Source organism: Alosa pseudoharengus, unplaced genomic scaffold (genome assembly GCF_046254945.1).
Source record: "Alosa pseudoharengus isolate Yale_2024_CS ecotype anadromous, Long Island Sound unplaced genomic scaffold, YU_APseudo_1.1 YU_APseudo_1.1_scf_9, whole genome shotgun sequence".
NCBI lineage: Eukaryota > Metazoa > Chordata > Actinopteri > Clupeiformes > Clupeidae > Alosa > Alosa pseudoharengus.
Window position 1 is genome coordinate 7,476,013 of NW_027468881.1, and position 68,089 is coordinate 7,544,101.

Below are 68,089 nucleotides of genomic sequence, written 5' to 3' on the forward strand. Positions count from 1 at the left end.
AAAGCATATAACCTTGGTGTAACACTTTAAAATAGGTTGTGACGCTATCTGAAATTCTCCATGGTATTAGTGAGATTCTAAGTATAAACACTTGCCCTGACATGTACAATGTTGCATCATGGGTCATTCCATGTCAAATCAGACAGAATTCAGGAAAATGGTTGCTGCACCATCTGAGATTTAGCTCAAAGTTTGTCTACATAATATTTAGGTCAAAAAACTTGTTTGGTTTTGTACCACTCCAAAGTTTTTTTTAATTTTTTCACCCTTAACTATTCATCAATTTTACACTCTCAAAAATGGAGGCCATATTCAGGCATTAATATCTCAAAAAGCTTCATTCCAAGCCTGCCCAAACTTTCCAGGACGGAAGACAAACATGTCCACAGTATGACTGGACCATTAAAGGTTTGTACTGCATCCCCATTAGTTTTATATGAGGCCCTAGATTTGGAACAAAATGCAAAACTGGTGATACTGGCGTCTTGTAAACTATGTTTTGTATCCACATGGCATCAATCAGCATTTTGTCTGCAAATACAATACATACATGGGCCTATCTTTGCTGTAAATAAATGTACACATTCTTCCGACTGTAATTTTTTTATGTTTGCAGGTGTTTTACCAGTCACTTTTGATTTTGTCTATAGAATCATCCCCTCTCGTCTCTGATTGAGCAGGTAATCTGCCAACCGATGGAAACGTTACTGAATGTTAGTATGGCGTTCCAGACTAGTACCTCCCTGAAAGGAGATCTAGGTGGGTGTGACCAGGCTACAACCTTTGCCCTTTGTACACTAAATGTCCATACACTTAGTTACTACCGCATAGATTTTCATATTCCTACTCACTAGCCTACCCCATATACCATTTTAATCCTCTGAAAATGACAGAAAAAAACACAAACTTCCCATGTTTAATACTTAAATGGTATATGTGGAGAGCTCAAATATTGGCACATTAATAAAATATTTAAACAAAGCAACAACCATCTAATTTGATACGGAAAGACCCATCACTAGATACAATCAGAACAAAACAAATTTCAGGAACATAATCAATGGTTTTCTTGTCCACACTTTGCCATCAATGCTTCTCTATAATGACTTTTCAAGACATGGATAGTTAAAAATAGTTTAATTATTCATTAATAGTAGAAAATAAGGGTGAAGTTTTTCTGAAAAAGAAAAATGCCTGCAGTTTGCGGGCCAGACGTAGACCCAGTTATGTGGGCACACTATCTTCTACTGCACACAGGATGCAGCCTTAACCATGTGACTACACCTACGTGTGATGGCACCTTTGGTTTTAAAGTAGACATACAGAAGATGCAGTGCTGTTAGCACAAAGTAACTAACTATGTAACTAACAATGTTTATAAAAGGACAGCATGGATCTGTAAACACTGGAATATGCCCCTTGTGGGATATCAGATGAGCACTCGCGCTCAACAGGAAATCAAAGCAGGCGTGGTGAAAGACTGCGGGTGCCAAAGGGCAAATTTCACTCGCCTGATTTGAATAATCTGATTTTGACAGCGAGGAAAAAAGAATGCCATTGAGGAAAGACCATGTGGACTTCGAGTTATTTTTGGCAGTAGGCTAGGCTAGCCTACATGCAACGTCTGGCGTGGAGACCACGTTGGGTCACATTCAGTGTCCTTACACGACAGTCACCCGACACATATGTGTGAGGCATGTAGATACTGTGCCAGACTTTCCCAATGACTTCCCCATCTAAAGACAGAGTAGACATAAGCACTTACCATCGGTAACATCCTTCAGTCGCTTCCAGTGTATAGTTGATTCTGGTGCTTCTAGCAAGTGGAAGTAAAACTTTGGGGATATTTAGCTTGGATGAGGCACTTGTTCCTTGGAAAAAAATGCTAGCCGATAAGAGGAGCACTACTAAGATTGTTTGAACGAGTGGATTCGCCATCTCTTATCTCTTCTCCAAGTTCACCGGCGAGAAGGAAAAGATAAAGCGAAATGAATTACAGGTTGATTTTCAGATTAAACCGTGAGTTGGTCTCCCTTTTAAATGTTGGTCAAGCGCGATAGACCGACATTCCTTCCAAAACAGTAGAAAACTATTCACATTTGACCACGTTTTTCAATAGCCGACTCTACAAAGTTTCAACGTCTGGACGGCTTGCTGCTGCTGCTGCGAGACAGCATGACAGCAACTGTTACCTTTGACTCGTTATTACACTGTTCTGTTACATTAAGAGTCTCCATGAATGAACCTGAGGGTATCCGCCTAAATGTACAGGTCCAAATGTCATGGAAGTAAAAGACGGTTCTACAGAGTTTTTAAAATAATATTTAGAGTAGAGTTATTGTAGAAATACCCGCCATAGCATAGTATTGAAGCGGCTTATTGCATGCTGGGAATCGCATGTCGTCACACAAAGAGGAGGGCTTCCTGAGTCGTCTTATCAAAATCTTTTAAAGGCACAGTGGTTATTGTTTCTTTTGGCTTGTAGGCCTAGTCCAAGTAAACAAATGGCTCATAGATATTTCCCTACGTCACGACCGCGACTGTGATGGTGATAGTGGCAGCTGTGGATACCTGTTTCAATTAGATAAAAGACTGCATAATAATGTCTGTTAGGCCTATGGGTTAGTCCGTTTTCTTTTGGTGTTGCTGTTGTTGACAGAATGCTTCTTGATTTACAATAAGCCGTTATGTAACTAAATGCTAGATAAAAGCCTATAGCATGTTTCTCAGTTTTACTTGGCATTTTACATTTATTAAATATAACTCTTAGCCCTACTCTTTTTATATTGTTTAGGCTACAAAAAATGTAGATAATGCCTTTCAGATAATGCCTTGTTGGTCTATACCATTTCTTTTCTTTTTTTTTCTCAAAATAAAACCTCAGACAACAGCAACCCATTTTGCCATTAGGCAGGTTTACATGGACACGTTTATTCTCACTTTTATTAGAATCGGAATAACGGCTCAATCGGAATAGTTTACAGTAATTGGAATGACAATCCATGTAAACCCACCTACTGTCAGGCAACACACTGTATCCATAGCTCTAATGCAAAACCCTGTTTGGTCAAAATGTTAACAACATTGTAAGAGAATAACTGCAGAAGAGGTACAGTAGCCTAGGCCGAGATTAATTATGCAAGAGGTAGATTAATCAAATTATGTAAAACAGGCTACAACACAAGAAATCCACAGATACAGATAGATAGATTGATAGATAGATAGATAGATGATGTTTGATGATTTTTGATGAAATAGATAAAAATAAATAAATATATATAGCCTATATGATGCACCCCAATATGACAGATCTGGACTGCAGACAGGCCATTTTAGCACCTGCACTCTTCTTGGAGTCATACTGTTAACATGTGCAGAATTAATTTTGGCATCATTTTCCTGAAATATTCAAGGTCTTCCCTGAAAAAGACATTGTCTGGATGTGTTGCTCAAAACCTGTGTACATCATTCAGAGTTGATTGTGCCTTGCCAGATGTGCAAGATGCCCATGGCATTGGCACTAATGCATCTCCATACAATGCTGGATATTGAACTGAGCAACAAGTTGGATATGATAGTCCCCCTTCTCTGAATCTGAAATCCATGATTTCCAAAAAGAATGACACATTTTGAGTGGTCTAACGACCACAGGACCGTTTTCCACTTTACCTCAGGTCCAGATCATTTCTGTATCATATCCAAATACAATTTCTTCTTTTGCATGGTTTACTAGCATATTTTGTGAATTGAATATCAAACTGTAGGCTATTCATAGACAATGGTTATACTGTAGGAAGTTTTCCTGAGCCCATACAACGATTTTCTTTACAGAAACAGGTCTGAGGTCCAAAAGACCACTGACATCCAATATTATTGGCCTGTAGAAGATGAAATCCTCAAATTCTTTGCAATTTCATGTTAAGAAGCATTATTCTTATTGTTTCATCATTTGCTCACACAGATTTACACAGAGTGATGTGACCTCCACATTTTTACTTCTGAGAAACTCTGCCTCTCTGTGATGCTCCTTTTATACTCAATCATGGTGGCAGTTACCCTGGTTACCAGGGCCAGCTCTACTACATTTGGGTTGTACCGATTAGGTATACCGATTTTGGGTACAAATTGGTACTACCTAGCTTGAGTTGCTGTAGCCAACAGCCAGGGATAGGCAGTATTTTTGATACATGTATTTAAAATATGTATTTCAAATACAAAATAGTATGTTGTCATTTGTATTTTATTTTGTTGAAGAAAATGGCTTCGTATTTTGTATCAAAATACTTTATAGGTGTGTATTTTTGTAGCTTAAAAATACTGCCAAATATTTTTGGTAAAACCAATAACCTACTTTTGGTGATGTGATGACATCATAAAAGTGCAAAATAATGAATGCAGCTTCTGACTGGTGCTCACTTAGTAATTTGCCCAGTGTTGTTGTGAGCAGAATATTGAGATTTAGGAAGATGATCCAGTGCAAGATGAGCAGAGCCGCACAGTAACGGAGTACATTTACTTGAGTACAGTACTTGAGTACAATTTTGAGGGATCTGTACTTTACTCAAGTATCATTTTTGGGGAGTACTCATGACTTTACTCAAGTACATTTGAGAGGCAAATATTGTACTCTTTACTCCACTACATTTCTATCCATAACCGTAAGTACCTGTTACTACTTCTAAAAAAAAAAAGGAAAAAAGAAAAATCTCGGAAACCCTCAATTTGTTGCTTCCCTCTCAAACTGATTGGATTGTGCAGGCGCCACTGATTGGGACAGCCTATCAGCAATCACCCTTCAGCTTTCCGCCAAAGTCAACTCCATGGTCAGATTTAGATAAGAGATGAAACCATGGACGAAACAATGGATAAAGACGCAGCAGGTCCATCCCGGGAATGTGCCAACCTGTGGCCCCACCTCGCCAGACTATTTCAATTTTCTGAACAAGTGATAGTTTTCGCTTCAAGTGTTTCAATTACAAAATAGTATTTTGTATTTGAAATACGTATTTTAAATACATGTATTAGAAATACTGCCCATCCCTGGCAACATGGTAAAAAGATGAAAATGACTTGATTTTACTTCCAATTCATTTTACATTCTCCAAGTTATTAACATTAAAATTTTTCATAACTCCATGTAGGACGTTTCTGTACATAAATGTAAGCACTGTGGCAGTAGTAATGCAATATTTAGAAAATGTAGGCTACTCTTGTACTCTTGATACTCAAGTACTTTTAAAAACAAGTACTTCAGTACTTTTACTTAAGTAGACATCTGACTGTTGTACTTTTACTTGTACTTGAGTAAAATTTAGCAAAGGGTATCTGTACTTTTACTCAAGTAATGAAGCTGTGTACTCTGTCCGCCTCTGAAGATGAGTAACATGTAGGTTCCTCACACACACACACCAACCTCAAGTTTCTTGAGAACTTTAATGATCAGTTTCTTAAGAACTCTAATCATCCAATCGGAACTAGTTATGTGGTTGCTCTACAACATTGCTCAATCTGGGCATGCTTTGACATGTCAGAGACTCGATTCCACTTTGTACCGCTTGACAAGTTCAGTTGTGACTTTTTGAGTGCATCTCTGATACAGTATTTAGGCTATGAGATATAACAGGCAGGTCAGCATATTGATCTGTTGACTGTTTGCAGGTTATGGCATGTCTCGTAGGCAGAGAAAAGCTGTTGCTTTCGAACACTGTCCACTGTCAGTGTACTGATGGAGGAATAGATTAAAGTACTTTCAAAATACAAAAATACAGTATTTTATTTTGATACATGGTGTGGCTATGCATTTTTATTACAATTAAAATTAGGGTATTTGATATTTTATTTTAAAATACATTTTGATGTATTTTTGCCCATCCTTGCCAACAGCTAGAGTAGCCAGGCAGCTACAGTGCTACACTTTGGGAGCATTAAAATCATGCCCCCATAGTACAGCACTGTATAAGCTCTACATCTAAGCTTGAGTTTGAGACTGCACACTGCGCAGATGGACAACGGCTTCACTTTGTTTGGGTGGACAAGACACAATGCTTGGGTGGGCCTGGTTTAGTTGTGTTAATTGTGAAATACCCCTCCTTTTGTTGTCTTTATCATTACAAAAGTTTTTCAAGTATTTTGTTGCCCCAGTGATTTTGATATTAGGGACAAAACAGGTTTCAATTTTCTAAAAATATATATTTTTAAGTTTTTTAAAAAACTATTAACACAAAACTATTAACACCATCAGGCACATCGAAATGTCTATACAAATATTTTTGGAAAAACTTAATAGTTTGACTTATCAGTCTCTTGGTTCCCTTAATTATGCACACACAATTAATTATATCACATTTTCAGACAAGTCAGTGTTTAATGCATACAGTTTTGGTTGTATAGATTTTAAGGTTATGTTTTTAGAAGAATGTTGACTCCGCACACCAGAATCTGCTCCTTAGCGTTTTTTTATTTGTAGGCTATATGTGACGTTTCGGGCTCCAGGCCTTCATCAGACATGAAACAAGTGGGGAGACACACCTCCATATATACATCCATGATAGGTCATGTGATCAATCACGTTAAAGTGCAATTCCATCATGAAAGGACAGATATAAAGACAGATATAAATGTAAATATCAAAATGTATGCATATTCAAACATCTACAAAAATATTTACAAAAATATTTAGTTCAGGTAGGAAAGGACAAGCCTGCAATGCCTTAGGCCTAATTTGAAATGTTTGAAATGTTTAAAAAGGCGCCTCAACCACTGTAGAATGTAGTGATAATAGATGAAAAACAAGACATAAAAGAAAAAAACAATAGAGAGATAGTAAAGGATACCACTAGGGTGTGTTACAACAGTTCTGGACAATTATGTGAGAATCAATCCCACAGCAGTGGACAGGTACACTTGGAACATGACATAACACATCATATGAAGTCAGCAAAACATTACCACCGTATCTACAATATTTACATATTATTTACACAATTATTTACAAAAGTTTACAACAATGGCCTCAGATCAAAGTCTTCATTCAACCCTTTGGAGCTAAAGTGTCCAGGGTGTAAATCCAGTATGCTTCTCCCTTAAGTAACAGACAATTAACATTTCCTCCACGGAAGGGCTGTTTAACCAGTTCAATGCCGCAATATCTGAGAGTGGATACATTGTGAGAGGCTTGTGTGAAGTGCACCGCTACTGGGCTTTTACAGTAGATAGATAGATAGATAGATAGATAGATAGATACTTTATTGATTCAAGGAAAGGTGTCATGCTTTTGGTGTCATGGAAATTCAAGGAAAGGTGTCATGCTTTTGGTGTCATGGTTGCGAATATTTGATCGGTGTTCTTTTATTTGATCGGTGAGATTCTTGTTTTCAGTGGTCTAGTCATTTTACCAACATAGGCCAAGCCGCACGGGCACTTAAGCAAATAGATGACATTCTTGGTGTTGCAGGTGATCACAGAACTCTAATCATCCAATCGGAACTAGTTATGTGGTTGCCCTACAACATTGCTCAATCTGGGCATGCTTTGACATGTCAGAGACTCGATTCCACTTTGTACCGCTTGACAAGTTCAGTTGTGACTTTTTGAGTGCATCTCTGATACAGTATTTAGGCTATGAGATATAACAGGCAGGTCAGCATATTGATCTGTTGATCTCAGAGTCAATAATATGCCAATGTTTCTTAATGATGGATTCGAAATCTCTACCTAGAGGTGAGTATTGGACAATGCAATTAACTCTGGACTCAGATGTTGGATCTGGTGTGACTGAGACAATCAGTTTGCGACACATTTTCAAAGCGACTACGTGCTTGTGTAAGCCATTCATGTTTGTATTGTCTCTGTTGAAAATGTTTTTCTAGATCCGCTGCCTGGGCTTGGAAATCACTGTCTGAACTACAGATCCGGCGAACGCGACTAAACTGAGATAAGGGTAGACTCCTCTTGAGTGGAATAGGGTGAAACGATTGTCCATGAAGAATAGAATTCCTGTCAGTGCTTTTGCGGTACAAGTGAGAACCCAGTCTGTTAGAGTCTCTGTACACAAGGATGTCTAAAAAGTTCATCCTGTGCTTGTCATATTCCATTGTGAATTTCAAGTGCCGGCTGTTGGTGTAACTCATGAAATTGTTTCAATTGGGCCTCAGAACCTGTCCAAATGAAAGAAAATATCATCTATGTACCTAACTCCGTTCTACTAACGTTCTTCTACTTGCTTGTGCCTTCCTGTCCAGCACCCAGTACTCAACTACTTGGATGTGCGTGCTGCACTCTTGAACTCTCAAGGTTATGTTTTTACCCTTCATAATGAAAGGTGATATTTAGAAGCATAAAAATTACACATGAACTTTTGGAAATGTATTGGTTTAAGGCACAAATATCATTGAAGGAACAGATCATCTATTCTTTCTTAAAAAAACAACAATGTAAAGTCCATCTGACGGAGTTGACAAGGTGTTACATTCAACATTTTACATTCAAAATGACTACTGAACCCTCACAAATACCAAGAATAGGTAAAAGGCGACTCATGTTCCTCTTTAATGAAATCCATCACCTTGGCTGATATACAGTGCCTAGAAAAAGTATTCACCCCATATTTCCCCTTTTACTGTTTTTATAAATGGAATCTTGATAATTTAATTAGTCCCTTTTTACAATCATTTATAAAAAAAATCCTCTTTAATGTCAAAGTGAAAGCAGATTTATACAAATTCTGATGGTGTTGACACAAATTCTAATGGTGTTGACACAAATTCTGATGCTGTTGACATCTGATGGAGTTGACAAAATGCTGATTTCATCAGTATCAAAAGTGAAAAAAACCAAACAAATCAGGAATAACTGTGCAGCTAAAACTCAGAGGACCACTTTAGCACATCCTCGTTCTCCTCATGTCATGATACCTTTTTTAGCTCTGGTATTCTTCATCGTTTGTGTATTTAATATCCATCTTTTAACACCTAGCACAACCATAGTGTGTCAACACTGAAATTACCTTACTTTTACATATTTTTAAGTTATGTTAAAGTGATTAGATCTGCTTCCAGACATGTGGTTTCCCAGGCACCACATTCTAAAAACAATTTATGGGGCAAGATGAAATAATGCTTTGTTGTGCTCCCCTTTTACTGATTGAGATTTTGAGTAGTTTTTTTAATTAATATTGTTCATATTTTTACCCCAAAACCTTGTTTTATCTGGCGGATATGTTTTGTCCCAAATCTCAAGAATCACTGGCCTACTTTTTTTGAAACAAGCATCAAATTCAAAATGAACACATTTTTCATGGAATTGTCAAATTGTCAAATTTTCACCATTTGATATGTTATTTATGTCTTGTTCTTGACAGCTGAATATAGGTAACAGATTAAGATGCATACGATTTGGCTGATCATTTTTTTTTCTTTTTAAAATTATCATTTTATCATCATTTATGTCTTCATATACAACTTCTCCCCATGATTTATGAATCCATGTGATTTACGTCTGAGGTAGGGGTAGGAGAGTGTTGGTATTATTGTAATGTGCAATGCTTTGTTTGATAATAATACAAAAATGATAACAAAAACATTACTTCTGTGCAGGTTTTACCTAAAGGTCAAGTAGTGACCTCTCATATTGTTTTCAGAATAAGTGGTGGACTGGGCACTACCACATGTCTACACCGACAGAGCGATTAATGGAAAGTAATTGTGAATTCAGCTCACGTTTCCACCTTCGTCCCCTAGAGGTCAGTGGAAACTATTCCAATTCCGTTCTCAGTCCGCAGTCAAGACCACAAGATCAAACACGAGGGGAGATGGGTCATTTAGATCTCAATTCATCTCCATGAATATGTGAGTCCAGAGGAGGAAAATAAACAACATCTAACCATCTCTCATCAGCAATGGAGGTCCTAAACTTATGCTGAGCATTTTTTTGGAATTTTTATTCTGAAAATGGGTTTTGTCAGACCCAAAGCAAATGAATGACGTGAGCAAGTTAAACATGGTGTACACATTGAAATGGCAATGAACACATTCTCATACAAACTTAAGGCTGTACAGGAATATCGAATACAAACAGTCACTCTATTTTCTTCTATCTATCTGTGACCTTTAGTAGAATAATTTCAGCATGACTATATTATAATATGACCTTTAAAATGTTTTAACCAATATAAATCTATATAGATCTTTATTTATGCAACTTATGAGTGGAACGACTCACTACCACACACTAGCGTCATTCTTGGCATGACCAACATAGTTTTTCAAGAACAGGGTTCTTCTCAGTCTTCTTGGCTATTTCAAATCATTCTAATTACAAAGAGCATGATGAGTTGAGTACAATTACAAGTACAAGTACAATCAAGTACAATTTCAACAAAGGTATGTCACAATGTTTGTCTTGGGCACCAGGTGAGTCAGGACCTCTACTGACTACTCATCTGTGTTATGTTTTAAAGGCAGTTTTTGAAGCTACTGTGATTATAGTTGCATCTGCGTGGTGGTTTAGTCTTCTCCAAACGTATCAGCATAATTAAGTAGGTGGTCATTTGTTGTAGAACCATTGGTTATTTTTTACACTCTGCAATAAATATGGATATTGATCATAAGCATTCAGTAATGTGTTACATAATATTAGTCATGTGTTTCCGTGACCACTGTGAAACAACCACCATGAGAGAAACTGAGAAAAGTTCAAAATTATAGTGTACAGTAGTATTCTATTTATGTATTTGTCTATCTAGCTATCTTACTATCTATCTATATATCTATATAGATCTACACGTTTTGGGAAATAGACCTTTTTTCCAGAATCAGGTACCATCTGAATTTAAGGCTGCAACTTAGAATATGTGTAGTGTAGAGCCTAACTGAATCAACTGACAAAGGAAAAGGGCAACATTAGCGTTAGAATCCATCAACTTGATGGATTACATCCATTTCAATTCTTAAGTGTCTGTGTGTGTGTGTGTGCGTGTGTGCGCGCGTGCGTGCATGCGCGCGCGCGTGTGTGTGTGTGTGTGTGTGTGTGTGTGTGTGTGTGTGTGTGTGCACGCACATGGGATGTGTGTGTGTGTGTGTTTGTGTGTGTGTGTGTGTGTGTGTCTGTGTGTGACATAGGGTGTTGTGGAGGAGTAGAGGAGAGTATATACAGCACGGGCGTCACTGTTAACCGTTAACCACCTGGGAACTCTAAAAGAGGAAGAGAGCTGCTGCTGTATGTTTTGTTAATTCAGAGAAGTGGAGCGTGACTGACCTCATGCAATCACTTAAGAGCATTGAGCCACTTCTGCACCTCAGAGACGTCCGGCTGGTATCCGTCCAGTCCAGACCAGACCCATGTCTGACTGCATTGAGAGTCAAGCTACCATGAGTCAGATCCAATGGATAGGGAGGGAAGTCTGCCATGAGCCTCCACAAACGGTCTTTTATGATTGTCCCATTGTGATGGTAAACACCCTGTGAAAAGGGTTACAGCGATGTATACTTCCTCCAATCGTATAACTCAAGGCATGTCAGTCAAGCCCCTGACTCAATTAGTTCACCGGACTAATATTTGACTCCAGCCGCGCACCTGGACCTGCTTCTGGGGGGCAGTGGAGCCTCCATCCGTGGCAGTCCGAGATTGCAGCACACAATGCCAGGGAGGAAGAGAGCAGTCTCTGGTGATTGTTGGACCCCCTCCTGTCCCACCTCAACCCCCCGCACATAACTTCCTTTCCCTGTCATTTAATCTCTTGCCATGGCTGAGTGCGTGCGCCTGGGAGCTGAGCACACAGAAGCCTCGGACGTCTTTTACGGGCCTCCCGCTCGCTCGCTCGGCTCGCCTGCGTGGCTGCAGTGTCACAACCGGTCATGGGAAACTTGTCACAGCACTTTCACTCCCTGATGGCTAAAATAGACCAAGGACGGATGAAATGCGGTTTTATGGGAACAAAGTGTTGGTTGAAGTTTGGCTTTGTTATGGTAGGATGTAACGGAGTCAAGATTGCTTGTAGATATTTGTGTGTGTGTGTGTGTGTGTTTGAAGTAAAAGCAGGATGGAATTATCACATGCAACATGAATCCTGCTCACCAAAACTGAACACATGTTTTTGAAAAATTGCATCACCCAACAAGAGTACCCACATGATATGATCATGACCACTGCAGCACTAGCGCAGCACGATCATTTAGGTCTTTTGTTATTTTTTATTATTATTATTATTATTATTATTTGCTTTTTGTTTTGTTCTTCAATTTTTGGTCAAGATTAATTAACAGGTCTACCGGCCACCGTAAGCACTGACTGTAACCTCTACAAAGTAAGCACTGACTCCAGGTCGAGACCCTTAAAGGCCCTTACTGTAGCACATCAGAAAGGGATATTTGGGGCCCGACCTTTAATGCCTGATCATTATAAACATACTACTTAAAATGTATGTTTTGCGCTGTATGTAAGGTCTTTAAATATCTACAGTGACATACGCACTGCAAGGAATTTTAGGTTCCCTGCAGACTTGTCTTAGTGAGGAAGAGCACAAGTTTGTAACCTTGTAGAATAAATGAGGATGAGTGTGGCTTTAGAACACGTATATTTTGTCCGACTAAATTTGAAAGTTTTGTAATATGTTTATGTATATCTAAGCAAGAATTAGTTGCAGGAGTAGAGGGTGGAGAGAAGATAAGAAGAGTGCTTTATTTTCTTTGGATAGTACACGGCGTCATCATGTGGCGGTCATATTATGTACCGCTATGCAGTAGATCTAGTTTTATTCTTTACTACAGTAAGTCGGGCAGTAGGAGGCTTGAATAGTCCACTGTTTGCTTGCCTCCTCATGCACAGAACTATTTCCACTTAAACACTTCCACATGGCATTGTCCCCCACTGCAAGGATATTTATGAAAACACAGGACATGTGGGCATTCCAATTTCACAGGAGAATAGGAATAGGAATAGTAATAGTCCGGTGGACAGCCCATAGAGCCCCATTGTGGACCCGGAAATGTTGAGTACACCAAAGTTTTATGATGGAAATATATAGTATGGGTTCCCAGCATGCAGAAACTGCCGGATGCTAATTTGCATATGTTGGGCAATTTGTGTAATTGAGCTAATTAGGTCATATAATGATCATATTATAAGAGCTGCTTGGCCAAAATGGACAATGTTAGTATGTTTTTAGGGGTTACTGGATTGGTCACATTTTACTCTCATTAAGCTGAGTTTTTTGGTACAATTTAGACAGATTTTTGGAGGATAGGGCTGTAGCGATATACAGTAGGGCTGTAACGATACACCAACCTAACAATTCGATTCGTATCACGATGTTTGACCCACGGTTTGATACGAACCTCAATTTTTCTTTTTTTTGGAGGGGGAAAAAGAGAGAATACTGAATGTCTGATATTTATGACAGCACACTCAGCTGTCTGGTTGAAGCCTGGAAATATTGTAAACAAAGTAGCATAGTTGGCTAACTTATCCTAGTCTACTGATTGGACTGTTCAGTTTCCTCATGTGTGTTTAAGGTAATACTGTTCTCCTTGGGACAAGCCTTTTGGGAAACATTGGTATTGAGATGATCATTCAGTTCTCCCAGAATCCCCAGTACGAAACATTGTGGGAATCTCAAGCACAGTCCAGCACGCTGGCGTTGCACAGCTCCCCCAACAGGCCATTGCCATCCTCGGCGCGGGCGTTCCCACATTCAGTCCAACAATTAGTGGGGTGCACACACCGCAAGAGCCCTACTCACCCTGGGGAACCACAACCACCAGCGGCCCAATGCGGGGCGTGCTAGCAGCCCAGATAGCAAGCATAGTCGGCCCGATTCTGGCTGAGTGCTGGCAGTGTCGGCTGAGGTCCGAGTCGGCTGAAGCACAGTAAACACAGTCGGCCCGATCCTGGCTGAGTGCTGCCACTGTCGGCGGAGTTTCAAGTCGGCTGAGGCACTGTCCCCTTGAATGGGCCGACACTGACACGCAGTAGTTGGGCTGATTACGGAGTGTCTTATTTGGCCCGATTGGGGTTTGATGGGCTACTGCCAGTTTTCGAATCAATCTCGGCAGACGGATTTCATACAGTGTGTGGCCCGATACTTCAGGAACGTACAATGATCAGTATCGCGGCTGTTGGTGACAAAAATGAAACATTTAGCGACAGCCGGACGCTAAACGTACATGGCCCAATTCTGTAAAGTGACTGTCGGCCCATTACATGTGGAAGAGCCACGAGCAGAGCAACTGTTAAGTTTGAAACCAGCAGGACGGCGCAAAACTGTCTCGTTTTGGACACTGCCTGTGGTAAGTAACTTTACCTTTACCTGTTATTGCATGTAAATCATTATGAATGTACGTAGGCTTATTATTGCAGACAAAGTTTAACAAGTAGCATAACAAGAATGGGTGTTTCAATCTAACCCCCTTGACGATGACGAAGCTAGCGGTAACATACGTTATGATTTCTTAGCCGACTTTGTTGGCCTAATTACCGTTAACGTCAGTGTTAGTCAAAAACGTTCAGTGCTGTAACGTTAGCCATATGGTAAGTTGTACATTGATTTAATAGAATAAGTAATACTTTTTTGTTTAGATGAGCCAAATCATAGGAATCAGCTTTCATCTAGGCCTGTGTTTTGTGATGTGTCATTTTTAGATGCTTTTGGTTTGCCTCATCCATTATGTCAGCAAAGAACAGGAGTGGGCAGGAAACATGCGCTGTTGAAAACATGGCCAACCAACTGGAGCACCCACAAGGCTCTTGTGAAGGAAGTCCACAAGCCTTTGTGCTTCAGGTCTGTATGTGTTGACAAATATGTCTTGCTTTTGGTGATTGTCATTGGTAATATATCAGCATTTAACAATCACACAATGTCAATGTTGCCCAAAATAACTACCAGGGAGTTGTTACCAAGACAGCTGCAGAGTGGCAAGACTGGGCTTTAGTAATATTTAGTCAGACAGTAAAGGATAAATAGTTTAATGTTTTTTTTTCTTTTCTTTTGAAATTACATGCTGTCCATGCATCTCAAATTGAAGGATGGATGGAAAGAACTCTGATCAACCCCCACAGAGAGCTGAGGTGGCTATCTGTAAGTATATTTGAGTGGACAAACAGAACTTCTCTGACAGATGACATGTTGAAATCTTGCTTTAGACCTCATAATGATCTTATAATATTCTTTTATACCTAAATGCAGTTTGGAGACACCCCCGGCTGGTAGTGCTGCTGAAACTGGTGGAGGCAACAATGAAGCGGCAACAGAAAGAGAAGGCAGGTGGCAAAGGTTGCTGCTATTGAAAAATACTTTGAGAGTGAGTATGTGTGCATGTATGTAGCTGGGTAGGTCATGGTACAAGGTACAAAAATACAGAATTTAAAGCACACTTTACACTTAACTCACAACCCACAACTACTGACAATGGAATTACTCTTTTAGAGTGAGTGAGTGAGGGAGAGAGATTTCTGTAAATGTTTAATGTTAATTTAGAATAATTTATTTCTTTGAATCATTATACAGTTTTAAAATGTTTAATTGTTTGTTTTTGTATATAAAAGATGTCGATTGTTGTAGATAAAAGTAGATTGTATATTTTAACTTGTTTAATTTCTAAAGTGTATATATGTAAAAGCTTGTATAATTTTTAAATGTTTGTTTTATTTGCAAGGTTGTGTTTGTCAAACTTGTTAATAAAAGTAGCTTGTGCTTTTAATTACTACTTCTGGATTTGTGTTTATTTTCAAGTACTTTTGGTAGTTAATGGGCCACATGTGGCCCGGGGACCCAGCCGACATTCAGCCAACACTCAGTCAGATCAGTTTTATAGTGCGTGGGCCAGTACAGGCCCAGAGGCCCAGCCGACACTCAGCCAACACTCAGTCAGATCAGTTTTATAGTGCGTGGGCCAGTACAGGCCCAGAGGCCCAGCCGACACTCAGCCAACACTCAGTTATATAGTGTGTGGGCCAGACCTGGGCCAACAGAATGCATGACAGTAATTTCACAGTGTGTGGGCCACACCTGGGCCAACAGAAACAATGAGTCATTTCACAGTGTGTGGGCCACACCTGGGCCAACAGTTCCAATAAGAGTCATTTTACAGTGTGTGGGCCAGACCTGGGCCAACAGAAACAATGAGAGTCATTTTGCAGTGTGTGGGCCACATCTGGGCCAGAGGAAATTATTTGTGTCAGTTATCAGTAACTGGGCCATTGTTGGGCCTGAGGCCCAGCCAGAACTGGGCCAACACTCACAAAACCCTGAGGCAAGGTAGTGGGCCAGAGGTGGGCCGGTCAAATTTTGCTATCTGGGAGTCACCTGGTCTGTCGCCTCTCGTCCCCAGCTCCCTTCAGAGAACGCCCTCAAGTCGCACTTTCGCAGTGTGCACCACCGCAACGTTCCTCCAACACCTGGCAGGGCCTAGCCTCCACTGCCACAGACTCCCCGGCGCTGAGCACCGTAACTGGCACTGCACCTCCGATGCTCCACTCCGTCGTCTCGCCAGTCAGTTCCATCGCAGCTGGACCACGCTGCGCAATCAGGCTACAGCTACCGACGTTGGCGTCCCTCCTCTGCTGCCTTGTCGCAGAGCTGTCCTCCGCTGTTCCGGCCGCTCCACACCACCATGATCGCGCCAAGGCCTAGACCTTCTCTCTGGCTCGTGTCATCGGATTTCACACAACAAACTTTTTCCCCCCTTATTTTTCTAAAGAGCACCGGCGAACAGGCCGACTCGAACAGGCTCCGCCAACCGTCCGTCCTCAAGGCAGCACCTCCTTGCCGCTCCACCTCTGCTCTGCTCCGCAGCCAGGGTCACCGCCAACTCCAGGCGGGGGCAGGGGCTCCAGGTCTTCTCACGGTGAAGTCAGCACCCAGGCCGGTGTCACCACCTCATCTTCCAAGGCCGCTTCCTCAGGCCGCTCTCCCGGTCGCGTGAAGTCCTTCTCTGCAGTGGCCACTGCATCGAGACCCTCTTCAGGCAAGCACTCCTCCCGTAGCCAGGCCCAGGCGACGGCTGGTCTCCTCCCGCTGCTTCTACTGAAGGCCTCTGTAAGCTTTTTAGTACCCCTTACAAGGGCTCTCTTCGGATCCTTTTGCTTGGGCCTCCACCTAGCGGTGAGCATGGACGGATGGATGGACTGGGCCCAGATGTATTAAGGGCCCCCCATTAATTGTATTAATTGTCGCATATGTGGAAGGGGGGTTTGGGGGTCAGAAATGTTTTAATTTGTTTGATGTGATTTCCTGTATTCTGGTGCATTTTAGGGATGGCCAATACTAAATTCAATCAGATTCATAGCCTACATCCTGATGTGTTGATTATTGGTGCTTCACTCCCCTCCCTGAAAGACATCTACACCACCCACCTCACCCGCAAGGCGACCACAATGAGTGATGCAAGTCACCCCGCTCACAATTTGTTTGATCCACTGCCCTCTGGGAAGAGGTACAGAAGCCTGCGCTCCCGCACCTCCCCCCTCCACCCTCAGCTACATAACATCCTGGACTTTGGACCCACAATGGCTGCCTTGCACTACTCCACTTGCACTACTCCACTTGTACACTTGCACACTTTGCAACTTGTTGTTGTTGTCCTGTTGTCCTGAAAACACTTCTGAACACACTTCTTCTGCTCTTACATAACTTGCACCACTATGCCACTTGCTTACTTAGGTCAAACAGAACTACCTCAGCCATTTATTGGCCTGACTTTGCACTATTATATTGACTGTCTATGCACAATTGCACAATTTCAACCCAATTTTGCTGCTCTTATTTCTTCATTGTATGTGCCTTCTTATTTACTTTTTATTGTTTACTTGAATGTTATGTTTGTCTGTGGACTTAATTTGGTAAAATATGTCTTGTCTCCACCGTAGAATAGTGAGAAACGTAATTTCGATCTCTTTGTATGTCTTGGCATGTGAAGAAATTGACAATAAAGCAGACTTTGACTTGAGGCAATGATTTCATGCAAAGGCTTTAGGGTGTAGTGTTCACTGTGGAAAAGACACCCTTTAAGTGTTTAAGGGAAACTTTTAAGGACATGCTAAGCAGATCTGTGTTTGTATTAATGGATAACTATGACTGCTGGAGTGCTATGGCAGCGGGGTCATATAGGTTTTCTATTTTTTTTCAGCAATTTTTCGGTCAACGATTCCTGGTTGTGATATAAAGGTTCAAAGTGTACAAAATCTGAAAAGCTTGATCGTTGCTACAGTCTTTATGCACGCTGCATTTCGTACAATTCTGACCATTAATGGGTGCTGCAACTGACACATTTCAACAGTCGTTAGGAAACCTCATTGCTGTGGATGTGTGCATGTGAATCTGTGCATTAAATCAGTTTGGGAACAGCATGTAGTGTAGCCTGCGCACACACACACACACGCACACACACACACACACACACAGGTACACTGGCAGTGCATACATGTTTGTATGTTTGAAAGTGCTGTACATGGACATTGCACAAAAACAATGTAAGAAATATTAGAATATCACCCTCTACTCTTTCTACTCCATTAAAAGTGGCCTACAAAAGTATTGTACGTTTCTGAATGTAATCGTGTACGGTGTAAATGTAATCCACCCAAAAGACTTGCTGATGCAGCATGTCATGGCATACTGCACATCATACAATGATTCTGCATGCATATAGTCAAAATAAAGGAGAAGTATAATGTTTCGATCTGCGTAACTGCTTATTCTCCTGAAGTATGACTGTACATTGGTGATACTGATATACTGTCACACCGTAAAAGTAGACATATAGCACAGTTATGTTTAATATGACTGCCGCATAATGGCAGAAGTATACTTGTGCAAGGTAAATACATGTGTTTATTTGTCAAATCAAATCAATTTATTTATATAGTACATTTAACACAACAGGGTTGACCCAACGTGACCATTTGGGTCATTTCCATTTGGATACTATACTATACTTTATCTGTTGTTGCAGATTGTCTTAATGAAGCACTGCACACAACAGACACACACATGTGTCCAGGCACACACAGACACCCTCACACATGCATAAACTATGGTAAAAATCAAATCTAGACATACCATAAAGCAGTGTGTAATATGACTGCCGCATATTAGTGGAATACTTGTGCAATGCGGATACAGGCGTACATTTGGGTGGCACCAGTAAAGTTAAAATAAAAGAGAAGTATCATGTTTCGATCTGCGTAACTGCTTATTCTCCTTTTCTAAGTATTTTTTAGTATGACTGTACAAAGCAAATCCAGAATATTTCAGTATTCAGCTAAAGGCCTTCCTGTCCCACATTTTGAGAGGGCAATGCAACAGACTACCATTACAGTGCAGCACAATAATAGAAGGTCTCCCTGTCACTCCCATGTGAACTTCCATGTGAACTCCTCTTTACCTTTACCACGAGCCATTTTAAGCCACATCTTGACATCATACCATAAAATAAAGTGTGATTGTGATCTGCAATTATATTACATCCAGGAAAATTATACAGGTCGAAAATAAGGAACCTGATGCCATTTAACAAAACAAAAAAAACAGCTATTACACAGAAAGGAAATGTCTCTCCAAATGCAGTGCACATTTCTGGGAAAATAAATCAGTGAACATGGAACAACTCCTTGTCCCTCTCCAGCTTTGGAATTATGTGGAGGAAATGTAGACTAAATACAGATTACCAGGTCTCTGCAGACTAAATAGAGGTCATTGTGTGAGTCCTGGGTACTGTGGTCGTTGACGAAAGTTCCAGTGTATTACAGCCAGCTTGTATGCAGCAGGTGAGAGTGTCAGAGCTCTGGGTTGTAACTGTTCCCACCTGTTCAAACAGAGGGCCGAAATCCAGGACAATGTGACACGCAACGAGCAGATAACATCAACACCTGCATTCTCTTCTCCGAATCCCCTCAGCCCCGGCTAGAATGAGGTCACGTCCAAGGGGGCTTAGTCAGGACACAAAGAGCGCACCCCACAGATCTTAACATGACAACAGGCCTCGTCGCCGCCATCTTGGGGGAAGGGGGGGGGGGGGGCTGGGGAAACCCTCACCCAGCCTTACAGTTATTGCCCAAAAGTTATTCATGGAAAAAGACGAAAAGCCTGAGCGCCACTCGAGACCCATAGCCCATTTAGGTAGATTATTAAGAGGCGGGGGGGGGGGGGGGGGGGGGGCAGAGGGGACTGGGGCGCTGGGGTTGGTCGAGCAGCATTGGCAGAAGTCACAATTCAGACATGCATGACTGGCGAATAACAACAGAGGGGGGGGCAATTACCTGCTCTGAGCCAGACCCCGTCAGATCAAGTTACCAGGGCGCCGACAGAGCATTACTGCTCGGAGATTTCAGGGGACAGACGTCAGACTAGCAATCTCCAGCCGGGGCCGCTCACTCCACCGCACTGCGCGCCCCTCTGGTGTTCATCCAGGGATTGGTGATTGCATCAGGAGGCCAGGAAACATTGTTTCCTTTTGAAGTTTGTTCTGTGTACAGATTGCTGTGTTGAGAAGAATTTGTGCAATGTTTTTGACACAAAAAGGGATCTTACGGCACCGGTTCATAAACTGTTGTGTGGTGGTAGTGAAGCACTGGCAGTATGACAGAAAGTATATATTGTTTTTGCAGCTGTAGGCTAATCAGTGTGGGTTATTGTTATTGAGCTCTCAGCCAGGCCCTTACGCACAAACACAGTGGTAACACTAGCCGGCTTTTGCATCATCTTCATCAATGTCAGTTACTAAAAAGCTTAAATCAGATGTGCTCTTTGGAGTGCAGTCAAGCGTGTGTCGAAGTTGAAATGTCAAATTAGTCTGTGGGAGCCTTTTAAACCCCTGGTGACACAGCCCCCCCCCCCCCCCCCCCCCCACTGGAACTGGAACCCTTCACCCCTGGACACAAGAAGGCTCCAGAGCTAGTTAACTCATGTGCTCAAGTCATCAGGCCCACCAGAGCAGATTAGAGTGAAGTCATTGTGACTGCCAGACACACTTAATGCCAGGCTGTGGTGATGCCCCTTCTGTAAGAACACTGTACTGAGTGGATACCTGTACTGCATTTGTACAGAAAGCCTATTGGATACTGTTTTGTTGCTGTCACTGTGTGTGTGTTTGTCTGTCAGTTCTGTTGCAGCTCAAATGATGCATTCCAGAACATCTGAGAGTGTTTTTTTTATTTAAATGTGTGACATTGAGGTTTCTCAACCACAAGCCAATAAACAAACTCATCTGATGAAGGACAAGGGAAAGCACAGTATCACAGTCCACGTCAGCTCCCCTATCCCAAAGGATAAATCTACTGAGGACATCATAGGATGCTAATCAAGTCAGCCAAGTCATTCAAGTCATGATGTGAGGAGGAGAATAAATCTGCTTGGCTCTCAGTTCATCCATGTCATTGATTTGTCACAGAGGGTTTCCAATACAATACAGTGCGCATAGCCTTTCCTAACCCCATGGAGCTTTCCGCTCAACCACACGGTTCCCCCAAATTGCCATTGTGCTCATGTGCTTCTGGTGGTGCACCAGTGTCTTAAAGTCAAACTCTCTCCTCAGATTTATTGTGCCTGGGCTTGCCTGCATTGGCAATGCAATTTCACCTTAGAATCTAGATCATGGTCTAGTTAAGGTCTTAAGCATTTGGGATGCTTTTGTTAGTGAGGTCTTTACTTATGTTATTATTATTATTATTATTATTATTATTATTATTATTATTATTAGTAGTAGTATTATTATTATCTCTAACTGGCTATAATTAATAATCTTAAAATGTTTGTGTAATAAATGTCATTTGAATTTGGAAATATGAAAAGAAATATGGCAGCCACCGTATATCTGAATTAGGTACATTAAACATTTTTGGTTAGAAAGTATAAGAAATCAGGTTAGTGAGTGATTTAGTCATTGCCCCAAATATGGCAATGCCCGAGTGTTGAAACAATCGCAAATAGGCTACTTAGCTAAGGTTGCTAGACATCACATTCTTCGACTGTATCAGAAGGATGGAGCGATAACAAAGTTTATCAAAGACGTGCTGTTTCCAGATGGAAACACTTAGAAAAGGGGTTAGAGGATTTTTCTTGTGTCTTCGGGGCTGACTGCGTACTGCGTTGGGTAGGCTACTAAAAAAAGCCTATGTCCCTCCCCTTGGTGAAAACACCCCCTGCCTAGCGGAGAGCGCAGACCTAACTCAAACACGAGTGCGCGTTGCTCCCCTCATCCAACTTTCTGGGATGTTCACAGTTGGTGGAAACATCGTGAAACTGGAGGTAAGATGAGCCCATGTCATTTGTACATTGGCTTAGAAAAATGTCAAAACTTTTTTTATGAGTGTATTTAATATATACGTGTTACTCTGAGAACTTATACAAGTTGGTCAAGTGTCCAATCAACAGTTAACTTATATCAAGCTTATGTCAAAACTGAGGACACTTAGGAACAACTTCAACTTACTGCGTAGGTAGCCTATAGCCTAAGGTAGGCTATTTTTCGAATAGCAAACATCTAAATCGTCTTGTGAATCCCAGAATGTTCAAATAGAGAAAACACGTGCATAGTTTGGTATCCGCTTAATTTACTTAATTTGGTCCAAATGCTTTTTTCATTTCATGTCATAGACTTGAAATATTACCCTCAAGTGTTCAGTGTTGCAGTAGAATGTATCGGTGTGAATTTAATGGAATTGCGTGGAAATGGACAGCTGAAGGTTTCACAGAAGCCTGGTGTTGCTGATGTGCGACAGTCATGGGAGTCTTTCCTCTATCACTTCTACTGCGGGCATGGACTGACAAACATGCACTTTTTGGGGCTAATACACATTGTTATTGATGATAACGAGTAGTATCGCTAATTTGTATAGCCTATTTGCACTGAATTGGATATTTTGCGTCTCAGACAGGGACGTTATCTTCATCCTAACAAGCACATAAAAGGGTTTCACCAGATGTCTTCCATCAGGTTGATATCTTTATCACAGCTTCTGACTTGCAGATAAGCTGCTACTGACTTAGGCTATCTATTCTTCTAAAGAGAATAATGACCAAAACAAAGGCTAAACATAGGGGCAAGCTCCAACAGGGCATCTTGGTATTTGCTTTTGTGATGACACCACCTATTAACATGTGTCAAAGTCAACATAAAACAATAGCAGACTCAGCCATGGTATGGGTGTACTATGGTGAGCTAGTGTTAGTTATGGGTCAGTCAACATGTGCTCCTGTAAGGCTCCCGCACAAAGCATGCACTGATGAGTGGTGTACATGTCTGCAGAGCACTTATGTTCTTTTCATTAGGTGGCCTCATGTGATGGAGGGAGGGAGAGAGAGAGAGAGAAGGAGGAATGACCGAGAGCGAGAGGGGGAGAGAGAGGGACACACTCCACAGGGGCTGAAGTGGTTTTACATCAATCCTGACAGCTATGAGACTTTGCATTGGCTGCGGGTGTCTGACTATCATACATCAAAAGCATGCTGTGCCTCAGCCTGCTGCTGCGTACTCATTTATGAGCCTAATTGTTGATTTAGCAGACATGGCCATCACAGGGGGAAAGCCTTCCACCACAGAAGATTGACTGAGGATAATCGTAAGCCATTAGTGCTAGTTGCGTTTATTTTCTTTTTCCCTGCCAAAGGAGAGGTGGGAGGAACGTAGTCATTCATGTGAAAGAAAATGAAGATATGACTGTTGATTTCTTGTTCCCACCACAAACATTTAACCCTGTGGGTTCTTAAACAGTCAGTGTCACATCACTACACGCAGTTTGATGTTCATTTTGAATGGCAGTAATGTGGAAAACAGACGCCCAGCAGAGGCTATCTGCTCGAGCCGAAAGCATGAAGACATGTTTGAGCAGGTTTCCTTGTGCACACATGTACACAAGAGCACAGAAGGTGTCTATTGAGGGGAAATATAACATGTCAGTGTGGACTGACTTTTGCCTTGTGCCAGTAGTCAACCACATGTTCCCGTCTATGTGCTATTGTGACTTCATTGAGGGCAGGTTTTGTTTCATAAGCAGTAGATGCCATTTGTTTTTGTGCGATTTTAACAAAAATAACGTTCATGCAAATTCAAGCATGAAAATGGACTGCTACTGTAAAAATAAATTCACAAGTATCATTTTTTTTAAAATAGCCTATGTGTGCCACCAAAATAGATATTTCTTTTGAAGTACTGTCTAGGAAATAGTATAATCAGCAGTATTTTGAAATGTGCACTACATAGTGTGCCCATGTAAATCCCACTGGTTCTTTAAAACAGTGCACTGCCATCTAACAGGAAAGCCAAATAGAAACCAGCTGGTGTCTGAAACTCAATATCTACACAAAGCGAGTCTGCTTCATAGAGTTTGTTCACACTTCGGTTGTTTCTAAATATTCTGTGGTTTTTATTGACATTTCCTGTGTGCGCTAATAAACAAGCTCACTCCATACTTTATTCCCCACATCATGAGTGGAATATTGAATAAGGTGTAGTTCACTTAAGCCTGCCTTCACGCTCCCACTCTCTGTGACTGAAGTGCTGCCAAGACCTGCTGAAGAAATTTGATACTTTCTCCATCTACTGCTGCTTCGAACCGTTACCCTTAATGTGCAGAACTTTATGGTAATTTTTACATCATTTTTCCCCCATCACACAATGATATAGCCTGAATAGTACAGACTGCAAATTCTTAAATGCAGTTTGACACTGTATGTTGGAGTAAAACTTTTAAGATGGCGTATAGCCCTTTGCTATTTTTATCGCTTGGCATCCAAGGGCTCAGATCGAGACGTCTACCAGGTAAGTTGTGTCGAGTTTATATTGAGTCTGTGTCTCATTTTCGCTGGCCAGACTAATTGCCCGCCTAATATACTTCCCCTGCTTAGAAAAACAGCTCCGAGGACGGCTTTGAACTGGGATCAAACCCAGCACCTGCATGGGCCACTGTATCCGAGCCAGGCAGAGGCAGAGTGACTTGTCTGGCTGTAATGAGTGCTTTTCTGCACAGTATGGGCACAGGGGGAAGACCAAACATGACTGTGTGTGATCAAGGCAACTCATACATGATACTGAAGTTACTTTATGTTGCAGTTTCACTAGAACAGAACATACTAGGTTATGTTTTTTTTATATCTATATATCACAATTCATGTTTTGTTGTGTTTTAAACATGCACTGTGTGGTCTTTGTTGGCTTAAATTAGACATTTCTATATGATGTAAAGTGTTTCGTTTTTGTATTGCTAGGATAGGTTAGGGTTAGCCTCGAATCCAGACTCTTCGCTTCTCTTCGTGCAAAGGCCGCCTAGTAAAAGCCTTAAACGTAATCGCTCTCAGCCACGCCCGCTGGTTGGTTGGTGGCTCTCGGTTGGTATTCTATACGAGAAATCTGTTGAAAGCACAACTGTACCAGTCTACAACTGAAGCGAAATGAAATTGAGCAGAAGTACATAGACGGGCAGAGCCAGGCTAGGTTAGGGTCACATGGTAGGGAAAGCACTGTTTTGCAGGCGGGGCTTTAGTGATGTTACTACCTGTTGCTAATTGGGTTAGATTGAACCCCTGTCCTGAGTCCGGGGCTCACAACTAGTTACAGGTCTTAGAGAAAGACTGGGGGCCTGTTATTCCCCTCATGTGCGTTTGCCCGTTCTGAGTCTGCCAATCTTGGACCTGTCTCGAGCCACAAGTGACCTCTCGCTGAGCTCTGCCAAAGCTGACACACACACATTTCAACCACACAGCTGGGCCCTACTTCCACGTCTTTACATCACACAGGGACCATGTGTAGGTTAGCGATTTGGGGTTTTTGCGGAACGTTATGTTGTGTTCTGAGGCTTCAGCTAAACACATCGTAGCTCATACTGTAGCTTAGTTTGGATGCTGCGCCTAGGCCATCTCGTAACAGTAACCTACATGTATGCATTTGTTTACATTCTTTCAGGCAAGAGAAATGCAAACAAAACATAAGCAACTAACTGAATCAATATTGTGTACTCTCTGCAACTTGGAATCCTAATTGTTTGTTTAAAAGATTGTAAGTAGTAACTTACAAAACTTATAAATTGTAAGTTTAAAATAAATACCTCATGTTTAACTAGTTGTGGTGCTGACTGTTAATATGTGATTTCTCCTTGCAATGTTTGGATGTCTTCCAAAGTTTACATTTGGCTGTTTATCTTAATATAGACGAGATATTTATGGTCTTTACGTTTGAATTCATGCCCACAGCATAAAAATGAGTGTGAAATATCAGCAGAATTGAGAAGTATCCATGCAGGACTGGGGATCCTGTGTGCTCTATTTGTCTAGTGTGTGAGCACAGGCTTCATCAATATACACATAAACAAAACTGAACCCGTGGGGTTTAAACAAAAGCATGTGGTTATGCAGAATGAAATCTGCTGAGGTATGCATGGCTATATGGCGCTGATAAAGTGATATGTTTTCATTTGAGATCTTCAGACCACCATGTGGCTGGGGTAGATCAGCCTGAACTGTAGATATGCCTGAACTATTTAGACTGGATGAAATAGCATAGCAGGAAATATGTGTGTAGTGTAGCCTACCTACCTAACATAACTCTCTCCCTCATTTTTCGATGCTGCAGGTTAACAAAGGCCACTGATCAAAGGGAGCTGTACGACAGAGCGAGCCCTGTTCAGATTCCTGACGGAGTGCAGAGGACTTTATAGAGTATTTTATTCATTTCCCCCTTGGAAAGCCCTGAGGCCTCTGGGTTCCAAAAAAAAGAAGGAAAATAAATAAATAAAAAATGGACTGTTCAGGCCAGATAAGAACTCTCCTTCTGGGGCACATCCTGGTGCTCTGGCTGGGTATGAGTGTGGGTCAGAGAGACTGTACTGGGGTGGACTGTCCCGTGACGGACAACTGCATCGAGGAGGTCCTGGAAAGGGGCGCGTGCTGCGCGTCCTGTCTGAAGCGTGGGTGTGCCTGCGAGGGCTATCAGTACTACGACTGCCTGAACGCGGGCTTCCGTGGCGGCAAAGTGCCCGAGGGCGAGTCCTACTTCGTGGACTTTGGCAGCACGGAGTGCTCTTGCCCGTCAGGCGGCGGTCGCATCACCTGCCACTTCATCCCGTGCCCGGACATCCCGCAGAACTGCATCGAGACGATCACGCCGATGGACGGCTGCCCTCAGTGCGAGCGCATCGGCTGCGTCCACCAGAGCCAGAAGTACGAGGCCGGCCACACTTTCCAGATGAGCCCGTGCGAGGTTTGCCACTGCCCAAACGACGGCGGTAGCCTCATGTGCTCCCCAGTTCCAGGCTGTGACCCCCAGAAGGTCAAGAAGCCCATGTTAGCGTCCACTGTAGAGGACCGCGACAGCGAGCCACACCCCGGGACCTTCAGTAACTTCCTGCCCCTCTACAAAGAGGATCCTACAGACACACCCACAGATGAAGACTACGACTACATGACTGACCTCACCACAGCTGATACCCAAGACGTGGTCGAACCCACCGAGCCAACCTCTTCGCCGCCCTCTTTCTCGGAAACGTCGTCTTCCCACGCCTCCTTTGGAGAGGGCCCCAGACAAGAGCTTAGGGAGGCACAGGGGGCTTACGAAACCAGAAACGCAGAGGAACACATGACAAGTCCTCCCTCCGCTGCGGATACCATGACCTCAAGACTCCAGGAGAGGACAACGGCAGCAAACAAAGCCCAGGCCCCAAAGCACCATGGGCCGCCCCGGGAGGCCTCTGAGGGCCAGAGCCGACGACATGCTGAGACCCAGAGAGGAGCCCAAGAAAGGGACCTCCCCCACACTGCTCACAGCGAGAGGAACCCCAGACACAAGACCCACCATGAGCACAGGGACAGCCATGCCCCTGGTCAGGGAGACAACCATTTGCCAGACTCCCGCGACGGGCGCCAGGACAATGCCCTGCCCTCATTGAAATTCAGCCCCTCTAGGCCGCCACCTGTGAACGTGAGAGAGGAGCGCGGGCACCCTCCGAGGAGGCAGTCACAGACGCTGCTCCACTATCATACGGGACAGGAGAAGGAGCACGGCAGCAGCAGCCCCTATTCCCACCAGCGTGAGTCAACACGTTCCACTTTATCTTCTCCTTTGCACAGCCCGGGGTGTTTGTGTGTGTGCGGGGTAATGTTCGAGTCATGTAAAAGTCATGTCGACCTTAAACGGAACCAGTAGCTCTCTAGAAATGTGAAATTCAAGTTATCTCTTGAAGACCGTATTGAATTGATTTCAGAAATACCTGTGAGCTTGTGTGACCTGAGTACTTAGATCACAGCTTTTGTTATTATATTGTTATAATTACTTTTGTGTTTTACATTGCTGGGTACTGTTCAAGCATGATTTGGCTTTTAAATGTGTTGAATGATTCATTTATGTCTCCCAGTCCCATATCCTGTGTTTGTAATGAAAGGTTGCTTTTAAATGTTAGCTGGCATTGATGCAGCACAGAGTGAAAAAGAATATTTATTACAGAAACACCCACCATTTCCCTTACAACGCCCTCAAGAGATTTTACATCTTTATAAACATTCCAGATTTAATCTTACAGCCCACATATTAATATTCTTATAATATATATTTTATATTCTCAATAGCAGAATAACAGTTCATGACAGACTTATTAGCCTTCAGCGATCTCTCTGAGATTGTTACGTGCTAAATTAACAGTGAGATTTGGCATTTGTCCCACATCATTCCAGTAGGAGGAATAGGCTACAAAGGCAGGTCACACCTCCAACCTGGATGAGACTCCAGAGGCTGTGGTAGCATTGTCCCCATTGTGCCATCATCATCATCATCATCATCATCATCCATGTCAGCCCTGTGATAGAAGCACCCCACAGGGGATGAAAGCTCCTGAATGCTAGCTGACAGAGGACAGCATATGATATACAGTACAGATTAAAGGCCTGGAGGGTGGATTAGTAGATAGTACTGGAGGGACCAAATCTGTTTTGGATTTTGTGGTCGGCTGTTAAAGAGACAGGTGTGTTCAGTTCTTCAACAGGTGGACTCTGAAAATCAGATATGTGTGAACAATCCTTCACACACTTCAAGAAAAAAAGGGAAATTGATGATTCTCAGACAGCTGATTGTACATTTAGCTGATTAAAAGCAAAGTTTCCCTTTTTGATATTCTTTGTTTTAATCGCAGATATTTGTAAATGTATTGTAATCCACTGATGACATATAGCCACAGTCTACAGTCATCTGGACACCCCTGTGTGCAAGAAATCTGACCTACATGTTGTTCGCGGGCTGTTTTACGGGGGGGAAATCTATACGCACAGCAGTAGGGCTGTGCAGACTCGTAGTGACAAATGACTTTCTTTCGCTGTGAAATCCAAAGGCAAAACAGCACTGTGCGGTATGCATACATGCATACATCTGGCATCTCAGACCCCTCGTGTAAACGGTGCGATCGCGAGTGTGTGTTCTGTGTGGTTAGTAAACAGTCGTAGTGTCTGCCCTCGTAACCTCTATGTGTGGGCGCTCTCCCTCTGGTTGTCCTTCACTGCTGAGACCTGTTTTTCCCCTTCATTTTCAGCACCTGGTCTCCATAGGAATGCATGGAGGTTTTTTTCCCTTCTCTTTCTTTAGGTTTTAGCCCTCGACGTGAGGTGTTGATAGACCTGGAATACCTGTTGTCCACATTCCATAAGCCTCACTAGCTTGGAGGCCCTCCAGAGTCTTATCAGTTTTGTGCTTGTGAGTCGAAGGTGATAAAACATAAGTGCTTTGGTTGGGTCAATAGCAAAAAGCTGTTTGCGCATATAGCGTGATACACTGACAGTGGCCAAGGATGTCTTTGCTAACGTGACATGAGCCAATTTGCCGTTAGCGTTGAACACAAATTATATTTTGTATGACTCACATGGGGGTGAGGTTGTCGGGGGAGAACTTGGACTTGTTCCAAAGCGTGGCATGTCATAGTGAAGATGATAGGTTCCATACTGTCTGCCTTGAGTATTCCTGCACACCACTCCCCCAAGCAGCAGGAAGGTGGTGAGAGTGTGTTATCTGTAGAGAGACAGGTCTCTGGGGTGCTGTGAGCTGGGACTGCGAGGGCCGGAAGTCGAGGGCTCTTGTCGGCCCGACTGGCACCAGCGCTGAGGTTGGGGGGAGAGGAAGATGACAGGAAGAGCCATTGAAGATATGATGATAATGTTCCGGAATCTCTTGGCATTCTATCTAGTCGCCAGTGGAAACAGGCCAAGGTCTGGAACAAACATGGCCAGATCCACCAGATCCAGTCTTAACTGCTATACCAATCATGTAACACAGCAGGACACTTCACACAACTTTCTCTGGAGATCCAGATCTAATCGAAATGGCCTTTCCCCAAGATAGTGTCTTTCCCTAAGAACAGTCTAACGATCCCGTACAAGCTTCTTTCTCACACACAGTAGAAGAACTGCTCACAATGCATTGGTTTGCAGCGTTATTGCAGACTGCATCTGATTGACCCACTCAGCATGCGATGAGTTTGCTGCTGTGTTAGCCAAAGACGATGCCAGGGTCTGCTTCACCCCCCCCAACAACAACAAAACACACACACACACACACAGGGACCTATGGGCTCCTCACACTGCTCCACAATAGTTAAATTCCTCCAGGTGCCCTCCACATGATCAAAGTAACACAATGAATTCATTTATTTTCAATGTACTGGGTATCCGTTTAGCGATAATGGGGTACCCAATTCGTCTGAATCCGATCTTGCTCCTACCCGATTGTGTTGTTTTAAGGCTACTTTGCAGTGAAGACTAAAGACTGGACTGAAAAGTGATTGCAATGTGTACTTCTCTCTCTCTCTCCTTTCTCTCTCCCCACCCATTTATTTCATATCTAAATGAGTGTTCCTTCCTTCTAGAGCGTTTTCTTATTAGGAGTGTGCATGAAGCAAACTTGATTTATAATATGAGGAGACGCTGATATGGAGGTGTGTGTGTGAGTGTGTGTGTGTGTGTGTGTGTGTGTGTGTGTGTGTGTGTGTGTGTGTGTGTGTGTGTGTGTGTGTGTGTGTGTGTGTGTGTGTGTGTGTGAGTGTGTGTGTGTGAGTGTGTGTGTGTGTGTGTGTGTGTGTGTGTGTGTGTGTGTGTGTGTGTGTGTGAGTGTGTGTGTGTGAGTGTGTGTGTGTGTGTGTGTGTGTGTGTGTGTTTGCTGAGGGGGGGTTCGACTAGACTGGCTCTTATTCCAGTCCACAAAGACGCTCCTCCAACACATACTTTTCTCCGAGTTGTGGCATGCCTCGTTATTACAGGCCTGGCACTGCAAATGATGAACTACTTCCGTTAACGACCTTGATGATGTAGGCATTGCAGGAGCCAACATTTATGCAGGCCTGATTTTGAGTAGCAAGCTAACAGCCAGGCAAAAGGGGGAATTCTTTCCTTTTTCTGTCTCCCAGTCTGAAAAATGGTTGTCATTCTGCGGAGAGGCTCAGTCTGCAGGTCATAAATGTAGTGTACATTTGGTGAATGGTGTTGTGCTCACTAACCTGGCTCGAAATAGGAGTTTTGATGCCATACCTGCAGATGCATTCACCAGTTAATGTGATGATTTAGGAAGAATGGAAATATGTACACACACACACACACACACACCACACGCACCACACGCAACAGGAATAGACCCCTGGGGAATGTATGTGTATGTGTGTGTGTGTGTGTGTGTGTGTGTGTGTACATGTGAACAGAATGACAGTTCTCCACTCAGTGCGTATGTATGGAGATGTTGAAGCCTTATCACGGAGCGCAGTGGAGTAAATAGAAGCACACTTTCCCTTCCTTCCTTTGTTCTGTCACAGCAGGAGTGCCGTATGATACACCCTGCCCTCGCTGTCATTCGCTTCTGCACCGATGTGTATTCCACACTCACACACACCCTCTCAGATACACACGCACTTACACACGTACTGTAAGTATCCACAAATCTACACGCACACACACACAAACACAGACACACACTCTCTTTCACGCTTCCCGTCAGGCACACACACACATAAACATCTACAAATCTCCACACACACACACACACACACACACACACTCATAACGAGATCAGTGTGGCTTGTGCATGCTGTACTTGCAGCTGTGGGCAAACACAGACCGACAGCAATCGCAAACACACCCCTTCTGAAACAACCCCACCCCAGCCGGCAGATTTACAGGGGGCCATTACAGGAAGGAATCTCTGTGTGGCTCCTGGAAAAGAGCTATTCGTCACGTGTGTGTGTGTGCTTGCTCTTTTAGTATAGCTGGTTGTTTATGTTTTTGTTATTTTGTTTGTCTGCCTTGGCTGGATGAGATATTGAACCGGGGGGCTCTGCCTCGGGGGTATTAATAACAGTGATACTTTCACGACTGCCTGTTCACTGGGGGCAGTTGAGGGAGAGAGATGGGGGTAACAGTCACTTTCACTGCTGCCTGGAATGGGGGGGGGGGGGGGTTGGGTGAGTTACGGTTGGGGAGTGGGAGAGAGAGTGCTGAAGTGAATTACACCACAAGAGAATAGGGCTCATCAGGAAGCGCTGTGCGCCTGATCTCCGGTGCCTCATGGCCAGGATTTCTCAGCTACATGTGTGTGTGTGTGTGTGTGTGTGTGTGTGTGTGTGTGTGTGTGTGTGTGTGTGTGTGTGTGTAGAGAGAGAGCATCAGGAGAAGAGTTAATATCCCACCGTGCTCTATTGAACAGCAGGATCCTGTCAAAGAACAGTTTGTAAATAGCACCAGTGGAGAAAGTGTAATGTTACATTTCCAGATTTTTGGGGCACTATTGCCAATTTGGTTTCAGATATTGTTCCCCACAATTGACCATCCAATCTGCACATATAGCCTAAGGATTATTGTCCTTTACGGTAATTATGATTATGGGGAACATGACTACAGTATTGGAGTAATTAACATGCAGATTGCTGTGGAGAAGCATTCTTTAATCAAACAGGATATCTCCATTAAGATCTCTCCTCGGGCATGGTAGAGGAAGTGCAAAATTGCTTCATAATGTTGAGTTCAAGTGATTACTGGCTATGGTGCAATGATGTCAACCACAGCCTTAAGGCACACATGGCAGGTAAAATTACAATTTAGATAGTGGTTCCTCCCTTTGCCAAAGTCATTAAAATCAGCTGATAAATTATATTCGTGAATGACTGAAACATTACCCTCATTGGAAAACATTCCAGTACTAAACCACAGAATGTAATCTTCCACATCATTAGATGTGCAGTACATAGTCCTGTACATGTAAGGTTTAAGTTGGTGGTTATATGAGATACATAAAAGCTAACAACATAACCCTTGTTTGTTACTGAAAAGGATACGGTTCGGATCTTTACCTATCTTTGACATTATACCGTTCATGCACACGTTTACTGTAGGACAGCTCTTCTCTTGTTTTGGTTGTTTTAGGGATATTTATGTCTCCTGCTCATAATGCAAGCCTTGGTGTGACAAGTGACCATAATGACAAGCCTCGGTAAGAAATATGAGCACTAATAATTATACCTAAAAGCCAGAGAGATCATAAATCAACTGTGATGCATATTATGAATCTAAACTTAACTTAACCTAACTAATCTCCTAATTAAAAGTTGTGACAAAAGGAGAAAGAGTATAGTGCCCTCAATGCATTGCCTTAGTAGGATACTTGTATAGTCTCCTCAATGCATTGCCTTAGTAGGATACTTGTACAGTACAGTCTCCTCAATGCATTGCCTTAGTAGGATACTTGTACAGTACAGTCTCCTCAATGCATTGCCTTAATAGGATACTTTTATAGTCTCCTCAATGCATTGCCTTAGTAGGATACTTGTATGCTGTCCTCAATGCATTGCATTAGTAGGATACAGTTTGTTTTGTTCTAATGTTATGGATTACTGTAGCATCTCCTTGGGTTTTTCAGAGTAAGTCATCAGTACAGTGTAGTGGTTTTAAGTATTCTACAGGTCATCCCAGGGTGATCCTCCACATCTTGAGACTTGTTCTGTCTATAGACTTCTGAGAAGAGGGGAAAATGGATGGAAGAAACCTTCTGAAAAGATGTGATTCAGCCTCCAAATCATAAAATTGCTTAAACTAGTGCACACAGCTAACCTCAATTACAGATGTCTCTCTGTTTGATGTTTTCTGGACAGAATGGGTTGCCGTCCCTCTGCTCTTGCGGTGAACTGCTTTGAAGCAGCTTTGTGATGTAGTTGTAGGTGTTAGCTTAGCGTATCGTCACTGTAAGTGCAAAGGGATAGCCAAAGATCCGTTTTGAGGTTATAGTTGAATGGATGGAAGACGGTTGATGTCTTAATAAGATAAAATTCAGAGAAGGGCTTAAAGCAGTTCAAAGGGCACAGGGAGACACTTGCTTAGTGATGTGCACATTTCCTCAGATGTTTCTGATTTGTAATTACAGTTGGTGGAAAGGCCCCTCATTCCTCAAAGCTGGGAATTATATTTTCACACAGCTGAGTGTTTTCCACTGAGGAGTCGGGTAGAGGACTGGGTTTGTTTTTGGGGCTACGAGGGCTTTTAGGATTCACAACAGCTCCAGGACTAGCTGGTGAAGTATGCTTCAGAATAGTTTCTCACAGAATGTTTTAAATATAAATCTTCCAGTGAGTTTTTTTTCTGACCAATTGTGTATTGTTAGTCTTGTTGGAAATTAGTTTTTGGGGGGTAGAGAATGTTGCTGTAAGTTTTAGTGTGTATGTTTTTTCATGATCTTGGCTCACAGACAAGGCTTTGGGACAAATGGTTTAAGTGTGTTTTTTTATCAGAAGGAAAAACATGAAGATATCTCACAAAGAGGTTTTGAAAAAATGGTGCAGCGTTTCAGCTAAACCAACCCAATTACTGAGACTTAATTAGGTGTTGTTAAAAACATGAAAGAAATAATGAGAAGTGCCACTTCACAAAGGGGGGAAATGTTCAGAAGTATATTTTTCCTGCCTTGTTTGTTTATTCACTCCTTCGGTTAAAAGAGCTGCCAATATCAACAGCTAATTCGTCTTGCCATGGCTCTGAAAACGGTAACAAATGTGACCCCGGGTGCCAAGTGGCCTCACCACCCCAGACCCACCACCCCCCACCCACCCAACCCCATCAAACTCGAAGTCACATGACGGGTCGCTTGTTTTCTAAAAAAGCTGAGCACAAGTGGTGTTCAAATGGTGTCCACCGTGCTCGCTGCACTAATGGAGTCCGCACGCTCCTGCCAGAGCGAGCAGACTTTATGAGGCACATCAGAGGCGTGTGGAGGCCGTGTGGCCCTGCTGTGTGGGAGCTCCCACCGGAGCCAGGCAGCACTGTGCGGCTGGATAATTAACCCCCACAACTGGGCAGGCCACCGGTCACGCTCTCCGGTGTATTTTTAAGTCGTGTTTGAATCCGTTGAATCCGTTTTTTTTTTCTTTTTTTGGCTGTGTGTTTGTGTGGAAATGTCGTAATTCCTCATTGCCGAATGTTTTCAATCTGTCTTGGTCTAAAGGAAAACACTGAGATTTGCCCTGGGGTGAAACTGAATATAATAGCACACTGTTTCAGACTTTTTTCGTCATTTTATGCTTACAGTAGACATTTGAAGTTTTACCACAAGTGATGTACGATCTGTTGGCCTTTTTGTTAGTCTTTTTTGCGAAGTAATCAGACAACAGATTTTTTTGCCTTCCATGCACATGAAAGATGGCCAAAATGTTTCCCTTTTGAGAAGTGTCCACTCTCTAGTCTCCAATAGATTTGTATTTGCATATCTAGCAGACGCTGCTATCCAAAGCGACTTACAGTACATAATAGTCAACTACATTACAAGGGCACAACGATAGAGGCTGGGAATTGAACCCACAACTTCCTGGCTACTGCATGCTAGCCCAGCTCCTTAACCACTGTGCCACCACTGCGCTTGATGGCCCATGATTAGCAGTGCTATTCCAGTATAGGGACATCCATCCACTGCACCACATGCCATGCAAACAGCAGTCCCGGCTCTCACTCTTAATGTCAGTGGAGTTGGGTGAACGGTTACAAAATCCAATTCCACTTTTAAGGCCAAAAGGTGGCACACACAGTGCATGCCAAACACTTAGTGTGCCATCTTTGATGCGAGCTCTATGCGTTGCATGCTGCGTTAACAGTTCACAGTGTTTTACTCTGAAGTGAAAACTCTGCTGTGACAGTGAAGGATACATAAAAATGCCCAAAAATGCCTCTCCTCTCCTCTCCTCTCCTCTCCGTCTCTCATCTCTCTGGGATCTGTCTCTGACGTGAGCGTGTGCTGCCGTGTGTCTGCGATGCTCCTGACTGCTCTGCTCTGTGATCCTCCTCATGTGTCGGTGTGATGGTGTGTCTGTAGTGTCGGCGAAGGAGCTGGTGGAGGTGTGCTGCGAGGCGGGAGAGAAGTGGGCCTCCGTCCATGGGCACTGCTCCAACATGGCCGCCGTGCGAGAGGACACACACTCCATCTGTTGGTAATGACACACACAGACACACACACACACACACACACACACACACACACACACACACACACACACACACATACATGTACACACTCCCACTCCACACACAGCCATTTATAAAGGCAGTCAGATCATGGGGGTCATGACCGAAACCAAAACATTCCTTTAACTCTCTGAAACATATTCATTTCAGGTATTTTCATTCCAGGTTGGAAGTCAGGAAAGCCAAACCCCCCACCCCCCCCCCCCCCACCCACCCTTTGTGTGCTGTGCTGGAGATGGTTTTTAGGATCCATTTTCCCTCCGTGTCCTATAGTAGTTATGCCAGTTGGCAATTCCTGTGTGTTTCCACTCTGTATGATGGAAGACTTTTTTTGTGCTTTTCAAAGTGTTGACATTCTTGCGCTGTTTTGTGTGCACGTGTATTTGTTTAACATGTTCACCCGTGACAGGTCGGCTCAGAAGCAGTGCTGCAGCGGCTCCCTGAAAGAGAGAAAGTGTTTGACCGGCGTCACGGCTGCCAAGCAAGGGGACGCTTGCGAGCTGGACGACAATGATCACTGCGGCGTGGACTCCTATAAGGTTGGTAATGTGACCTAGTTCCTCCCATGTCATACCCCCCCCCCCATCCCGAGTCATTACTCGAGGACAAGGCACAAAAAAGTGAAGGGGTCTGCGCTGAGTCGCCCTACTAATCTAATTACTGTTATTGAATTTAAACAAGAAAGAGAGAGAGAGGGAGAGAGAGATAAGAGAGGGAGAACCAGAAAGAGAGAGAGAGAGAGAGAGAGAAAGTGAGGGAAGTAAAAAGAGGGAGACACAGAAACAGAGAGGGGGGAGGAGACGAAGAGAGAGAGAGGAAGTTGAAGAGAGGTTGAGGGAGATGCAGAAAGAAGAGGGAGAGAGAGAAAGAGAGAGATGGAGTAAAAGAGAGATGGAGAAACAGCATGAGAGGGAAAAAAAAGGAACGAGTGGGAGTGAAGGAGATAGTGAAAGAAAGAATAGAGGAAGAACAAGGCTGGTTGATCATGGGTGCTGCTCCCCAGAGTTGAATTTGTTCCTGTTGTACTGTAGTTATCCCCTCTCTGTGACCGCTGCTTTATCGATGGGAAAGAAATGCTTTTTGGCTTGCGCTGGTCTGATGATTATTGGTTGACTTCCTTGCATTGTGCACACCCTGATGAACAGCATTGCAGTGGCCGACTTCTCTCTAATATCAGTGAGAACAAACAAATCAGTGGTGGTGGGACGTTATTGTGGCACTGCTTTGGGCCCTTAGAGTAGAGGGCCATTCATCAACCATCACATCGGGGGTTCCAGGAAGTCCAACTCCGCCAAACAGCTTGGGGTCATTATGGACCATGGGCTTTAGGCACAAGTCAAGTATTGGCTTTCATCACTCGGCCTCAGTCGGCAGTGGCAAGCCCATAACTCAGGCCACACAATAAAACGTCTCTGCACTTCATCACGGTGGCCGTGGAGTTACTTTTATGCCCCTCCATAAACCCCCATTCCCCTCTGAGTACTACCGGACCTGGAGTGCGGCGGTAAAAGGTGAAATGTTGGACTTGGAGAGACTTTGCTGAGGCATTCCCTTTATTGAGCTGGTGTAGCCTGCATGGTGTAGACAGCACCGTGCCACACTAGACTTGAACTCGCAACTGTGGACATGCAAGGCGGCCGTGCTAGCAAGGAGACATAAACATAAACCTTAAGCCCATGGGTGCTTCATGTGTTAGGAAGTGAGCTTCACCCATCGCACATCTCCATCCCTGCTGGCTACTGTTGCACTAGCAGCAAGGTTTGGGACACTGAGCTCTCAGAGAGTGTGTGTGTGTGTGTGTGTGTGTGTTTGTGTGTGTGTGTGTTCTACCTGTGGGAGATGAGGGAAAAGTGACTGTAGTTAAAATGCAACAAAGCAACAAAGATGTCATGATGGGGTCAACTGTCATGGAACAATAGAGCTAGTTAAATTTACGGCCCACTCGCAGTATGCATCATTATAGATTTAGGGACATTTAGAGAAGACTGTATTGCCTTTTGTTGTATACCTTTTACCATCACAGTAAAAGCCCATTGAAATGCCTCAGTATATTACACTGGCATTGCTCAGTACTGTAATACTGTTTTAGAGTGAAAGCTTTGCTATTGACTTCAGTGTAGAGAATAGACTTGAGTGTTGTTAAGCAGTGTGACAAATCAGAATGAAAGTTTTTGTGTGCCAAAAGACTGGATAGAAATGGGCTGTAAATATCAGAACATTTTAATTAGACGTCGAGGATGGGGCGCAGGAGAAACGCTGCTCTCAGGCTGATGAAACACTGGGCAAGTCTTTTCTGGCGCCGACTATGGGCAGTATTACCGCAAGAAATGTTGTATTGGGCATACAGTGAATGGATGCGTTTGTCATTTGACAAAACTCCTTGACTGAACCCTTCCAGCCCATCTGTGCTGCTTTGGATGCCCAGGGTCAGGATTTTTATCTTGGCAAATGTATTGTTGCCAGAAAGACTGAACTGTTTTTCTGTCAATGAAATTAAAAATAGAAAAAAAAAATACATTTCCCTCAACTTATGCGTGTTCCCTGGGAATCTCAGTCCACCAGTTGCTCTACAAGTTGAGCCATAATAAATAATCTTTCTTTATTAATGTTTTAAAATGTGCTGACAGTTTTTGATGACTAAGTAAGATAGCCTAGGTTCACTGGTTTATAGTGTGTGTCACTGTAACTAGAAGGGCGGTTCATGTTCATGCAAGGTTTTCTCTGAGTCCCATCTCTGACCTGGGCTCCCTGGTCCTCCTGTGTGTCCCTGTCCTGTTGCAGGAGTGCTGCAGCTGCTGCTCGCTGGGCCTGCACTTCCGTAAGGAGGGTCTGCCCTGTGAGGCCCACCAGTACCTGGGCTTCCCCTGCAGCCACGTCTTCCTGACCTGCTGCGAGGGAGAGGAGGCCACCAGCTGGAGCATGCTTCGCCAGAGACCACCGCTGCAGCCCACTACACCGCCAAAGAGAGGTGGGGCCAGTCAAGTATACCCCTTCCCAAACCCAAACACACACACACACACACACACACACACACACACACACACACACACACACACACACACACACACACACACATTTAATGCTTTTATTTGGACCTTAACACAGGGGAAGATTCACAGATCCAAACATTGAAGGAAGTAAGTTACACACTTATGCAGGTCTGATCAAACACAGAATGCATTGTGCTATTTTCATTCTGAACTGCTTGATTATGGGTAAACATGGCATCGTCGCTTCCTGATGGATAAACTACCTATTATTGCAGAAATGGAGCAGTACACACACACACACACACACACACACACACACACACACACACACACACACACACACACACACACACAGCCATATACATAGGTTTGACAGAAATCTAGACCGAATATGAAATGTAAACACACACACACTTGTATGCAAATCCCACACACAGAACCATATACACAAACCGATACTACACACACACACACACACACACACACACACACAAATGTGAGAAGATGTTAATTATATTGTGGATGTTTTGAGTTATGTAAATACACTGGTTCCACTAACCTAACCCTAACACAGACACACCCAAACAGTTAATCAAAGGTGATGAAAATGGAAAGTTGAAAGACTACCTGGCCTGTACTGTAAATACACTTGTTTTGGGATTGTGGATGTAGTTTGCCAACAATTGTTTCATCTAAGCAAGAAGCAGCCAAAATGTGACATGCGAGCAGGCATAGCATTCTGCTACTGCTATTACTATGCAGCTGTTGTCTACTTATGCCAGTCTTGATATAAAATAATGAATAATGATTTGGAAAGAGGATTATTTTTGATTAACTGACACGTAATATATATAAATATAAACAAACTGACAAGATGATATGAGGAATAACACCCATAGGGCTTATCTGCAGATGATATCCACCATCAGTGACATGGCAGCACATAAAGTTGACACCTGACGGCTGCTTACCTTGGCACTGTAGCAGGGTCTGACTCCTCACCTTGATACCCGTCTCCCTGGCAACTCTACCTAGCTCGCCTGTCAGACTTGTCACAGAGCTCTGACATCACCGGCCCGAGTTTACGACGGGTAATATTTCATCGGAAGTGACACAGGCGTTTTGTTTTACACAACTTCACGCCTGTCACTGCTGTGATAGAAAGAGTCATGTCAGGACGCTTTGAAAGGCAGATTGTCTTGTTTTATACTGCAGTGCCTTCAAACATATTTTCAGAGACACAGTGGTACCCAGTTCTGTCAAAGACTAACTGAAGGACATCCAAAGCCACTCTGCATTTCTTTGAGGACTTTGAAACTTCGCACCCTGCCCCTCTCTGCTCAGTGAAAGCTTGAGGTTAAACCCCTTCAGTATTAATCCAAGTGGAAACATGTAATCCTGTCTTTGTTAGTGAGGAAATCTGGCCTTTGTAACCTTGAAAAAACCTCAGCAGTATGATTATGATTCCAGACTGAGTCCTTTGTAATTTAGTGTCATGTTCACCTTGCAGTGAGGGGAGCTGTCAAGGCTGTTCTGCACCTAAATTACATGTGGGGTCAACGTTTGTTTGCTTTCGTATAACTTTATCTCAGCAGGGAGGGTAAATCATATCTGTGAGGACATGGAGAATCTCTGCACAAATACAGGCCCATCCATCAGAGGCCAATGTCTGCTTGTTGAAACAGATGAGACAGGAGATGATATACAGTAATGTGGAGAGGGCTCGTTTCAGCCTCCGCGTTGTGGGGTGGGGAGGGGGGAGGGGTGTTGTAAGGTGCCCCTCCACATGTCTCCCAGGATCAGGCGCATTCTCACCACCACTCTCCCCCCCCCTCTCTGTCTTTTCTCCATCTTTAGTGTCGGACAGCCCGTACCCCAAGGAGGCCTTCTCCATCGGGGACGCGGAGGATGCGGAGAACACCGTGGAGGGGGCCGAGGGCCTGCGCGACCTGGACGAGTGTAAGCTCGAGGGCAAGCTCTGCCACCACACGTGCATCAACACGCAGGGCTCCTACCTGTGCGCCTGTTACCCGGGCTACACGCTGCAAGAGGACGGCCGCAACTGCGAGCCAGGTAAGATGCCTATCTCATCTCTCATCTCCCTCTCTCTCTGTCTCGCTCTCTCTCTCTCTCTCTCTCTATCCCTCTCTCTGCACAGGGCAGACACCCACAGCTCATTGGTTAGGAGATTAGGTTTTTTAATATCAATTGATGATTGATCAAATGCTATCAAGGGCATTGGTGAATCTCTGACCAATCATGTGTGGTCATATCTATCTTAGGAAATGAAGCCTCCCTTTTGATCTGTGTTCATGTGTGTGATGTGTGTTTGTCATGTGTGTGTAATACATAACAGTATGTGTGTGTGCATCTGTGTGTGTATGTGTACCGCTGTGTACCACCCTGTGTTTTTGTGTGTATGTGTGCCACTGTGTGTGTGTGTGTGTGTGTGTGTGTGTGTGTGTGTGTGTGTGTATGTGTACTGTGTGTGTGTGTGTGTGTGTGTGTGTGTGTATGTGTGTGAGACAGAGAGAGAGGGGGGAGGGATAAGTTGGTGCTTGTGTGGTGTACTCTTTCTCTAGATAGATGGCATAGTGATGAAAAACATTTCTGTCCCGGCCCTCTCAGTAGACCCTATCTATCTCAGCATGAAGGCGTATTATATTCCCCTCTGCTGATGGACTCCCTTCCTCTCCTCTCCTCTCCTCTCCTCTCCACTCCGCACTGTCTGATCTGTCCAGGCTGTGACCAAATCGGGAGCACAGAGCTACTTCCTGCACCCGCATGCATGCCCTGATTATCAGATCATTTCACACACAGCACATCTCTGATAACAGATCAATCCACAGCAATAACGGAGCGTGATGTAAACCGTGTGGTGATTACCTTTATGTCTGGATAACTGGTGTTGTGCTTCTACTCACATAAAGAGCTGGCAGTAAGTGTTAAGTGTCAATGCTAACCAGGCTAATAAACAAACCATGCTACTGTGAGTAACATCGAAGGGTAAAGTCACGGGACTTCTTTTGTAGTCCGTTTATGAAACAAAAGGAGCAATTTCGATTTTTTTTTAATAAGGCAAAATAGGGCCTGACATTTTCACAGTTAGAAGATTATTAACTTCGCTGATTTGGCTTCACAATATTTTTTTTTTAAATAGAGCTGCTCTTCGATAGGAACGCAACCACTTGGGGCGCTGGTTTTCACTTTCCCTCCCTATATGGCAGCCCATGGAACCGTACAGTAAAAAGTTGTGAGATTTGGCACATTGATTCGGGATAGTCCCATAATTCATTTCACCAAGTTTCAGGTCTGAACCACAGGCAGTCTAGCGCCACCAATTTGTCAAAGTTGACATTGCATTCATGCAATTTACTTTTGAGCCCTATGCCCGATTTAGAACATCGAGATATTAGTTATAGTTGGTATCCTTGGATGAGACCGAACCATAGACAGTAAAGGGCTGAACTCAACGCACCCCATGATGTCAATATCCGCCATGTTGGACCATCCACCGTATTGAATTTCATCAAAAACACTTACAATTTTCACGGGTCACAGTTTCTCAGATTTTCACGAAACTTGGCGCAGATGATCTTCAGACTATGCCTTACAAAAGTTATTTGTTGTGTATTGACATTCAAAAGCGCCTGTCAGAGCCAATCGGAATTGACAGCAAAGCTGCCAAACAGGAAGTGAACTCATATCTCGGCAAGGCTTTCACATATCAAACTAAACTCGGTACATGGACTCAGGACCTAATGAAGAGAAGGCTCAAGAAATTTGGTGACCTTTGACCACTATGGGGGCACTAATCGCAGGAAGTAGGCTCATATCTCAGCAACGCTTACACATATTGAAACTAAACTTGGTATATGGACTCGGGACCCCATACTGAGGACGCTATAATTAGTAACACTTTTCCCTAAAGTTGGTGACCTTCGACCACTAGGGGTGCGCTAGAGTTACAGGAAGTTAGCTCATATCTCAGCCACGCTTTCAGGTATCAAAACCAAACTCTTCAGTTGAGATGTTCTGAACTGCACCTAATTCCATGTGTATGATTAATTTTGCCTTGTGTGTGTGTATTTTCCTGTGGTTTTGATGATGATGCATGCTCCCGCTGTTTCCTGTAGAGGTGAAGTGTCCTCAGCCACGTGTCACCAATGCCACCATCACTGAGGAGGCAGGTGGCTCCTATGGGTACGGGGCCGTCGTCACGTACAAGTGCCCGGCTGAGCAGAAACTGGTCGGCAGCCCTCACATGAAATGTGGGGTCTACAAGCTGACAAGCCACCCAGCCAGCAGCTGCTGACACAGGGCCAGATCGAGGGAAAGTATCTGGTAGATTCAGTGTGATCCAGTTCAGTTTAACTCAATTCAATATGATTATTTTCAATTTAGATCAATTTAGTTCATTTCAGTTCAGTTCTGTTTAGTTCAATTCAGGGCAGTCCAGTTTAATTATAGAGTGCCATCAACACTTGTTATCAACGCTTTTTACATATTCAGAAGCATCAAACCTGTATAGCAAATGTAGTTGCCTGTAGCCACGAAAAACACCTTTTAACATGTGGAACCCTCTTGAGCAGACTCAAGCTCAAAGACATGTCTCCCAGGTGGATTTGCACTTGAGGAGGCCTGAATGTGTTCTGGACAAAGGCATCTGGGCAACCCTTGTAACCCTTGTAAAATGGGCTTATTCTGCTGATTGGGATTACAGTATGTCATAGCTAATGAATAATAAGAGGTCCTGAACAACAATAAAGACCTTATTCCACATCTCACTAGTACAGTGCACAATGCCCTGGAGCAGCTTTACTGTAATTGTGTGGTTGAATTAGGTTGTACTGCACCCAGCGGGTTTCATGTAACACATGGAGTGATAGTGACCTGGTTTGTAGATGTCAAAGCACAGTCCGTTTTAATGAATATACATAATGCAGACTCATAGATGTAGACACACAGACACACACACACACACACACACACAGTGATTTGAATATGGCCTCAGTCGCTCACAGGGCCTGGTTATAGGGAGAGGGGGCCCTTGGGACAGGCCAGAACATGAACCGCACTTCAGAGCAGACGCCTTCACAGATGATTACAGTGAAGCCAGCATCTTATAATAGGTCATGATGGAAAAGAACACACACACTCTCACAGGGATTTGTATTTAGGTAGCCCCCCACTCCCACCCCTGTGGCAAACACATCTAGAGCAACCCTGGCCTTTCATTTAGCCCAGCCGGCTTCATATCTGTTAATTAAATCACACAGGTACTACTCACAGCTATCCTGCCTGGACCAAATGAGAAACTGAAGGAGTTCAAACGCAGTGATTAGAACTACCCCCCCCCCCCCCTCTCTCTCTCTCTGTCTCTCTCCCCCTCTCTCTCTCTCTACTCTCTCTCTACTCTTTCTCTATCTCTCTCTCTCTACTCTCTCATCTCTCCCTCTCTCATCTCTCCCTCTCTCTCTACTCTCTCTCTAGTTCTCTCTCTCTCTACTCTCTTCCCGACTGTCTGATAAGAAACCTGTTCCTGTTTGTTTCCACAGAGACTGATGCAGAGGAGGAGAACAGACTGAGGGAACAGGAACATGAGAGTCCTGCTGCTGCTGAGACTACAACAGCTCCGGCACCACCCACCACCACCTCCACCAGCGCTCCAACCACCATCTTCCATGACCCATGTGCAGGTGAAGACCAGTTGCTGGGATGCATTAAGTCTTTAAAATATCCTATTACAGTACTTATAACATCATTTTAATAATATTGAATAATACTCATCTTCCTTGACTTCCCTTAATTTTTCGGATACCATGCATTGCCCTGACATACCTTTCACCATAGTTATTGGGCAGTGAAATTTGTTTTTATCCATTTATAAGATGTAAAAATGTGGTAACCAACCCTAAATTATTCATGAATTCAAGAACACCTACTGTATCCACTCCCTTTTGGTGACCATGAAAAGTATAGGACAGTAGGACTTACTGAACGGAAAACATGACTCACAATTCCTGTTTCATAAATCTTTGACCATATGAGTAATGCTTTTTACAATGGATTGTTTCTGAGTAAAGGTCATGTGCTATTTGTGTTAGTTTGGAGTGTTTGTACCATACGCAAGGGTGGACCCCAAGTGGGTTGTGTCAGAGTTGGGAACATGTTGGGAGTACAGTTCACCAAGGTCAAGGTTGTTTGGAGGAAAAAGGAAATGAGAAAACAATTTCTGTAAATCACCCAAACTTTTTATCGCACACACCAAGGACCAACATAGGCATTATTTCTTGTTCTTTTGTTCAAACTAATTGCCATGACAACTCTTGTTGCCATTCAGGAAATGGCCCATGTGCGCATAGATGCACCCCGGTGGAAGGGCGGCCACAGTGTTCCTGTTTTCCAGGATTCTCTCTGGCAGCGGACAGCCACTCATGTGAAGGTACGGTACCATAGAAGAACACCACTTTGCTACCAGCTGTGTGGAAAAGTCCGTAATGATATGAGGGAGAAAATGACAACTTATGGGCAGTCAAAAGAGTTATTTTAACTTGATAAAGCACCAGCACTAATCAGCACTAATCAGCACTAATCAGCACTAATCAGAGTATGAAGAGATGCATGGTCACTGGCAGTCATAAATTATCTCACAAGCAAACAAACACACACACACACACACACATAAACAGACACACACACACACACACACATAAACAGACACACACACACACACACACACACACACATAAACAGACACACACACACACACACACACATGCCACATTCATTACACAAGGTCAAAAACAACTGGTCAAACTCACACAATCCATCAAGCACACATTACAACACATTACCGATACCTACACACACACACACACACACACACACACACACACACACACTACACATGCTCACACAAACGCACCAGACATGCATAAACAGACACCTGTTGGCTTCCAAAGACACAAACCCCAGTGTTTTCCCCATAGACAGCGCTCAGGCAGTCTTGCAGTTGAGCCTGCTAAGGAATGCGAGTGCTTTGGCTGTACTCTCTCTCTCTCTCCCTCTCTCTCTACTCTCTCTCTCTCTCTCTCTCTCTCTCTCTCTCTCTCTCTCTCTCTCTCTGATGTTTGAAATGCCGTCCAGGCTCTCCGCGCCGGCCTCACCCACCTGAATACCTGCAAAGCCTTCAACTAATCCCCCGTCTATCAGCATCCTGATTAGAGGCTGCGTCCTCTCCACGTTTATTTCGCTTTTTTTTCCTCCTATATAATAGCCGTTATTAAAAAACGCACACAGAGAGCCTCTTCTTATCTTCTGCCCTAATTTGAAGGCCGTCCTGCTCATACTGAGTCGGCGGAGTGACCGGCTGAAGTTCCGGAACGGAAAGCGAAATTCTTCTGAAATGGAGTGTTGTGACATTCTAAATTCAGCCGTTTTGCTGACAGATTGTGTATTGTTTGGGGGCTTACAGTGCGGCAGCATTCCCAATCCCTCTGGGGAGCGCAGTGTGTGTGCAGAGCTGGTGGCGGCTAATCTGGCCAGGCTCTGCCTCTCAGTCCCACTGATTAGAGAGAGGCTGCACTGTGGACTCTTTCATTAATGTCACTGTTCTCTCTGTCTTTTTCTATCACCTCTTTCTCTTTCTCTCTTTCTCTCTCTTTCTGTCACTCCCTCTGTATATTTCTTCCCTTCTATCCACTCCCCCTCTCTCTCACACTTTCACTTCTGCTTTCTTTGTCACTCACTCTCTTTCACCTCTCTCTCTTCCACCTCTCCCCCACTTTATGTCTTCTATGTTTCCCTCCCTCTCTCTCTCTCTCTCTCTCTCTCTCTCTCTCTCTCCCTGTTGTAGATGTAAATGAGTGTTTGCTTATGGCCCATAACTGCCAGCTGAATGAGAGGTGCATCAACACGGTTGGCCATTACTTCTGTGAGAGACTCATCGTCTGCCCTGCAGGCTTCCAGGAGAACAACAACGTCTGTGAAGGTACAGCCCTATGGCAAACATCAGACTTACGTCTGTCCTTCACTTCATAAAACAACAACAACAACAACAATCATTTTAATCATAATAATAATAATAATAATAATAATAATAATGTGGAAAATGTTCTGGTTTCTGACCTCCAATGGATTCTACCAGGCAAAGTTCGAGATTAGCTAAATAAACACTTTAAGGAAATTTAATTAAAAGTCTCCCAAAAGAGTTTGAGGATAGTTTGGTACATGGAGGATTCATTGTGAGCTCCACAGGCGTGTAGGAGTGCTAGCGGTGTAGGTGGGACACAGATCCATTTCTCATCATTTCCATGGCCCACGCCTTGGCAAAGTCTGCCGAGCTCAGCTCACAAACGCATTCATTGTGTTTGGTTGCTGCCGAGGCATTGTAAAAAACACACATGTTTACCTCCGCCAGGAAGCAGCCCAAGTGTGGGCTCAGAGAGGGCTCCTGCAGGGAGCAGGACAGGAGTCAGTCCAGTCCAGACGCAGGCGGTAAAGGCCACTGCTGGGTGAGCTCATGTCCTATAAGCAGCACTAATATGACCATGTGAGGTGTGGTCATGTGGGACACACCCACTTACATGGACTTTTCATCTCCCACAGGAACGAGGGAGGGAGAGTTGTGTGTGTGTGTGTGTGTGTGTGTGTGTGTGTGTGTGTGTGTGTGTGTGTGTGTGTGTGTGTGTGTGTGTGTGTGTGTGTGCATACAGTACAGTACATGTATATGCGCATATGTATATGCGATATGTGCATGCATGTGTGTGAGTGTGTGTGTGTGTATTAGCATAAGGATATGCTTGCATGTAGGGTTGCAAAGGGGCGGAAAATTTCCGGTAAATTTCTGGAAACTTACCGGAAACTTTCCATGGGAAGTTAAGCTGGGGAATTTTGGAAATATTCCAAATTGGAAACTTTCATGGAATTAAAGGAAATTATGGGAATTAATGGGAATTTACGGGAATTAACTGGACATTTTTGGTAATTCCTACTGTTTCATATACAGACATTAACATTTTGTTTCATAATAAGCAATATGATTTGTTTGTTCATATTTTCGCTTAGCTTAGCATACAAAGATAGCTAACATGCTAGCGCAGGGGTCTCAAACTCAAATGAGCTGGGGGCCAATTCTGCCAACGTCATCTGATTGGAGGGCCGGCTATTTCTGAAAATGCAATGTTCTTTTTTTCAAATACCACACAAAACTGCAAACAGAAAGTGCATGTGTTTTTATCTAGTTTTAGACACCTGTGCTAGCAACCTTAGCTTATAAATAAAATAATGATAAAATAAATATTAATACAAATTATAAAACAAAGGAAAAGCATAAAAACAGGTATGTGTGTGTTTCACACCAAATAAAAATATTTTCCTCAAATAACTTTTTTAAACCTGGCAAACTATAGGCGTCATGGTTAAGAAAGCAACACTATTGGATTTTTATATCAAAATTTCAAAAGGCCATGGCTTGAAAGTGGTCAGAGATAAAGTCCTACTGTAAATGTAAAAATCTTTGAGTAAAACAAAAGTTTATGAAGGGGGTAAATTTACCCATCTAATTTGCCACTGGATGGCAAGCACCTCAAATTATGCACCTTTCAATAAATACTGGATGAACATATTTGAGCAGGTTTACTTTACTTTTTTCATATTACCCACATAACAAATTAACAGGAAAACACCTAAGATGTATACCAACACCTAAGATGTATATGGTTTCTAAACCACAAGGCCTACAATAAAGTATTCTGGTTAAATGAGTTCCTATCGCGGGTAATCGGAGTACCCAGAAGTTCGCATCATATTGCGGGTGACTTTGTAGTTTAGAGCCCTATTTCTACTAGCCCTGCTGTCTGTACCACGTCCATTACGGACACTATCATCACGATTACCACTGCAACCTCCAAGCTATGTTGGGCAAAGGGTCGAAATAAGCATGGTATGCTTAGTGGACACCGTCGTATACACGCAGACGCACCTCCATTCAATAGACGATCGATCATAATCTCCAAAAGGATATTCTCCTTCAGATTTAGAATAGGTGAACAACATAGCCTATCTATCACACGTAAACGTTTTTCAACATTCGGTGTAGGCCTATTTCTGCTTAATTTCTGCTTCAACTTATGCAACACTATGGCCTGCATCGCTTCCGCGTCATTACAAATGCACGTCTTTGTGTTTCTCGCGTGTAATACAAGTATTTCCTGAAAACTTTGCCCAGCGATTTTGGGTTTGAATGAAGCTCTGGATGTCTAGCACATAGTGGAGCAGAGTACAAATGAGATTTGTCACCGTACTTGGAACTATCGTCTATTTTAATCAGTATCGTTGTTTGTCACAATTAAAAAGTCTCAAGGGCCGGATTACATTATTATTTTGACATACGTCGCGGGCCGGAATTGGGCCGGACGCGGGCCGGATTTGGCCCGCGGGCCGGGTGTTTGAGACCCCTGTGCTAGCGGGAATCCCATTCTCTGCCTATGGTTTACTAACGTGCTAAGCTAGCAACACTGAAACCACTGAACTGCCCAAGATACACCACGCCACTCAACAACAAAATCCAATTGGTTGGAACATTGACTGACAATCAGTTTGTTCAGTTAGAATCCCAGAAAATGTTAAAACAAATAAAAATATAATGACACAACATACTACCCCAACCAAACCTTATAGATTATGTAAATTATATATAAATTGTCAAGCTTAATCAGACAGATTAATCGTCCCATTACAGTTTTGCAAAATGACGTACACCCATTTGAATGAGGACAAAAGTGACGACAAGCCCATAACTGGGCAACTCTGTTTGCAAACTTCCCCCAGTTTCACACCAGTTATTCCCACATGAGATGACATTTTCACTGGGAATTTATTTTTCCCATGCACATGAACGCATCATAGGTTTCCTTTATGTCTAGTAGCCTATGCTGATTGCTGTTTGCATGGGATTGTATGTGCAGGGTAGAAATTTGACTGAAATTGCATTAAATCAGGTGGTTTTAACTAATATTATGCTGCAAGATGGGGTTTTGTCCACTACATTTAAGTTTCCGGTTATAGACTAACTTGCCATATTAAAAATTCCCAGTTTATTCCCATTAATTCACATTTATTCCCGTTAATTTCCATATATTCCCGTTAATTCCCATGGAAAGTTTCCAACTTTGAAAATTCCCGGAATTTTGCAACCCTACTTGCATGCCACGTCATACCACGTGTTTGTGTGCATGCTTGTGTGTGTATAGGCACGCAGGCTGCAATGTCAGTGGTGTGTTTCCTGCCTGTGAGCTGTCGGGCTTTGGCTCAGCTCATCAATGGCAGTGCCAGAGTGTTGTCAGCAGTGCTAAGACACTTAATGGCTTTCTGTAGCTTAAGCGCTGCAGTCCCTCAGGGCCTCCTCCATGACTGCTGCTGCTGCTGCTGCTGCTTACGCCACTGATGCATCTGAGCTCCGGTTAGCATTTAAAGAGGCCACGTAACAACAGATGTGCTCCTGTTGACTGACAGGCCCAGGAAAATCCCCTGTAGATAAGTGTGTGTGTGTGTGTGTGTGTGTGTTTACAGTAGTGTATGTATGGATGTTAGGTTTCTATATTCTCTTAATACATTGATTTTGATAACAGTGTTATGTGTGACTTTACAGTGCAGAGATAAAATCTCTATCAAAGGAAACAGAAATTGCTATTTTGCATCTAGCCTCTATAAGGTAGCGAGGAACTATATAAGAGATTTATCAGTCTTAATAAACCCACACTGCTCAGGTGGAGAACATGGAGAGAGAGAGAATGTAGAAGTAGTTGCAGTATCTTTGATGGTGCTCCAGTAATTTATTTCCCCGGCTTGAACCACAGTGCCACCAAGTGGTGGTCCTGCACAACACAGCCAAGTATCAACCATCAAACAGTAGCAATCCAGCACTGTTGTTATGTTGTGTGAGAATAGAAAATGGCAGTGTTATTATAGTCCACCCTGAGCAGCTTACTAACACTCCCCCTTTACCTGCCCTGCGGTTGTCTGCCCTCAGATATCGATGAGTGTGCACAGAGGACCCATAACTGTCGGATGGGCTATGAGTGCCGCAACACACCGGGCTCCTTCAGCTGCCAGGTCACTGCCAGGTGCTCCAGTGGCTTTACCCAGGATGCCAGTGGGCACTGCGTTGGTAAGAGCTGAAGTCTGTTTTGTTTTGTGTGTGTGTCTATGTCTATGTATGTTGGCGTGTGTGTCTGTGCCAAGGCTGTCTTCTTCACCGTGCTCCTATCTCTGCCCACTCTTATTTAACTGTCTGACTCTTTGAATTTATTGTGGTGGCTTTGAGCTTGTCCTCCAGGTTCTTGACTGTTTCTGTGTGACTGTAGCAGAGTTTGTGACTGTGGCAGAGTTTCTCTTAGACTGGTTGTGTTTCTGTGCTTGACTGTTTTCCCATCTGTGTTTACTGACTGACGGACAGCAGCTCTTCCCCCAGCAGTGACTGTGTTTACTCTTTACGCTGTTTTACTGTGTTTGACTGCGTCTCTGTTTTCTGCATGTGTTTGTGTCGGTGTTCCCTTACTTTTTCTGCTCTTGCCTCTGACAGTGTGTCATGTGTTTGTGTTCTTACACTGATCCTGACTATGGCAGAGTGTGTCTGTGTATGTTTGCGTGTGTTTGTGCTCCAAACTCTTCCTACCTACTTTGTGTGTGTGTGTGTTTGTGTGTGTGTCATGTGTCTGTGTGTTTCTCTCCCTTCCTGCCTGTGTGTGAGTGTGTTTGGGCGTTGCAGTGTCATATCCGTGGCTTCATGTGCCTGTCTGCTTCTCTCTGATCCTTTCAGCCTCTGGCTCAGGGTGTCAGATCAGGTCTGCATGCAGAGCCCTGGGCCCTCTTCTCTTTCTCCCTCTCTCTCTCTCTCTCTCTCCCTCTTCCTCTCCCTCCCTCCCTTTCTAGCAGTGGTTAATGAGTTAAATACCACACAGGCAGAGAGAGAAAGAGAGAGAGAGAGTGTGTGTGTGAGAGGGAGAGAGAGGGAAAGAGTGTGTGTGAGAGGGAGAGAGAGGGAGAGAGAGGGAGATGAAAGCTGAAGGAGTGCGGGGCCAGGCGGTGGCTGAGGCTGCGGCTCTGGCTGTTGTGGCAGAGATGAAAGAGCCATTTTCTCTTCCTGCATTCTGACGTCTCGGAATTATCCCCCCGGCAAGGGAACTGGGGCATGTCGAGGCAGCCCGCAATGAGAGAGAGGGAGAGAGGGAAGGAGAGAAGGAGAGAGGGGTGTCGGAGGGGAGAGGCGAAACCAAGCAAACAGATTAGGCACACAATTAGGACGAGGAGAGCACAGGGGATGTGACACTGGATCTGGCCATGGTGATAAGACAGTGTGTCTGAGATGGTACCCATGTGCTTTCCTTCTTCTCCTTCTCTCCCTTCTCTCTTTCTTTCTCTCTCCCTCTCTCTCTCTCTCCCTCTCTCTCTCTCTCTGCTGTTTGACACAAAAGCATAAGCACTAAAACAAGCAAACACACATATACACATGAACACCTACACACACACCCCTCCCTGCAAGCACACACACACATACTGTACACACACCACTCCTCATGTGTTGGTTTTGTTTGCGTCTGCAGATATAGATGAATGCAGCAGTACTGCCCAGCCCTGCAGTTCAGGGTACAACTGCATCAACACCGTGGGGTCGTACACCTGCCAGAGGAAGGTCATCATCTGTAGCCGTGGCTACCATGCCAGCCCTGATGGAAACAGGTGCATAGGTGAGATTCTGACCCCCAGAAGGTCAAAAGGTTAAGGGCCTTCTAGGAGCTTTTGTTAAGCTGTCAGGTAAACACATAGTGACACACAGGTGGCTTGCAGGGATAGGGCAGCAGCCAGGGTCCTTTACCTCTGAAGCATGTCTCTCTCAGCTTTTTTTCTGTCTACTTTAGAAACCATTTGTTAGTTATAAATTGCCTTAATTACAGAAACAAAAAACACTTCAGGAAAGTAATTGCTTCCATTAAAACATACTGTGTGTCTTGGATATCCTCAGAAGGTAAATCAAATGGGTACAGAAAGCATTACCATTGTCATCATTATCAAACTTCTGTATCAAGCAGACACTATTTTTTCCCATGAATCTCCCCGCTGTGCCTCTCCTTGTCCAGATGTGGACGAATGTCAAACCGGAGTCCACCGCTGTGGAGATGGGCAGACGTGCCACAATCTGCCTGGCACCTACCGCTGCGAATGCCAGCCTGGGTACCAGTACGACATGTTCCGCAAGATGTGTGTGGGTATGTACGGCGAGAGGGGGCAGGATGATGAGCTGAAATATTTATATTTACATTTGCCATGCATCATTAAACACACTGCACCTTTTCATCCAGATGAGCTCGCAGGACAAGTGAAGTGAGCATTTTAACCCCATGCCGACTCTACAGGGAGCAGTATGCACCATCAGAAGTGTGTTGAGATTAAACCGATTTCCGACAACAGATAAGAAGGGGACTTTTAGATGACTGAACCCCTCTGAGTAACATTGTAGTGTACTTTTTAGTCACAATACCAGCAGTAGCACATCCCTTGTAAGTCACATTGGATAAAGATAGATAGATAGATAGATAGATAGATAGATAGATAGATAGATAGATACTTTATTGATCCCCAAGGGGAAATTCAAGGTCTCAATAGCATACATCACACACAACATGCGCTTACAGCAGAAAAAGTAATATATAAATATAAAAAAAACACCACTGAACAATAAAGACAGTAGAAGATAAAAAATACTAAAATATGAAATATACTAAATATACTAAATATTTATAATTAAAGGAGACATGTCTCGCACAGAGGTGTAGTGGTAAAATGAGAGGTGGGTAAACTATTCTGAATTCTGTGATCACGGTAAGATGGACTGTGCCATGTGGTATCGGATTTTTAAACAGGCATTCAGAACATAATTGATGATGGTGAAGGTTATATTCCAATGTTTATAACAATACCAATTGTATTAAATGATTCCTAGTGTGTTGATGAGTGTACATATTGTGAATGTGGATAAAAAATGTGGATAAACTCTAATAAGAGGTGGATAAGCTCTATTTCTGAAATTTCAGAGGTGGATAAACTGTGTTTTCTTGCGTTTAGCCTCCACTACACCCCTGGTCTCCCGTGTCCAAGGATGAAGGCTTGAGTGACAAGTGTCTGTACCCTCTCCTGTGCTGTGTGTCCTATGCAGATGTGTGACTGTTGGCAAAACGCTGGCACGGACTTAAGTTGATTTTGGTCTTTCTCATAATGTATTTGCCATGCCCTCCCCTGTGCCCTGTGCAGATGTGAACGAGTGCTGGCGCTACCCAGGCAGGCTGTGCGCCCAGACGTGTGAGAACACCCCCGGCTCCTACCAGTGCTCCTGCACCGCCGGCTTCCGCCTCTCCAGCGACGGCAAGAACTGCGAAGGTATGCGCTTCAGATGAGGCAGTGTTGCAAAAGTGTGTGTGTGGGAGAGAGTGTGTGTGTGTGAGAGAAAGAGTGTGTGTGTGTGTGTGTGTGTGTGTGTGTGTGTGTGTGTGTGTGAGAGAGAGAGAGAGAGAGAGAGAGATTGATGTACTGTATGTGTCAGTGTATTAGGTAGGTCATGTGCTTCAGATGAGGCAGTGTTGCAAAAGTGTGTGTAAGAGAGAGTGTGTGTGTTTATGTAATGCCAAATTTTCTGTCTTAAGCCCTTTGGACATCAAACACAAGTTTGTCAGCACTGTATCACTGTTATGACAAATTTAAAATTATTGTATTACACCATTCACAGACATTTATCCCACGGCACACAGCCATCCCAAATGAATCATATCCAATATTACAAAATGAATCAGAATAGCCCCTCACATAATAACATTATACTTATAACGTCTTCCTCGACTACTCTTTTAAATCACCCACAGGCATAGAGGAGTGCCGTATTTCAATAGATCTAGATTAGCCAAAAACCAACAGGCTAGCTCAATGACAGCTGTATTAATTGCATTCTTTGGCACAACTTAAGATTAATTTCCTTGGCACAGTCATTAAAAAACAAAAAAAACAAGGAGATTGTCTTCCTGACTGTCTTCCATGTGTATCCCGCACCAGATGTGAATGAGTGCCTGAACAACCCCTGCAGTCAGGAGTGCGCCAACATCTACGGCTCGTACCAGTGCTACTGTCGCCAGGGCTACCACCTTCAGGAGGACGGCCACACCTGCGATGGTGAGCCAGCGTCTCATCCAAGCACAGTGATGTGGGAGCACTGATGGATCTGAGAAGGATGCACTGTAGTCATTAAAGACGAGAAAAGACATTGATGTTGAAAAACATCTTGCCTGTGGCATTATACGTTTCCTAATATTTTTTGTAATTATTGATTACAATATTTTATTATGCCTCAGAGAAACAGTCCACTTTCTTCTCACTAGCTGTTTGATGTAATGCTGCTCTCTTCCCCACAGATATTGACGAGTGTTCTCAGAGCATGGGACACATGTGCACTTTCAAGTGTGTGAATGTTGAGGGCAGCTACCAGTGTGCCTGCCCTGAGTACGGCTACACCATGTCCCCTAACAGCCGATCCTGTTTAGGTGAGATCTTACCACCATACTAAAAACCCTTTTAGGCTACACAGTGTCAAAAGGTTTTGTTATTTCCAAAGATATTACACTTCAATATTGTTCACCAAATCAGCAACGTACTGTAAGGTAGTTATCACTAACTGTCATTGCACATTGATGTTATAACAGCATATTTGAATGTGACATCCTAAGAGGTATGAATAATAGTCACTATCAGGTCATTGCTTATCCATAGCAATGGGGACTAAACAATATCTATTACATAATTGAGGGTTCATTTAGAATGTTACTGTACCTTAATTATTTTGTATCATACATCACATAACAGGCCCATATTTTCCACCCACAGCCCTGTTCACCCTGAGAGTTTTGCTTACTCGGTTTTGCAGATATTGACGAGTGTGCTATCGGGACTCACAACTGCTCCGTGTCAGAGACCTGCTACAACATCCAGGGAGATCACCGCTGCCTGTCCTTCAGCTGCCCCGACAACTACCGCCACGTCTCAGATACGTACGTGTGCCACAAAAAGCAATGACAGTGCTCCCACACACACACACACACACACACACACACACACAATAAGCCTTTTCATTACTGAGAATGCAGGCATTGTGAACACTGCCAGTGTCCTACTGCTGTGTTTGAGACCAAGGGGGAAATAAGACAGCTAGGCTTTACTGCAGGCCTTACTGTGTACTGCTTTATTTTAGGTGGCACAGTTCCTCCTTTCTTAGTGTACGCCAGGATTCAGATATGAAACTGTGAATGGCATTTGGAGGCTGGAGGACATTATGCATTGTGTTCAGCAGACACAAAGAAAAGAAATAAGCGAGTATTGAAGTTAGTATTTGGTGGTAGGCTAACAGAACCATATTCTGTATTTGCTCTACAATAAGGCACCAAACCTACTTTGGTTTTAAGGAAGTTATGGAACACAATCAATACACTGAAAATAAAAAAAAATGTCTGTTAAAACCTACATTGTAAAAAGAGACCCTAATATTGCTGCTATAACTTCTTTATTTTTGTAAAGCCTTTGTATTTGCACTGCTGTAATTGATCATTTCGTGTTTCGACTGACACAGACGGTGTGAGCGGATCAACTGTCCTAACTTCGTCGAGTGCCAGAACTCTCCTCTGAGGATCACCTACTACCAGCTGAGCTTCCAGACCAACTCCATCGTCCCCGCGCAGATCTTCCGCATTGGGCCGTCACCGGCCTACTCCGGAGACAACATCATCATTAGCATCCCGCGTGGCAACGAGGAGAACTACTTCAGCACGCGCAAGCTCAACACTTACACGGGCGCCGTCTACCTGCACCGACAGGTGCGCGAGCCGCAGGACTTCCTTATCGATGTGGAGATGAGGCTGTGGCGCCAGGGCACCTTCACCACGTTCCTCGCCAGGATCTACGTCTTCATCACAGCACCTGCCCTCTAACCGACACAACACTACGCCTACAAACTCGAGCCTTCTAACCAGCTACCACTACGCCTACAAACTCGAGCCTTCTAACCAGCTACCACTACGCCTACAAAATCAAGCCCTCTAACCAGCATACCACTATGCCTATAAAGTCAAGCTCTCTAACAAGCACCTACAGTGTAAATTCCCTGTAGGGAGTATAGTATAAAAGCCCTTGCCTAACCACTATGCCTTTGAACTGAAGTGCTCAGTTAGTCACATTCACAGTTGTGGTGGTTAACCGTTCTCCTGGAGCCCTCTCAGCAGGCTTTCTGTCATGCCCTGCTCTACATCACAGTGGAGAACCCTCCTGTTCTCTAACTTTTCCCTCACACGTGTAACACAGCCGGGCCACGCCTACTAGATCTCCTTTCAGGAAGACACTAGTCAGGAACACGACAGTTCACCAGTGTTTCCATCGGTTGGCTACCTGCCCAATCAGCAACTAGAGGGGATGACGAAATCGAAAGGGCTATTATATGGTAAACGGCTATGGTAAACATCAACAAATGCAGTGGGAGAAATGCAGAAATGTATTTACAGCAAAGGCCCACATATATTGTTTACTGACTACCGATGCTGTTTATTGTCAGTTTGTAAAGTTTAGGCGAAGGAAGGAGGAATGTTAGGAATATCTGATCAATGTGATTGGTAAGGCTGGACCAATGATTTCAAAGTTCTACGCCCGTCACCATGCTAGCTTGTAAACGAATCCCAATCATAAGTGACCAGACTCTATTCACTCGTGAATGAGTTTGGTTTTCCAGGCTAGTAACACCTAGCTCACACCTGTAATAGCTAGCTCAAAAGAGAATCTTTAGAACGAAACAGGATCACAAGAACAGGACACAGGTACCATCCCAGTGTGTGAACATTAACGTACAAACAAAGACTGACAATGGACTGAGGAAACTGAGGGTTTAAATGCTTTCTGGCCTATTATGATTGTTTAAATACTCTGGGGCTAATTATGACACACAACACAGGTTGAAATCAATGAACCAATCATCAAGCAAAACAAAACCAGGACGTGAAAAAGGACCAGAAACAAAAAAATCAAGAAAGATACCTCTCTTGAATCACTTTATTGAACTTCAGGCCACTGGTGGTGTGATGACAAGCATCAGTCTGATTAAAAAGTTTGTGGCTTGAAACTTCAATAAGGTACTTCAAGAGAGTAGTGCGCCAGATTTTCTTTTTCTTTTGCTCCTGATTACGTGGACTCACTTGATTGGGTTAATCAAGGGCATCGTTATCACCCCACATTATCACCCCCTGTAGTTGTAGCAGGCAGGGGTAGCGAGAACATGTTGAACCCAGGCAGACCCTAGGAGGTGGATTGAGAACCCCTTAATCAGACCAAAGCCCCACAGGGCAGAACTGGCCCTATGGACATTATGGTGCAAACATGTCATTTTGTGGTTGCAGACCTACTGCAGTGATGTCAGTCTGAAAGGCCAGTGAAAAAAACATACACACCATCGCCCTGAGTCTTTGGTTTAGGACAGGATAAGACACATTCACTTTAATTTTTGAGTTTAAGAAAATTCGAAGGCAATAAATAAATCCTGAACCATATCATCAATATTTACAGCGCATATGGAACTATTTCAATCATTCTGCCTTTAGAGTTTCATCATTACTTTTTGTCTAGAAGTATTTTGAGAACTCCAATTACATATTGCAATAATCCTGGACTGGAACTCTTAAAAAAGAATCCCTTCTCACTGCCAAACTGTTGTCCGCCAGGGTCAGGAGAGAAACCGTCCAGGGGTATTTTGACTTAACCCATTAAGACCTGATACGCCTTACAAGTGCTTCTCCCTTTAAAATCGGATTCAGTGTTTCTGATTCAAGTTTTAGCAGGTGGTTCTCAGAAAATGAGAGCCTTTTTAATGGGCACTCTATCTTAATAGGTTAAACCAGCCTACAGCTGTTATCTGTAATGTCTGCCGAGATTATGATCATATGCCTTTAAGAAGTAGATTGTGTACATTATATTTATGCTGCCTACTTTTCTTCTTACCTCATAAATGGAATGATACTGGAAAGGGGAAGGCTCATAATTTGAGATGTGTGTTGTTCAAGATGAAAGATGAATATGTTTTTGAAATGGGCATGTTAATACTTTTGCTATTTATCTCCAGCACATGCACCACTATCCTCTTAAAAAGATTTTGAGAGAATTCTTTTGCTAAATATTCTATTCTGTTCGCACATGTATTTGTGATTTCTGGCACATTATTATATGGATGTATAAAATTTGAAGCTGTTTCCATGAATTCCTATGGTTTTTGGTAATAAATAAATAAATACATTAAAATGTAGTTTCATCACAACTTGTCATCATTTTAGAAGGAAATGTACCTTTTTTCACACAATAAACCCTGATAAATACAGATGGGCTGCATTATGAAATAGTTTCTTGTGTTGTTATAAGCCATAATCCACAGGGATAGAGAGCATTAATACCCTGATGACATTTGATAAGTGGCACTGGCTCAACTTTCAGCCATATTACACACAGAGCTGATCCTTTCCAAGTCAGGACATGTCTGCAATGTAATTTGGATCTACCATCATCACCTATGGGAAGTGATCCTCCACACTTACATTATTTTGCTTTCAATACTAATTTGACTGGTGATAACCCTCTCTGCTGATGCATGTGGCATTTAAGGCCTGTAATATCGACCAGCAGTAAACCATGGCTTGAGACACCGGTGTGTATTTGCATAGTGGATGAGATTCATTCTGGAAGCTTCGCTTTTGGCTTTTTTTCTACTGAAGAGTAACATTGCCCCCTGCAGGTGAATCTGTGCTCTGCAGCAAGCAGACGCAACATGCTAGGCCTACTGTTGAGCAAAAGAAAACGTGTTTCCGAACAAGTATGCGATGACTCCTCCATCTTGACTTGATAGGAGTATCCCCTGCATAATCACTATTTAGATGGCTAAACTATAATCAAATCAACATCAGCATAGCTGTAAAGATCAAAACATAAGACAGCAATATCCAAATTAAAGATATTCAACTAATTGAATTAAAGTAATAATTACTTCACTTTAATTTAGTTGAACTACAACCTTGTCTGTTTAAATATATAGTGATTTAACTGCAGATAATGACCAAACAATGATTCAAATGTCATCTAGTATCATTACCTCTCTGACATAGGGGACCTCCCTCACCATTGTAAATATCGGAAAGGGTGTGGGCCACACCTTGACAACAGAATTGATGTACACCACACATCCAAACACAAATGAGTGCCAATTATCTGCTCTGAAGAATGAGTTATGCCAAGAAGGGTCATTACAACAAAAGAGTCTTAATGGCTTTTTTTTCTTCACTTCAAGCAGCTAATTTTAGCACTGACCCTTTTCATGTGACTGCTTGTACAGTACTATATATCATTATTCCCCTCCCTGTCATTCCCTGCAAAACTGCAATAAATATACTGTCCTTACGATCATAGGCCACATCTCCATGGAAAACACAAATGCAAGACTAAAGGTCTCTAATCTAATGCCAGAGCAGGCACAACCCTTCTCCAGATCTGAGATAGAAAAAGCACACAAAAGAAATGTGAAACAGGGTTAAAGGTCAAACAAATATGGAGGATACAGAGCCCTGAAGCAAAGAAAAGCCAAACAACCGAAAGGCTCTTACAAAATGGTGTGAACTAGTATTTACAAAGCACATAGAAAAGGAAGAAAATACAGGACTCAGCCGGCCTACATCTAGGCTACACAATATCATTTTTGTGAGGACATGGTAATCATCAAATCATACAAATCATAACCTTAACAATATTAATCAGGCCTTATGTAAATTGATAAGTATGAGGCATGCCCAAGAGAGGGTCATGGGTCAATCCTGAATGCTGAAATGGATGCGTCACTGTCTCCGTCACTTGAAATACATAGGCCTGGCTGTTTACTCGACATGGAAACGTTTGACACCATGCAAGCAAAAGCACGATCAGCAGATTGAGCAGAAGAATCGAGCTGGCCGCGTGCCGTGGGTCTGGTCGGTGAGTCATGAGTCGCTCTTTCCTCCCCGCGCTCTGAACACTTCCGTCTATTCAGGTGCCATCCCGTATTCTGTACAGTTCTCCACGGGAGCGGTCACCCGTGATGAATGATCCCCTTCCCCAATTAGCTTTATCATCTCTCGATAGCATTTCAAGAACCACACATCTAGGCAGAGTTGAAGATTGACAGTCATTAGTGGTCTAAAGGCAGACACCAGCAACCTGGACTAAATATAGAACTGGAACAAAGAGACTTAAAGAATAATAAGAAATTATTGATATTTATATATTTATTATATTTATATTATATTTCATATATAGTGCAGGCTCCACAAGCAGGTTGTTGAGTAAAATAAAATCCACTTATAAAAGCATAGCCTTTCTTTGACATTTTGCTGTTCTAGCTACCTGATATAACATAGAAAATAAAGAAGCACCTTTTGTAACTCTAAATCCTTATATTAAAAAACAGGTACAGTATATGTCTACTGTACTGTAGGCATGGTTCAGGACCCTTCTGCAAATGCATAACACAATCCTGTTTAAGTGTGTATGCAAACCACATTGTAGCAGTCTTAAAGCAGTGCTAACATCATGTTATTGCTAGCAGCCCCTGGGAGGCCTCAGGGCGCATAGTAAGGTAATATCAGTCATGGACTGACTGCTATGCCGGCATATTTCCAGCAGTGAGCTCACAGGCTAGATGACTATCAGCAGACTGGGGGGAGATGTGGTCTGGGAAGGATGGGGAAGAGGGGGAGGTCGGTAGCTGCTGAATGGGAAATAGGTCTGGCCCAGATGTGTCCCGGGTTGGCGCCAGAACAGGGGCAGAGCCACTCTTGAGTCTGTCGCTAACTGGGTTCCTTTCCTTTGATAGCTCAGGTGGTCATCACCTGAGGGTGGATTCAGTACAACTGGGCTTTTTCATTGAGTGACATGACCAGGCTTGTTACGGTATTGCTTTTGCCATTGATCTAAACAGAGGAAAATGTGTAATTTTGCAGGGTAATCTAATCCAATTCAAACATGCTTGCAAACGTGTACTGTGCCTGTGTGGGGATAGTTGACTAGGTTGCCTGTTGGGTTAATCTCTGTAAGGTTGTTTGTCGAATCAGCACACAGAACATGTGTCATAGCTAGGTGCACTGTGACTGATTTGTTTTTTTTTCTCTGTTATGGTTTTGTCTCAAAACTCAGGAAGCGTGACATAGGTTAAAATGAACCACTTCTCTGTAATGATAACAACATTTCAAATCAAACACTTCTCAAAAACAAATTCCATGTATGTGTGTCATTAGTTGTTTAACTTGATGAAAAAACTGAGGTAAAACAATATATTCATTTCAGTTATTTTAACATTGCATGCCTCTGATCTCATAAACAGTAACATGTTTCAACATGAGCATGGAGAAGGTCTGGAGAGAGACTCAGGGCCGTAATTCTACATCTAATTAAACAGACAGGCTGCCTCTCTATCTCTCTCTCTTTCTCAGACACACACACACACACACACATACTGTAAAACCAGAGAGGAATAGCCAACCTTTTCAGCAGCGGAACACCAAGTGTGTGTGTATGTGTGTGTGTGTGTGTGTGTGTGTGTGTGTGTGAGAGAGAGAGAGAGAGAGAGTGTGTGTGTGAGAGAGAGAGAGAGAGAAAGTGTGTGTGTGTGTGTGTGAGAGAGGGAGCGAGAGAGTGAGTGTGTGTGTGTGAGAGAGAGAGAGAGAGAGAGTGTGTGTGTGTGTGAGAGAGAGAGAGAGAGAGAGTGTGTGTGTGTGTGTGCGTGGTGGTGGGGGTGGGGGGGGGGGTCTTTTAGAGATGCTGGTCCCAGGAGAAGGGGGAGAAATGAGTGGAATTTGCCCAAAAGGAGAACGTATCAGGTATGTGAGGAGGATGTCTGTCTGTCACAAGAGCTCCACCGCAGCTTCCCCCATTTGTGTGTTCATGTGTGTGTGTGTGTGTGAGAGAGAGAGAGAGTATGTGTTGTGTGTGTGTGTGTGTATTGACTGGCAGGTGGGTACAGTATCTCCCCACTGACGGGGCCTGCAGGAGTCTGGCTTTTACTGCAGTGCAGGTGGGTGGGATGATTTACTGGGGTCAATAAACTCGGGTCCACACCCCCTGAAAAGAAAGGTCTGATCCACACACTGCACGGAACAAAGGCTTTATCACTATAGGAGTCATGGGACTCATTCCTGTTCCAAGCCCTCTAAGTTCTGTTTTCGTACTAATTAGCAAGTTACTGAACAGACAGGAAATGTGCTATTGCAGATAAACAGCCAATAGTCTTACAGCTGCTGGACTGAGAAAGCAAATAAAAGTCTATGCCATATGACATAGACTATTGCACTTGACCAACCGTCAGCATCTAGGTAGTGCAGTTGCGTTCAGGAATGAATAACGTGCAGTTACATCAGTGAAGTCTTGTTTTCAGTTTGTTTTATTATTCCAAGTAGAGTTGCCTTTTAGCTTCATTGGATTAATCAATCAGTTTTATTTGCAAAATGAATCTTTCTACGTTAGTGGTCAAGTAACTTAGTGCCACCTACTGGTAGGGAGTATTGAAAAGTGCTGCTGTTCCACTAGTATGTAGAGTTAAGTGTAATTCTCTGTATCTCTTCATATTGTGACTCAGTGACTAATAACACTCTATAGCATCCCCTAATTGGTTTATTGACTACCCATAATACACCATGGAGATCCATCATTCCCACTGGGACACGGTGAACAGATAAACTTCAAGTATTTTAGGATACATAGTTAAGGATACATACTGATCATTACTATTTCAGACATCACCACCGCACAACTAATGATTAGAAGGATTTATTTGTACATTATAGCGTGAGGGCTTTTATTAAAGATCAATTACTTTTAGGTGTAGTTTGGCCAATGTGAAGTTCTGTTTACTGATGATGGGAACCTCGCAGGGACATATTTCAGGTACTGGACGTCCTGTGTCTGTGTGGCTTCAGGAGTGAGATAGAGAACAGAATCGGGGTATCTTATGGAAAACTTTGGATGTTGCATGTCATATTCCAGAAACTACACTTGCAAGATGCAACAGGTAGCGCTTTTCACAACTGCCTGCATACCATGGTGACCGCAGTCTAACGATTACTCCCTTCATCTCTCCCCTAAGGCTCAGTGATAATATCCTGTGTACTCTTTCCAAAAAGATCTCAACTTCCATGATATGCATTGATTTGTTTGTGTTTACCCCTAAAGCAAGTTTTTTTCAACACAATTTAAGAGGGATACTGTATTTGTAGAAACTCTTGGCAGACAAATATACTTGATTGGAGCAGTTTGCGTTCTGCTGATAGTCTTGCCAAATCGTCTAAGAACCATTTGCTTGTTTTCCATGGTGAGCAGGAAGAAATTGCTACCCTCAAGTGATCCTAATCAGCCACAGAATCTTCAAACATCACAAAGACAAATAAACATGTCAACTTGTTGATATTTGCTGCTCCTTCGTGTTATTGTTTACAACCATAGTGGATATGAGTGATGTTTTTCCATTTAGTTAAGACAACAAACAAAGGTATAATCAAGGCAAGCATGGCATTAAATAGAATCATATGGACAATATTCTCAGTAAATCTCTCAGCGATTCTTAAAATTAGATATCAAAAAGATATATCAGATGTTGGTAGTCCCATATTTTCATCTGCAAATAAAGCTTGTATTGAAAGCATACACTTACTGTCACCAAATTAGGCCTAAAAAAATCATATTAATAAGAATATATGCCAGAAACAACTATCCAATGACATATCAATCACAAAATGCTGTCTTGCACAATGCACAAAATGCCTGTCTTAGTTGAGAAAAGAGATGGATGATCATTATCTTACCGAGTGAAATCAGACATGCTCCCTGTGCTGTAAGACAGCTACTCCAAACTGTCTCAGGGAAATGAAGGTATACTAATGGTCCAGTAAACGATTATCCACAAACAATTTGTAGAAACAAATATCCAACAAACATAATTCATATCATGTGAGCCTAATTCTTTTACCTGTCAGTTGGATCAGTAAATTAACCGTACAACCATAGCATAACTGTAATCATAACCCTCACCCTAACTACAGATCTAACAGAATTTGGTTTGATAGTTATAGCCCATAAAGAGGGTTAGAACATGATGGACACCTGACAGGCTTATTGGATGATGTGGCATGATCATGTTATGATATTATGAGTTTTTTATCCTCATACTCAAATAAGATTCAATGGTTTGTCTGTTAACGACAAGCCATCTAAATATATTTGTGCTTATGCCTCTCAAGATGTGAGACTGGTCCAGTAGAGATGTCCCTTAGCAGCACCTTGCCGTACTGGGTGACCATGCTGCACCGCCGGCAGCAGATGGTGCTGTCCTGATACCGAGGGCTGAAACCACAGGGCCATGGGGCCAGGAGGCAGGACCACACACAGCAGCTGTGACTGTGAGGGTTCACTGGTCGGCGTGTCCATCAGGTGGACAGGACACCAGCTGTCAGTCAATCACGCCAATCAAACATGCCTGTACCCAGAGACTGAAACCAATGTGGTGTAATTTGAGTTTATCATTTGAAGTGAATCTATGAATTGGGTAATAAATGTGTGAGGAATTGAACAGGATTCACTGAGAGGACAAATCAACAGCTGTCAGTCCATTACGACAATAAAGCATGAGTACACCCAGAGACCAAAACCAATAGAGTAATTTGAGATAATCGTTGAAAATGATTCAGACAATGAATATATGGCAAACTGATAGACTCAAGTGACTATACATCACTGTAGCTACTAGTGTAGTTGCTGGTGCCTTATATATAGTTAGAATAGCCAGTGTCTCATTTGGTTTGGTAAATGTTGCTGTCGTATTGAATTAGCCGGCCATTGTGTGGGTATTATTTACCTGGGGGACTACCTCACCCTGTCGGAGTGAAAATGAGGTCAGGTCTCAGCCACTGCGTTTTAACAAAGGCCAGACTTTGGTTGAGGTGCGCGTATTACGCTATGAAAGAAAACATTCCTCAGATAAAAGAGGAAAGAAAATGACATCCCATGAATGTGATCATTGTTTCCCCCCCTCCCCTCCTTATCCTCCTCCCTCCACCTTAGCCTACTGCAGTCTCACATCATAAACCCTTCGGTATGCGGCCACATCAATGTTTGAGCTTCTCCCAAGATCCATTCTGGTTGCTTTTGTTGTGCACTGACTCGCTTGCTCACGTCGCGCTCGCTGGCTGCGGCGACTGCACTCTCCTCTATCAGCACTCGTGTGTTGACCCATGAGCCTTTGCTCCATTGCTGATAAGAGGCGGCGGAGACTGTGATTCGCATCTTTCACAGCCCACTGACACGCTTCACTGCGACCAAAAGGCATGGTTTTGTCACTCAGTTTTATTATCATCTCACGACTGAGACGTTTGAGGTTTGTGTGCGTGTGTTTGTGTGTGTGTATGTGTGTGTGTGAAAGCGTGTGAAGGTGTGTGGAAGGGTGTGTCTTGTATGTGTATACAGTATGAATATGTGTGTGTGTGTGTGTGTGTGTGTGTGTGTTTGTGTGTGTGTGTGTGTGTGTGTGTGTGTGTGTGTGTGTGAGTTAGTGAGCATGTGTGTGTGTGTGTGTGTTTGACCTATGAGATCTTTGTTATTTATGTAGAGCACCTTTTTGACCAATTGCCATAATACCATACCCACAAGCAGAGCAATGATATTCATGATTTTTTTATACCAAATACTTTATGTAAACATTTACACTGCTATATCTAGCAGCTAATACAGCCAAAACAATGACTCTAAAAATAATACTTACCATACCAGTAAAAATACCACACATAGAAGACCAAAGAATATGATGAAATTGAGAAAAAAAATAACACTAGTGTGGAAGAGAAGTAACAAATAAAAAATAAGCTGGTCTTACTAGAATAATTCTTTCAAAACTTTATTAAAATGGTAAAAATTAAAATAGTAAAAATTATTACTTTTTACCACCCTATTCATACACTTTGATTGACTGGAATGACATTTCATGTTATATTGTGTTTTCAATTCAAGATTTACTCTTATCCTTTAAGGCCTGACGAGCAACAGTGAATCCCCCTTCCCGAAGACTTGACAAAGACATTAATTTATACATCTTCTTTCTGACATCCATCAGAGTTTGTGGTGAAAAGCTTATTGGGTGAAGTAAAGCTTGATAATTAACTTTAAAGGAAATTCCCAAGTCCAATTAGGGAAAACCTCAAACCACACTGTTTGCTTCAGTAGTTTTAGTCAAGATGTTTACTCTACGATTTGCCAGGTGCGAAGCCTCATTAATTGTAAAAGTTTGGTCTAAGGCTATGGTGACACATGGGGATTTCCTTGAACAACTAAAAAAACACAACCCAGGTTACATATTGATAAATTAATCTCATGAATGCTGACTTTAATCATGACTCTATTCAAAGGGACTTGAGCCTTCCAGAATGCGAACAACTGAGGAACGGATTTGTGCCAGATCAGGGCCAGGTTTCTTTTAGCATCTGCCCTTATCTGACAATATGCTGGGTGCTACTGGCATTAAGTAGAACAC

At 43.1% G+C, this 68,089-nt stretch overlaps 2 protein-coding genes and 1 long non-coding RNA gene across 3 annotated transcripts in view; 2 read left to right on the plus strand and 1 right to left on the minus strand.

The window, feature by feature from the left end:
- Window positions 1-2,371, minus strand: part of nup210 (nucleoporin 210) — a 37,875-nt gene extending 35,504 nt beyond the window's left edge. The window contains exon 1 of the mRNA XM_076275614.1: window positions 1,766-2,371. Coding sequence (XP_076131729.1) covers window positions 1,766-1,938 — 173 coding nt within the window. The 5' untranslated portion in view covers window positions 1,939-2,371. The remainder of the gene's footprint in view (window positions 1-1,765) is intronic.
- Window positions 2,372-14,582: 12,211 nt separating this feature from the next.
- LOC143115137 (uncharacterized) lies at window positions 14,583-15,330 on the plus strand. The gene is made up of 3 exons (XR_012985056.1): window positions 14,583-14,773; window positions 15,018-15,070; window positions 15,179-15,330. It is a non-coding gene; the product is annotated as an uncharacterized LOC143115137 (long non-coding RNA).
- Window positions 15,331-22,157: 6,827 nt separating this feature from the next.
- Window positions 22,158-59,806, plus strand: LOC143114172 (fibulin-2-like). Its single transcript, XM_076275656.1, has 17 exons — window positions 22,158-22,237; window positions 26,556-28,008; window positions 36,291-36,405; window positions 36,849-36,978; window positions 39,221-39,407; window positions 41,287-41,502; window positions 44,988-45,128; window positions 45,773-45,874; window positions 47,288-47,422; window positions 51,464-51,601; window positions 53,037-53,180; window positions 53,571-53,699; window positions 54,742-54,867; window positions 55,534-55,650; window positions 55,890-56,018; window positions 56,399-56,522; window positions 57,098-59,806. Exons 2-17 carry the CDS (start codon window positions 26,721-26,723, stop codon window positions 57,453-57,455), a joined length of 3,579 nt encoding a protein of 1,192 aa, XP_076131771.1. The 5' UTR covers window positions 22,158-22,237; window positions 26,556-26,720; the 3' UTR covers window positions 57,456-59,806.
- The last annotated feature ends 8,283 nt before the right edge of the window (window positions 59,807-68,089 follow it).

Excerpts from the sequence above, each read along its gene's own strand:
- LOC143114172 (XM_076275656.1), top strand. The coding sequence starts at position 26,721 with ATGGACTGTTCAGGCCAGATAAGAACTCTCCTTCTGGGGCACATCCTG. Across the intron at positions 47,423-51,463 it reads GAACAACAACGTCTGTGAAG|ATATCGATGAGTGTGCACAG; the intron begins GTACAGCCCTAT and ends GTCTGCCCTCAG. Across the intron at positions 55,651-55,889 it reads GGACGGCCACACCTGCGATG|ATATTGACGAGTGTTCTCAG; the intron begins GTGAGCCAGCGT and ends TCTTCCCCACAG.